This window comes from Lolium rigidum, chromosome 4, assembly GCF_022539505.1.
Source record: "Lolium rigidum isolate FL_2022 chromosome 4, APGP_CSIRO_Lrig_0.1, whole genome shotgun sequence".
Lineage (NCBI taxonomy): Eukaryota > Viridiplantae > Streptophyta > Magnoliopsida > Poales > Poaceae > Lolium > Lolium rigidum.
Genome location: NC_061511.1, coordinates 168,221,267 through 168,292,262, shown reverse-complemented (window position 1 = coordinate 168,292,262; position 70,996 = coordinate 168,221,267). Strand labels below are relative to the sequence as shown.

The 70,996-nt window shown below is 44.5% G+C and overlaps 4 protein-coding genes and 1 long non-coding RNA gene across 8 annotated transcripts; 2 read left to right on the top strand and 3 right to left on the bottom strand.

The window, feature by feature from the left end:
* Positions 1-34,570: 34,570 nt before the first annotated feature.
* Positions 34,571-39,479, top strand: LOC124706271 (WD repeat-containing protein WRAP73). Its single transcript, XM_047237925.1, has 6 exons — positions 34,571-34,796; positions 36,033-36,521; positions 37,350-37,571; positions 37,701-37,785; positions 38,474-38,584; positions 38,845-39,479. Exons 1-6 carry the CDS (start codon positions 34,680-34,682, stop codon positions 39,231-39,233), a joined length of 1,413 nt encoding a protein of 470 aa, XP_047093881.1. The 5' UTR covers positions 34,571-34,679; the 3' UTR covers positions 39,234-39,479.
* Positions 37,737-39,372, bottom strand: LOC124706272. Its single transcript, XR_007004372.1, has 2 exons — positions 38,829-39,372; positions 37,737-37,925 (listed from the first exon to the last, which is right to left on the bottom strand). It is a non-coding gene; the product is annotated as an uncharacterized LOC124706272 (long non-coding RNA).
* A 2,017-nt stretch (positions 39,480-41,496) lies between the features above and the next one.
* On the top strand, positions 41,497-52,309 carry LOC124706270 (protein ARABIDILLO 1-like). 2 transcript variants are annotated; one of them, XM_047237924.1, is made up of 13 exons: positions 41,497-42,930; positions 43,029-43,187; positions 43,285-43,365; positions 43,475-43,606; positions 44,280-44,407; positions 44,520-44,607; positions 44,805-44,899; positions 47,426-47,489; positions 47,800-47,975; positions 50,742-50,963; positions 51,126-51,210; positions 51,670-51,865; positions 51,969-52,309. In XM_047237924.1, the coding sequence occupies exons 1-12, from the start codon at positions 41,512-41,514 to the stop codon at positions 51,844-51,846; spliced, it is 2,826 nt and encodes a 941-aa protein (XP_047093880.1). In that variant the 5' UTR covers positions 41,497-41,511; the 3' UTR covers positions 51,847-51,865; positions 51,969-52,309. The 2 variants fall into 2 exon arrangements, with proteins under 2 accessions (XP_047093880.1, XP_047093879.1); XM_047237923.1 differs by having other exon boundaries at positions 51,670-52,309.
* Positions 52,310-52,598: 289 nt separating this feature from the next.
* Positions 52,599-58,349, bottom strand: LOC124706268 (palmitoyl-protein thioesterase 1-like). 3 transcript variants are annotated; one of them, XM_047237921.1, is made up of 12 exons: positions 58,244-58,349; positions 58,060-58,144; positions 57,349-57,400; positions 57,247-57,267; positions 57,108-57,161; positions 56,816-56,866; positions 56,154-56,216; positions 54,794-54,859; positions 54,659-54,697; positions 53,773-53,895; positions 53,200-53,292; positions 52,599-52,986 (listed from the first exon to the last, which is right to left on the bottom strand). In XM_047237921.1, the coding sequence occupies exons 1-12, from the start codon at positions 58,347-58,349 to the stop codon at positions 52,801-52,803; spliced, it is 939 nt and encodes a 312-aa protein (XP_047093877.1). In that variant the 3' UTR covers positions 52,599-52,800. The 3 variants fall into 3 exon arrangements, with proteins under 3 accessions (XP_047093877.1, XP_047093876.1, XP_047093878.1); XM_047237920.1 differs by having other exon boundaries at positions 54,659-54,859; XM_047237922.1 differs by lacking the exons at positions 58,060-58,144; positions 58,244-58,349 and having other exon boundaries at positions 57,349-57,417.
* A 9,053-nt stretch (positions 58,350-67,402) lies between these two features.
* On the bottom strand, positions 67,403-68,455 carry LOC124708891 (ethylene-responsive transcription factor 5-like). The gene has a single exon (XM_047240529.1). It carries the CDS (start codon positions 68,361-68,363, stop codon positions 67,629-67,631), a length of 735 nt encoding a protein of 244 aa, XP_047096485.1. The 5' UTR covers positions 68,364-68,455; the 3' UTR covers positions 67,403-67,628.
* Positions 68,456-70,996: the final 2,541 nt, after the last annotated feature.

Below are 70,996 nucleotides of genomic sequence, written 5' to 3'. Positions count from 1 at the left end.
GTGACAAGCATTAAGCATAACAAGTTGCAACAATATCATAAAAGTAACATCTACGGATACTAGGCACTATGCCCTAACAATCTTATGACTATTACATGACCAATCTCATCCAATCCCTACCATCCCCTTCGGCCTACAGCGGGGGAATTACTCACACATGGATGGGGGAAGCATGGCTGGTTGATGGAGAGGCGTTGGCGGTGATGATGGCGATGATCTCCTCCAATTCCCCGTCCGGCGGAGTGCCAGAACGGAGACTTCTGGCTCCCGAGACGGAGTTTCGCGATGTGGCGGCGTTCTGGAGGGTTTCTGGCGACTTCGACTTCTCCCCGTGCGTTTTTAGGTCGAGGCCAATAAGTAGTCCGAAGGAGAGCGTCGGAGGCCGGCTGAGGGGGCCACACCATAGGGCCGCGCGGGCCCCCCTAGGCCGCGCCGCCTTATGGTGTGGGGCCCTCGGGCCTCCACTTGATTTGTCCTTCTGGCTCCGTCAGTATTCTGGGAAAATAGGGCCTTCTGTCAAAATCCCGAGGTTTTTCCTGAAAGTTGGATTTCTGCACAAAAACGAGACACCAAAACAGTTCTGCTGAAAACAGCGTTAGTCCGTGTTAGTTGCATCCAAAATACACAAATTAGAGGCAAAACAATAGCAAAAGTGTTCGGGAAAGTAGATACGTTTTGGACGTATCAACTCCCCCAAGCTTAGCTTATTGCTTGTCCTCAAGCAATTCAGTTAACAACTGAGCGATAAAAGAACTTTCACGAACACATTTGCTCATATGATGTATATATTCTCATGATATGGCTAATACTTAAGCAGTTCATAATAAGATACATGCAAATAAGATCATCTAACAACTATGTCAATCATGAAGAGGTACCAACAATTAATAATAAGCATCATGAATCATGTATATAAGCAGGATTGCAATGTTCATAAATGAGTATGATAAAGTGGTATCTCGCTTGCCTGTATTTGATCGGCAAAACATAAATGCCCGGGCACCTCTGGAGTTCATAGAAAGACTAGAAGTAGTGATTGTCAAAGATAAAAGCATCAAAGTTATACCACAATCAATCATATTTTGAGACAAGCATATTATACTAAGAATGACGGTTGTGCTCTCAAGAAAGTGCTCAAAGAAAGGATGGAGACACAACATAAAAGTAAAAGATTGACCCTTCGAAGAGGGAAGCAGGGATTAACATGCGCTAGAGCTTTTCATTTGTAAAGCAGGAGTAAAATTATTTTGAGAGGTTTTTGTTGTTGTCAACGAATGGTAATGGGTACACCAACTACCTCGCCAACCGGACTTTCAAGAGCGGCTCCCATGAATTATTTGCATTTTTATGTGGCACTCCTTCCAACCTTTCTTACACAAACCATGGCTAACCGAATCCTCGGGTGCCTGCCAACAATCACATACCATGAAAGAGCGCCTTTTTGGTTTAGTTTTATTATGATGATGACACTCCCCCCAACCTTTGCTTACACAAGCCATGGCTAACCGAATCCTTCGGGTGCCGTCCAACAATCACAAACCATGGAGGAGTGTCTATTTAAGTTAATTAATTCGGGACTGGGGAATCCCATTGCCGGCTCTTTTTGCAAAATTATTGGATAAGCGGATGTGCCACTAGTCCATATGAGAGTCCGTCAAAAGTAAATGACAAGGTTGAAAGCTAAACACCACATACTTCCTCATGAGCTATGAAACATTAACACAAATTGAGAAGCATTTTGAAGGTTTTAAAGGTAGCGCATGAGAATTTACTTGGAATGGTTTGAAATGCCATGCATAGGTATTTATGGTGGACACTTTGGAATAACTTGGTTTTCATGTGTTTGGAAGCACGAGCAGCATTCCCGCTCAGTACAAGTGAAGGCTAGCAAAAGACTAGGGAGCGACAAATGAAGAGAGCAATAACTGTCATAATCATGCTTGCGGCAAAATAAATTAACTGAGGCATAAAAGTGATACAAGAAGTCTGAAGCAATGTAAATCATTGAGGCTTAATTGACTTTTGTTCAGTCATATGCATGCGTGAGCATGTGCCAAATCTATATAAGTGAATTATTCAGAGGAGGACACCACAATATCATACCTATCTATGAATAAAACAATGCAAGCAAACATCCATGACATGCTACTCATATTAATAAATTGGAGCTAAACATGAGAGATCATGAACTACTAGACTTTCTTAAATGACATATACCTCACATGAACCAACTAAGCATGCTCACATGGATGAGTATGTATACAAAAATGAAAACAAATAGAGTTCATACCAGCCTCTCACCACAATCAGATTGTCGTAGATCGTCATTATTGCCTTTTCACTTGTGTAGCTTGGATAATATGAAATGAAAACCACGCTCCAGCCACCGAAGACCATTGAACTCATAATGAGCTTCACAAACCAAAGAAGAACAGCAAATATTTTTGGTGTTTTCGAATTTGAGAACAAGAACAAAAGGAAACAAGCAAACAAAGCAAAAAAAAATTGCGTTTTCTTATAGCAAACTAGCAATAGCAAATAAAGCGAAACAAATGCAAGAAACCAAGATAAACAAATGGTGAAGAGAAACAACAGAAATATTTTTGGTCTTTTTGTGTTTTAGGAGAGGAACAAAGCAAGAACAAGAAAATGAAAACTAAAAGAAACACAGAAAAACAAAATGACAGAAATCTGCCAAAACCTGACAGCAGTACAGAAATCGATTTTTACAAAAATCTTACGTTGCTCAGCTCGAAAAGTGTTCAACTAATTAAAGTTAGATAACAACCTGGGGAACCTGCACAAAAATTGGCAGCTAAAAATAACATTCTGGATGTGCGCACGAATTTTTCTAGTAACAGTCCAGAATCTGTTTTCAGGCAGCACTTCCCCAAATATCATCTCCCTCTCATTAGAAAACCACTCAAAGAGACTAAACAAGTATGTACAAGTATCCAGCAACCATAATATGCAAAGAATGAGTGATGCCGGTATACCTCCCCCCAAGCTTAGGCTTTTGACTCTTCTTGATCACATTATATCACCCTTCTCTCTTGACCCTTAAAAAACTTCTACCACACCAAACTTCTCATAAACTTCATTAGAGGGGTTAGTACTTAAAAACTTTAATCCACTTTAGTCCTGTAGTGACACATTGCAAGAACTCAATAAAATATTAGCTACAGCTCTCCACGTCTAGAAAGCCTTGCTTAAAGCCCGCAAGAGACAATGCAAAAAACAGAGACAGAATCTGCCAAAACAGAACAACCAGTAAATACGAATTTTAAAGGGGTACTTCCGTTGCTCAAATCAGAAAACTCAAAACTAATGAAAGTTGCGTACATATCTGAGGATCACTCACGTAAATTGGTAGATTTTTCTGAGTTACCTACAGAGAACCCTACCCAAATTCGTGACAGCAAGAAATCTGTTTCTGTGCAGAAATCCAAATCTAGCATCAACCTTCTATTAGAGACTTTATTTAGCACAATAATGCAATAAAGTAAAGATACAAATGTATTTCTACAGTAAGTAAAACAAGTGGAGGAAGAAAAAAATGTTGTTTACCTCCTCTATGCATATAAAAAGTATTTGTTAACAAGGTTGATCAAGTCTTGCCACCAAATAAATTTTACATAGCATATGAAGAAATAAACCTCAAATCAATCATGTTACCTTGAATTGTATTGATATGGATCCAATCACAAGAGTTTGATATTCTTCTTTAGGCTCATATATAGGACAATCGATAGTTCCAACTTTGATAGTTCTCACATTAGAAATAGTATTAACTCCGCACGCTTTTTCAATCCTCTTGGGGAAATAGACGGTGTGTTCCTTATCATCAACATTGAAAGTAACCTTTCCTTTATTGCAATCAATAACAGCCCCTGCGGTGTTAAGAAAATGTCTCCCAAGAATAATAGACATATTATCATCTTCAGGCATTTCCAACACAACAAAATCAGTTAATATCAAGCAGTTATTAGTAACTTGAACAGGAACATGCTCACATATACCAACAGGAATAGCAGTAGATTTATCAGCCATTTGCAAAGATATATCAGTAGGTATCAACTTATCTAAGTAAAGTCTCTTATAAAGAGAAAAAGGCATAACACTAACACCGGCTCCCAAGTCACATAGAGCAGTTTTAACATAATTATTCTTAATAGAACAAGGAATAGTCGGAATACCTGGGTCGCCAAGCTTCTTTGGAACCTTACCATTAAAAGAGTAATTAGCAAGCATAGTGGAAATCTCCTCATTAGGAATTTTCCTTTTATTAGTAACAATATCTTTCATATACTTTGAATAAGGAGGCAATTTAATAGCATCAGTCAAAGGGATTTGCAAGAATAAAGGTTTCATCCAATCACAAAATTTATTATAGTGTTCTTCTTCCTTTGATTTTAGTTTCTTAGCAGGAAAAGGCATTTGCTTTTGAACCCAAGGTTCTCTTTCATTACCATGTTTCTCAGCAATAAAATCTTCTTTAGTATACTTTTTATTTTTAGCATGCTTTTCGAGTTCTTCTTCAACCTCTTCTTTATCGGGAGTATCATTCTTATCATTATCTTTATCATGTTCATTACCACTTTCAGTTTCAGCATCAGAAATAGAAATACTATTAGGATCATTAATAGGTTCAGAGGATTCTACAACATTTTTATGTTTCTTCTTCTTTTTCTTAGATGGAGCACTAGTTTTAGTTCGTTGAGAATCTTGTTCAACTCTTTTGGGATGCCCCTCAGGATATAGAGGATCCTGAGTAGAAACACCACCTCTAGTTGTTACTTCATAAGCATGTTTTTCTTTAGCATCATTTCCTAACAAGTCATTTTGCACTTTAGTGAGTTGATCAATTTGAGTTTGAACCATATGAAAATGTTTAACGAGCATCTTAACATCATTGGAGGTTCTCTCCACAATATCATGCAATTCACTAATAGCTCGAGAATTTTCCATTAAATGATTCTCTACTCTCATATTAAAATTTTCTTGCTTAACAATATAATTATCAAACTCATCTAAGCATTGCGCGAGAGGTTTTGAATACGGAATATCTTCCCTAGTAAAGCGTTGAAGGGAATTTACCTCAATCATGGATGAAGGGGGAATTATCTCACATATATCTTCTATGGGAGGCAGATTCTTCACATCTTCGGATTTAATACCTTTCTCCTTGAGAGACTTCTTGGCTTCCCTCATATCTTCATCATTCAATTTAATTAAACCCCTCTTCTTCAATATTGGCGTTGGAGTTGGTTCAGGTGTAGTCCAATCATCATGATTCTGGCCTATTTTAGCCAATAATTCTTCAGCGTCGTCTGGAGTTCTTTTCCTGAAAACACAACCAGCACAACTATCCAGGTATGCCTAGACTCAACGGTTAGTCCACTATAAAATATATCAAGTAAATCATGCTTTTCCAAATCATGGTCAGGCCGAGCTCTAATAAGAGAGCAAAATCTCGCCCAAGCCTCAGGCAGTTTCTCTCCATCTTCCTGGTCAAAATTATAAATTCTCTGCAAAGCAATATGTTGAGCACTAGCAGGAAAGTATTTCCGGAAGAAAACATCAAGCAATTCTTTTGGACTTTTAATAGAATTAGGTGGCAAACTATTATACCAAATTTTAGCGTCATTCTTTAATGAGAATGGAAAGATTTTAGCAACAAAATAAGTACGCATCTTAACATCATCAGAAAACAAGCTACTCAGAGTAGATAACTCAATCATGTGTTCAACGACACTTTCTTTTTCAGTACCACAAAAGGGTGTTTTCTCAACAATAGCTATATGAGACAGATCAAGAGAAAAATCATAATCTTTATCCTTAATGTTTATAGGAGATGTGGCAAATTTAGGATCGGGAGACGGTTTATATCTAACGAGCATGTTCTCGCAAGCAACTTTTTAATTTTTCTTGCATCAGTAGTAGCATTGCATTTTTCAATAAAATCATCATTAAGCTCCACATAATCTTCATCAGGATCATCACTAGAATAATCAAGTTCAGGTGAATTAAAAGGTGTAGTAGCATTAGGAGTTTCAGTATTTTCAATTTGTCTAGACCTAGCAATCGTAGCATCTAGAAAGGATCCCAATGAACCACTATTATCAAGCACAGCAGAAACATTATCAATATCATAAGAGTTTTCAGATTCAGCAGAAGTACCAGCATGTGAAGCATGTGGCGGTGAAACAAGTTTATCAATCACAGATGGTGAATCAAGAGCAGCAGAGGTACTCGGAGTTGTACCTTTTCTTGTAGTGGATGGTAATATGGCGACCTTAGTATCGCGAGGTTTACCCATGATGGAGAATTTGCAGCGAACAATATCAATCCAAGTGAACTTCCAAATAAAGCTATGCTCCCCGGCAACGGCGCCGAGAAAATAGTCTTGATGACCCACAAGTATAGGGGATCGCAACGAGTCTCCGAGGGAAGTAAAACCCAATTTATTGATTCGACACAAGGGGAGACAAAGAATACTCGAAAGCCTTAACGAGCGGAGTTGTCAATTCAGCTGCACACTGGAAACAGAACTTGCTCGCAAGAGTTTATCGATAGTAACAGTTTTATAGCGATAGCGGTAGTGAAATAACGAGCAGTAGAGTAACAGAGACAGCAGTAGTGAGTATAGTAAACAGCAGGATTAAAATACTATAGGCACGGGGACGGATTAACGGGCGTTGCATGGATGAGAGAAACTCATGTAACAATCATAGCAGGGCATTTGCAGATAATAATAAAACGGTATCCAAGTACTAATCAATCAATAGGCATGTGTTCCAATTATAGTCGTACGTGCTCGCAATGAGAAACTTGCACAACATCTTTTGTCCTACCAGCCGGTGGCAGCCGGGCCTCAAGGGAAACTACTGGATATTAAGGTACTCCTTTTAATAGAGTACCGGAGCAAAGCATTAACACTCCGTGAACACATGTGATCCTCACATCACTACCATCCCCTCCGGTTGTCCCAATTTCGTCACTTCGGGGCCATTGGTTCCGGACGGCGACATGTGTATACAACTTGCGGGTAAGATCATAAACAACGAATATCTTCATGAATCAATAACATGTTCAGATCTGAGATCATGGCACTCGGGCCCTAGTGACAAGCATTAAGCATAACAAGTTGCAACAATATCATAAAAGTAACATCTACGGATACTAGGCACTATGCCCTAACAATCTTATGACTATTACATGACCAATCTCATCCAATCCCTACCATCCCCTTCGGCCTACAGCGGGGAATTACTCACACATGGATGGGGGAAGCATGGCTGGTTGATGGAGAGGCGTTGGCGGTGATGATGGCGATGATCTCCTCCAATTCCCCGTCCCGGCGGAGTGCCAGAACGGAGACTTCTGGCTCCCGAGACGGAGTTTCGCGATGTGGCGGCGTTCTGGAGGGTTTCGGCGACTTCGACTTCTCCCCGTGCGTTTTTAGGTCGAGGCCAATAAGTAGTCCGAAGGAGAGCGTCGGAGGCCGGCTGAGGGGGCCACACCATAGGGCCGCGCGGGCCCCCTAGGCCGCGCCGCCTTATGGTGTGGGGCCCTCGGGCCTCCACTTGATTTGTTCTTCCGGCTCCGTCGCATGCTCGGGAAAATAGGGCCTTCTGTCAAAATCCCGAGGTTTTTCCTGAAAGTTGGATTTCTGCACAAAAACGAGACACCAGAACAGTTCTGCTGAAAACTGCGTTAGTCCGTGTTAGTTGCATCCAAAATACACAAATTAGAGGCAAAACAATAGCAAAAGTGTTCGGGAAAGTAGATACGTTTTGGACGTATCAAGGACACAAACTTTTTTACCAAGATCATCTAGCGCCCTAGACCACTTTCTAGTTTTTTCATTAGTATGATGGATACAATATTCATCTTCGATTTGATTAATTCCACAAGGTCTATGCATTCCACAAAAATTAACATGCTTATAGGAAATAGCATTCTTAGGAGTTTGAGCATGTTTATTGCAATCATTAACAACAATTTCATCCTTCATACAAGCCTCTTTAAAAGGTTCATGATACTTATCAAAATTCTTCCTAGGCAATTCAAAATGAGAGGCAAAAGCTTTATAAAGATTTGCAGCAACTTGAGAGTCAAGACCATAGGTAGCACTCATATTTCGAAATTTACTAGTATCCATAAAAGTTTCAATGCATTCATAATCATAGTTTATACCTGATTCTTTACCTTTGTCGTTCTCTCAATCTTCAGCGTTCTCCTGAATCCGATTAAGAAGGTCCCATTTAAACTCTTCTTTATTGCGCGTGAATGATCCAGAACAAGCAGTATCCAGCAAGGTTTTATCTTGAAAAGAAAGTCTTGCATAGAAATTATCAATGATGATATTACCAGGAAGCTCATGATTGGGGCATTTGAGCATTAAAGACTTCAATCTCTCCCATGCTTGGGCAATACTCTCTCCATCATGAGGCTAGAAATTATATATTCGGTTTCGGTCTTTGTGAATTTCACTTGGAGGATAGAATTTAGAATAAAATAGAGGCACAATATCCTTCCAATCAAGAGAATGCTCATCCTTCAGCGAGTTTATACCAATGCGCCGCTTTACCAGACAACGACATAGAGAATAATTTCTTCTTCACTTCATCCATAGAGATACCTGCACACTTGAATAACCCGCATAATTCATGCAAAAAGAGTAAATGATCTCCAGGATGGACAATTCCATCCCCTTCATAGTGGTTATCCACAACACGTTCAATAATTTTCATATGGATTTTATATGGAATACTTTCAGTAGGTGCATTTAAAATATCACAAGCATCATTAGAGTTATCGCATATGGGAGATAAAGTATTATCAGAGCAAATTTTCTCCCCTAAAGATGGGAAGCTAAAAATATCACAAAAACTAGCTTCCCCAAGCTTAGACTTCTCCATAGCATTAGCGAGTAATTGCATTCATACTAATAACATCGCTACTAGCATGCAAATAAGGTTCCATAGGTTTTTTAATTTTCGCATCAAACAATTCTAACTCAGGAAAAAGATTAAGAAGCTCATTGTTATTTTCCATTATGCCTTACTAGTGTAAAACAAGAAACAAAAAGATGCAATTGCAGGATCTAAAGGAAATAGCTTCGAGCACTCACACACCGGCAACAATGCTAGGAAATAGCTTAGTAGTCGGAGGATGTGAATACCTTTTACCTTACCTCCCCGGCAACGACGCCAGAAAAGTGCTTGATGTCTACGGGAGCTTCTATTCTTGTAGACAGTGTTGGGCCTCCAAGAGCGAGAGGTTTGTAGAACAGCGAGCAAGTTTCCCTTAAGTGGATCACCCAAGGTTTATCAAACTCGGGGAGGAAGAGGTCAAAGATATCCCTCTCGAGCAACCACCGCAATCACGATACAAGAAGTCTCTTGTGTCCCCAACACACCTAATACACTTTTCGGATGTATAGGTGCACTAGTTCGGCGAAGAGATAGTGAAATACAAGTAATATGGATGTATATGAGTGGTAATAGCAATCTGAATAAAATATGGCAGCGAGTAAACATGCAACGAACGATAAATAAACGGAGATTCGATGTTTGGAAACAAGGCCTAGGGATCATACTTTCACTAGTGGACACTCTCAACATTGATCACATAATAAATAAGTTCTCTTCCTTTGTGCTACATATACTCTTATTTGATAACAAACACCATTCGTTGTGTAGGGCTACAAGAGCACCTCAATGCCGGAGTTAACAAGCGCCACAACATTCGACATTCATATTTAAGTAACCTTAGAGCCTAATAATAGTTAACTTCACAATCTACAAGAGATCACGATCATAACCCACGCCAAGTACTACATGATGCACACACTGTCCACATTACATCATGAAGGAGGAATAGACTTCTTTAATAACATCACTAGAGTAGCACATAGATTAATAGTGATACAAAGCTCATCATATGGATCTCAATCATGCAAAGCAATTCATGAGATCATTGTATTGGGGTACAGAGAGAGAGATTAACCACATAGCTACGGTAGAGCCCTCAGCCTCGGGGGAGAACTACTCCCTCCTCATCATGGGAGACAGCGATGGCGATGGAGATGGCGGTGGTGTCGATGGAGATGACTCCGGGGGCAATTCCCCGTCCCGGCGGCGTGCCGGAACAGAGACTTCTGTCCCCCGAATTGGAGTTTCACGATGTCGGCGGCTCTGGAAGGTTTTCGGGTGTTTCGTCAATCCGTGTCGAGGATTTAGGTCAGGAGGCATCTTATAGGCGAAGAGGCGGAGTCGGAGGGGCCACGGGGCCTCCCCACAATAGGGGGGCGCGCCCCCCCTTTGGCCGCGCCGCCCTGTGGGGTGGGGCCCCCCTGGCTCCCCTCCGGTCCCCCTTTGACTTTCTGGAAGGTCCCGGGAAAAATAAGATGTTGGGCATTGATTTCGTCCGATTCCGAGAATATTTCCTTTGTAGGATTTCTGAAACCAAAAACAGCAGAAAACAGGAACTGGCACTTCGGCATCTCGTTAATAGGTTAGTTCCGGAAAATGCATAAAAACGATATAAAGTGTGAACAAAACATGTAGGTATTGTCATAAAATAAGCATGGAACATAAGAAATTATAGATACGTTTGAGACGTATCAACAAGCCATATATGAGTGAGACAAAGAGTGTCCTCTTAGCCACAAAAAGCGAGTGGAGAGAAGTGCAAGACAACCCATCCACCACCTTGCACTATGTGCTCATTTGCAAGGGGCCATCGTCGGCGACTAACGACTTAACCAACATTCCTTCGTCTTTGTTGTCTCTTTTGAAGGAGTTTCAAGACGTTTTCCCCGACGAGCTACCTCATGGACTCCCACCGCTTCGGGGCATCGAGCACCGCATCGACCTCATACCCGGCGCTCCCCTTCCAAACCGCGCCGCCTACCGCACCAACCCCGAAGATACAAAGGAGATTCAACGCCAAATACAAGATCTCCTCGCTAAAGGGTACGTTCAAGAAAGCCTTAGCCCTTGTGCCGTTCCGGTGATTCTTGTTCCTAAACCGGATGAGACGCAACGAATGTGTATGGATTGTCGCCCCATCAATGCCATTACCGTTCTATACCGTCATCCCATCCCGCGTTTAGACGACATGCTGGATGAATTGAGTGGTGCCACCATTTTCTCTAAGATTGATTTGCGTAGTGGCTATCACCAAATTCGCATGGCAATTGGTGATGAATGGAAGATGGCATTCAAGACCAAACTTGGTCTATATGAATGGCTCGTCATGCCATTTGGTCTTTCAAATGCTCCATCGACTTTTATGCGTCTTATGAACCATATCTTGAGACCGCTCATTGGCAAGAGCGTGGTTGTTTACTTTGATGATATCCTCATTTATAGCAAAAATCTCACGGACCATGTTCAACATGTGAGAGAAGTCTTATGCATCTTGCGCCACGAGAAGCTTTATGCCAATCTTCCCAAATGCACCTTTGCCCAAAACAAATTGGTTTTTCTTGGTTTTGTGGTTTCCGCCAATGGCATTGAAGTGGACTCTTCGAAGGTTGACGCCATACATAATTGGCCCACGCCTACCACAGTTGGGCAAGTTCAAAGTTTCCATGGACTCGCCGGTTTCTACCGCCGCTTTGTGAAAGATTTTAGCACCATTGCTTGTCCTTTGAATGAACTTACCAAAAAGAATGTTCCATTTGTGTGGGGAAAGGCCCAACAAAATGGTTTTGATGAGTTGAAGAAACTCCTTACCGAAGCACCTCTTCTCGTGCTTCCAAACTTTGCAAAAACTTTTGAAATTGAATGTGATGCAAGTGGACTCGGTATTGGTGGAGTTCTTATGCAAGATGGAAAACCCGTGGCATATTATAGTGAGAAGTTGGACGGTGCACGCCTCAACTATCCTATTTATGACAAGGAACTTTATGCTTTGGTTCGTGTTCTTGAAATTTGGCAACATTACCTTTGGCCAAAAGAGTTTGTTATCCATTCGGATCATGAGTCTTTTAAGTACTTGAAAAGTCAAACCAATTTGAACAAGAGACATGCTAAGTGGGTTGATTTCATAGAGTCCTTCCCTTATGTTATCAAGTACAAAAAGGGAAAGGAAAATGTGGTTGCGGATGCTCTTTCCCGCAAGAATAACCTTTTACTCACCCGCTTGGACTTTCACATTTTGGGTCTTGAAGAGATCAAAGAGCTACACACTTCCGACATTTTCTTTGGACCCATTGTTGCAAAGTGTTCCGTTGAAACAGGATTTGATGATTTCTATTTACATGATGGCTACTTGTTTAAAGCTAACAAAATTTGCATACCCGAGTCTTCTCTTCGTAAGTTGCTTTTGCAAGAGTCACATGGAGGTGGTCTCATGGGACACTTTGGACGCGACAAGACACTCTCGGTGCTATCAACCCACTACTATTGGCCGAAGATGAAGCGAGACGTGGAGCGCCTATGCAACCGTTGCACCACATGCTTACAAGCTAAGTCTACAACAAATCCTTACGGTCTTTACATGCCTTTACCCATTCCATATGCTCCTTGGTCGGATATAAGAATGGACTTTGTATTAGGATTACCAAGAACAAAACATGGTCATGACTCAATATTTGTGGTAGTGGATAGGTTCTCTAAAATGGCTCATTTCATACCATGCCATAAGAGCGATGATGCTTCACACATTGATTCATTGTTTTTCATGGAAGTCATTCGCCTACACGGAATACCGGCAAGCATTGTGTCGGACCGAGACGTCAAGTTCATGAGTTATCTATGGAAGTCGCTCATGGCAAAGTTCGGAATCAAGCTCTTATTTTCGCCATCCTCGCATCCGCAAATGGACGGACAAACAGAAGTGGTGAATCGAAGCCTCTCAACACTCCTACACACACTCGTGAAGAAAAATTTGAAGTCATGGGAAGAGTGCCTTCCACACGCGGAGTTCGCCTAAAATAGAGCCAAGCACTCCACAACATCCCGGAGTCCCTTCATGATCGTCTATGGATTCGAACCTCCCACGGCACTCGACATCCTCCCACTACCTCTTCATGAAAGGACGAACATGGACTTCGACAAGCGCACCACCGCCATGAAGAAACTACATGAAGACACAAGAGCAACCATACAAGAGCATGTACTTCGCCAAGCTACCCGCCTCAACGCCAAGAAGAAGGAACGAGTGTTTGAAGAAGGAGACCTCGTTTGGATTCACCTTCGGAAAGAAAGGTTTCCCCATGAACGCAACTCCAAGCTAAAGCCAAGAGGCGATGGGCCTTTCAAGGTCCTCAAGCGCATCAACAACAACGCATACGTCATCGACATACCCACCTCCAAGTACTTGGTGAGCAACACGTTCAACATCTCGGATCTCTCCCCATATCATGGAGATGAGGAGGAACAAGAGTCGAGGACGACTCCCTCCCAAGGGAGGGGGGAGATGATGTAGCCCCGCTCACTGACGACACTACACCAAGACCAACAAGTCCCCCAAGTGGACCAATGACGCGGGCTCGAGCTAAAGCGCTACATGATAAGGTGAACTCGCTCCTCACTACCCTCGATCTCGGTACCCCACTGGATGGAATGCTACCTCATGCCGACACACTTTGTGTTATTAGGTACGTGGTGCATCAAGACCCCGGAGAGGAGGACACACCGTGGTCAAGAGGAGGAGAGGAGCAGCTGGACGTGAAGATGGGCATGGAGCTAGACCCGAAGTCATCAGAAGCGCGCGAAGGGAAGAAGGAAGCCAGCCGGTCCAGGACCCGGTTGACCGGCCCCCAGACCGGACCAGCCGGTCCAAACCGGGTTCCAGACTGGTGCCAACCGGGCGCCATACCGGGGCTCCGGGACCCCTCGTCGGTCGCCATCCGGTCCCAGGCCCGGTCTGGACCGGACGCCCCGGTCCCAGGTCCGGTTGGACCGGCTCCCTGACCGGACCGCCCAACTTGACTCGACCCGACCCACTTAAGTCGACCACTTTTGTACCCTTTCGACCCGTGTCGCCCTGTAGACCTATATAAGTACCTTGGACGCCCCCTTTTACTCTTTAGACATAAACTTGGCTTAAAACTACCTTTGAGCTTTGTCTCCCTAGGTTTAGAACTCCCTTTGTATCAAGGCTACTCTTGTTGAGGATTTGGCTACTTGTGAGAGAGATTCAAGTGTGCTCCACTCTTTCTCCCTCATCGGTCCCCGTCTCCAACACCGATCTCTCAACCCGGAACTCTACCTCGTGTCTCTTCCCGGTTGATTCTATTGGCGTGGTCCATCGAGCCACGAGGGTAAGATTCGATTGTATCGGGTTGGCGTGTGTGGTTTTGTTCTTCGTGTTCTTCGTGTTCCTCGTGTTCTTCATCCCCTCCCTCTTTTCCCCTCTTGATTCGGGTCAATCGCGAGATCGGGCCACAAACTAGGTCTTAGACCTCATCACTGCCGGAGAGGGAGATCATCACGGGAGGCCTCTACATCGCCATGCCCGCCTCCGAAGTGATGCGTGAGTAGTTCATCTCTAGACTACGGGTCCATAGCAGTAGCTAGATGGTTGTCTTCTCCAATTTATGCTTCATGTTTAGATCTTGTGAGCTGCCTATCATGATCAAGAACATCTTTATGTAATGCTACATATTGTGTTTGCTGGGATCCGATGAATATTGAATACTATGGTTGAGATTGATTATATACTTGCCATATGTTATTTGTGATCTTGCACGCTCTCCGTTGCTAGTAGCTAGATGCTCTGGCCACGTATGTGTTTGTGATTCCAAGAGGGAGTATGTATGCTCGATAGTGGGTTCATTCCTCTAGTAATCTGGGACAGTGACTATAACTTCTAAGATTGTAGATGTGATGTTGCTACTAGGGAGAAAACAATAATGCTTTGTTTAAGGATAATTCTATTGTTTACGTACTTTACACACTGATAAATTCATCCACTGCAAACACCTGTTTTGTTACTTACTGCAAGCATTGTTCTCTTTAATTCCACCGCAAAACAAACAAATTTTTCCACACTATACGGTTAATTCTTTATTTTCAGCAAAACCGGTGAGATTGACAACCTTAGTGTAAGTTGGGGCAAAGTATTTTGGTTGTGTTGTGTGCAGATTCCACGTTGTTGCTGACGCCGGTAGTGCGTCCTGCCAAAAGTCAGCTATCAACACCTTCAGAAGTGATTTCTTTGTCCTAATGGTCGATTAAATCTTGGTTTCTTACTGAGGGAAAACTTACTACTGTGCTCATCATACCTTCCTCTTGGAGTTCCCCTACGGTGTGCTTGATACGTCTCAAACGTATCTATAATTTTTGATGCTCCATGCTTGTTTTACACCAACTTATATATGTTTTGATCATGCTTCGTTGCACTTTTATACATTTTCCGCCACTAACCTATTAAAAAACAGTTGCTTTCAATGCACTATTATACATTTTTCGGCACTAACCTATTAACAAACAATTGCTTTCAATGCACTTATAGTAATCATCTTGTCATGTATGGTCGAAATTCTGTCAATTGCCCAGCTGTAATTTGTTCACCAAACATGTTATTTATCTTTATGGAGAGATGCCTCTAGTTAACTGTGGACCCCGGTCCTTTCCTTTACACTGATAAATTCAACCACTGCAATCCTGCTCTGTTACTTACTGCAAAGCTATGTTCTCTTTAATTACTGCAAACATCTCTTTCCACTCGATATGTCTAATCCGTTGTGTTCAGCAAACCGGTGAGATTGACAACCTCACTATAAATTGGGGCAAAGTACTTTGGTTATGTTGTGTGCAGGTTCCACGTTGTTGCTGACGCCGGTAGTGCGTCCTGCCGCTAGTCGGCTAGCAACACCTTCAGAAGTCACGCTTTTCTCCTACTGGTCGATTAACCCTTGGTTTCTTACTGAGGAAAACTTATTGATGTGCTTATGACACCTTTGTCTTGGGGTTTCCCAACCTCTTCCACAACAACCGCCACCAAGATTGTCTGGCGCCATCACCGGAGCACCATCAAGATTTTCTGGCGCCGTTGCCGGGGAGAAAGAGGAATTCTGCATGGGAAGTCTCTCATCTCCAATCTCTTTACTTTGTTATTGTTTTGCTTAGTTTAGTTTATTTTGTTTTCTTAATTATATCAAAAACACAAAAATAGTTTCCTTTATAGTTGTCTTTATATTAAAAACACAGCAACATTAGTTTCTTTTATAGTTGTTATTTTATTTCTAGTTCATTATGTTGTTCTCTAAGTACGATCTGAAGGATCTATCTGTAGGTAGTGGTTCTATAATTGGGAAAAGATAACATTGAAAAATTCTTCAATCATGTTAGTAAGCATAAAGATATTAAGGATAAATTCCTGGTAGAACTTGCTCCTAATTATGAAACTGCTACAGCTTGTTTAGTTCAAATGCTGGAGGCTAGATTTGTTAGCCTTAATCCCATAATGCATCAAATGTTTCTTAAACTCCATGAAGTTGAGGATGATGAAAAGAAAGATTTTATCCTAGAAACTTTGCTTAAGAAATTTAAAGATGTTGTGATAGAAGCTAGGAAAGTCTTCGACCGGTTTGAGATGCTATGGCTCATGTGTAGATATCTTTGCTACACTTGAAAAAATAGACAAAACCACAAATAGGAGAGAAAGTAAAATACCAATACCTTTCAAACTCGTAGCAATGCATGAAGCTTGGGAAAATAATTTTGATTGAATTGTTCCTGAAAATCCATTTGATGAAAGTAGCGAACCTAAAAGTGCTGATAAAGAGTCTTCTAAAACTTATATTGATAAGATACAAATTCTTGTTGAAAAGACTTCTCGCATTGATCTTGATGCTTCTTCACTTGATAATACTTGATGCTAGCTCTTTTTCTTCGCCTAGCTGAAAGGCGTTAAAGAAAAAGCACTCTTGGAAGATAACCCATGTTTATTTACTGTAATTTTTTCTTTTTCTTGAGTCTTGGAAGTTACTACCTCTGTAATAACCTCTCCTTATCATTTTCATTTCGTTTTTGTGCCAAGAATAGCCTCTAATAGGAAGAAACTAAGATTTGGGGAAGTTGCTGTCCTGAAAACAGATTCCGTGCTATCACCATAAAAAATCGTATAAATGTCTAGAGCGAAAATTTGAGCTGCCATTTTTTATGAATATGCCCCAGGTTATTATCAAACTTTCGTTAGTTGACCACTTTTCGAGATGAGCAACAGAGGATTTTCGGAAAAATCGATCTTTACCTGTTGTTCTGTTTTGACAGATTTCTGCATTATTTACATTTGCCTCTTAATCTTTTTATTTTTGAGTTCTTTTGATCAAAGAGCTTTTTGAAGAGTTTCTACAGTATATAATGCTTTAATAATTGTTTGATATATATTAGTACTGAACTCAAGTGGATTTGTTTATTTTGATTGTACTAATACTGCTAATAAAGAATTGTGTGAAGGTTTGTATGAAGAAAGTTTTCAAGTGTAGGGAGAGAACAATGATGCGATGAGATGAAGAATGGACAAAATCTCAACCTTTAGGATTCCCCTGCACCCCAAGAAATATCCAAGAGGTACAAGCGTCAAAGCTTGGGGATGTCCAAGGCATCCCCTCTTTATCAACAAAGTAACATGTCATCTCTCGATGCGCTATATTTTTATTGCTTCATACGCTATGTGTTGTTCTTGAAGCATCTTTATTTTTGTTTTTAGTTTAGTTTAGTTTTGTTTGCTGTATCATATATTGGATCCCGACATATTTGTTTTGGATAAAGACCCGCTCCTTTTTAATTGCATAGAACGCTCTAGTTTTCGCCGTTATTGTTCTGCGAGTGTTCTAGTTTTCTAGTACTACGTTTAGCTCTTGTTGTTTCACTCGAATTGTTTTCAGAGCTCGTTGGTACTCTTTTATTTGTGTATGATTAGCTCACTGGTCCATATTGTATTTCATCTCTGAGAGATATTTCAAATAAGTTGATTGGTGTTGGATACGAGTAAAATATTTCATGACTATAGTGATGCAAAAGGAAGCTTGTCTAGACTGTGGCATAGACTTTGGCATGTCATGTTGATGTTATTCTTGTCATATGCTTAGTATTTATTGTTGTAGCATGACTTGTCTCAAATATCTGACAGTGCATAATGTGTCATCGAAAGAATCATGTGTTGTTCCTATCATAAAAGCATAATATTGTGTTATTCTTCTTTGATGCTTTATTGGGTTGACTTGGCGCATGCTTATACCATGTTATGACTATAACCAGTCAACTAAAGCCTCTATGATCATTTAGTTTTTGACTTGTAATATCACTTTATGCTTTGATTGATAATGTTTTGTCGCTATGCATGATTATGGCCATTATTGCTCTCTTAGTTGGTCGCTCCAGTCTTTTGCTAGCCTCCGCATGTGCTGAGTATGAACTCTACTCGTGCATCCAATCAAGATAAATAAAAGTTTGCCAATTGTGTCCACCATATCTACCTATTAGCATTATTTCTATTCCAAGTTTATTCATCATGTTTTTATTTATCTTTCAAATTAAAATTTGGCATGAGAAAATTAGTCAGTAAAGCTCTCACGAACTTGATGGCACATTGACTTTCTTGCACTTAATAAACTTGATCATTGTGACTATATTATGAAATTTATATGTTTGCAAATTACAAGTTGGAGTTAGTATAACCATGCTTTCATGGGGAACACTTTCGACATTGCACTTATATTTAGTTGATGTCATGTTCTTTTGCTTATGGATGCCTAGCGGTGCGAAATAAAATGGAAACGTGTAAGTCCATGGAGTTTGTATATGAGTTAGAGAAACGCCTGGGCCGCTAATCTAAGCCATGCATCATTCATGGTGGAAATTTACAGCGAACCATAGTGAGCATTCTATGAAGCATTTTCAATAAAAAGCTATACACTTAGTAAATAAAAATTTGTTGAGATGCTCATTGCCTGTTTGTCTTGTTATTTTGACATGGGATTGATCCTACAAGAGTACCTCCATATCATCGGGCAAGAGGTACCACGTTGGAGGTTCTCGATGATACATGTATACTTACAATGACAAAAAATTATTTGGGACCTAAGTTGAGTATCATGAGGTTTAGGTACTCGTATTCAAGGGGCATGAGATTTTCAACTTGTGATTTGCAAGCATATAGCTCATATTTGATTCACATTAACTTTAACCATTCAATGCTTATGATAGGGGCAATGAGAGCTCAAAACTAATAAGTACCATACTTTTTGGAAGGTTTATAAAACTTGTTTATTTTGCTTACTTTGCAAAGAGTCTTTCTTTTACTATTATGTTGAGTCTTCATCTTCTTCTTTATGCACCAATTAAGAGAGCATAGTTGTCATTCTTAGTGCAATATGCATAGTCCCCATATTATTATTGATTGATTCATGATTGTGACTATTGCTTGTTCTTTAATTACTTGTATCTAGTCACCCTTTGAACTTTGAAGGTGTCCTAGCATTTATGTTTTGCTACTTCATAAAGGACATGTTGAGTACCAATTTGTTATGTTTATTCTATGCTCATAAACAAACAATTGCTTTCAATGCACTATTATTCATGATCCTCTGTTTGAGTTAATTCTCATGTTATAACATAGTTGTTAAGTTCTATTGAATTATATCTATCATGCCTATGATTAAATTACTTAGATCCCAGCTCACAATATTTGACAATGCTTGATCAAGATTGTGTTGGCTGCATATCACCTAAAAAATTATTTTGTTATCACTTACCTACTCGAGGACGAGCAGGAGTTAAGCTTGGGGATGCTTGATACGTCTCAAACATATCTATAATTTTTGATGCTCCATGCTTGTTTTACACCAACTTATATATGTTTTGCTCATGCTTCGTTGCACTTTTATACATTTTCGGCACTAACCTATTAACAACATGCCACAGTGTCAGTTCCTGTTTTTTGCTGTTTTTTGTATTTCAGAAAAGTTGTACATGAAATATTCTCGGAATTGGACGAAACAAAAGCCGAAGCCAATATTTTTCCGTAACGAAGACGAAGTACAAAGGGGAGACGAAGAGGAGCCACAGGGGGGCCAAACCACCCCTTGGCGCGGCTAGGCCTGGGCCCGCGCCAAGGCATGGTGTGGCCCACCCAGGTGGCCACCGACATCGCCCCTCCGCCTATTTAATCACGATCTCGGGAAAATCTTGAATAACCGAGCCTCCATCCACGAAAAGTTCCGTCGCGGCCGCCATTGCAGAACCCATCTCGAGAGGGTTCTGAAGCTCTTCCCGGCACACTGCTGGAGGGGGAAATCATCGCCGGAGGCATCTACATCGCCATGCCCACCTCCGTAGTGATGCGTGAGTAGCTCATCCCTGGACTATGGGTCCATAGTAGTAGCTAGATGGTTTTGTTCTCCAATTTGTGCCTCAATCTTGTGAGCTGCCCTACATGATCAAGATCATCCTTATCTAATGCTACATGTTGTGTTTGCTAGGATACGATGAATATTGTATACTATGTTGAGGTTGATTATATATTCATGTCATATGTTATTTGTGATCTTGCATGCTCTCCGTTGCTAGTAGATACTCTGGCCAAGTAGATGCTTGTGACTCCAAGAGGGGGTATTTATGCTCGATAGTAGGCTCATGCCTCTAGTTTACTGGAAGAGTGACAATAACTTCTAAGATTGTAGATGTGTTGTTGCTACTAGGGAGAAAACAACAATGTTTTATCCAAGGGTAATTCTATTATTTACTTTACACACATTGCTTAATGCGATAATATGTTGCTTGCAACTTAATACTAAAAGTGATTCGTACGATAACCGGAAGGTGGATTAATACTCATAGACGCAGTTGGATTATGGTCTATGTATTATGTTGTAATGCCCAAACGAATCTCATAGTAATCATCTTGTCATGTATGGTCGATATTCTGTCAATTCCCTAGCTGTAATTTATTCACCCAACATGTTATTTATCTTTATGGAGAGACGCCTCTAGTGAACTGTGGACCCCGGTCCTTTCCTTTACACTGGTAAATTCAACCACTACAATCCTGCTCTGATACTTACTGCAAAACTCTATTCTCTTTAATTACTGCAAACATCTTTTTCCACTCGATACGTCTAATCATTTGTGTTCAGCAAACCGGTGAGATTGACAACCTCACTGTAAGTTGGGGCAATGTACTTTGGTTGTGTTGTGTGCAGGTTACACGTTGTTGCTGACGCCGGTAGTGCGCCCTGCCACTAGTCAGCTTGCAACACCTTCAGAAGTCACGCCTTTCTCCTACTGGTCGATTAAACCTTGGTTTCTTACTGAGGGAAAACTTGCTGCTGTGCTCATCACACCTTCCTCTTGGGTTTCCCAACCGCTTCCACAACAACCGCCACCAAGATTGTCTGGCGCCATCACCGGAGCACCATCAGTGCTCTGCACTCATCACGAGGCTCGCCCCGTATTAAAACGGGCTGCGGAGGGGATTTCAGTGTCCAAAGCCTACTCCCCTCCGCCGTTTTCCTCCACCTCCTCCGACAAGAAATCGTCACACCGCCAGTGCCGCTTTGCCGCACCTCGACCTCCCATGGCTAGCCGTGGAAGCTCCGCGAGGGGAGGCGGTGGTTTGGGCGGCGGAGATTTGCCGCCGCGGCCCCCCGTATTCCGCACGAAGGCAGAGCGACGCAAATGGAACCGTTCTGAGGGCGCGCACAAGCGCAACGCCCGTCGGTGGACGAACCGCGGGCTCACGCCTCTGGGGAAGCTCGCGCGCTACACGAACGGTGGCGAGGGCTCCTCCTCCGGCGTGTCGTGCCGCCCCCCACGCCCGCCGATGTACGATAACTCGGAGAAGGAGGAGGATGCGGCGCCAGCACGAGCGCCTCTCTTCTCCGCCGGCGACTACGTTTACGACGACCAGGAGGAGGACACCATCATCGCGCAAATGGCGGCTGTGTCCGAGGCGGAGGCGCGAGCACGCTGGCGCCGGGAGGAGGCGGACGCGGTCCGCCAGGCCCGCGAGTACGAGGCGGCACGCCGGGAGGAACGCGTCCGCCGTGTCAAGCTCGAGATCATCGAGCTCGACTCGAAGTAGGAGCTCGATGCATCCGCCGCCTTGCCTTCCTCTGTCACCACCTCCCCCGCCGCGCGTAGAGGCCCCCGGGGCCGAATTTTGGTCAAAATTAGGTCACGCGGTGGTGACTGTTAGTTAATTTAGGTTCATAGTTCAAATTATGTAAAGTTTGGTGCTCAATCGGAGCAACAACTATCGTCTATATGTGTTCATCGATGAATTCTTCCGCGGGAATTTTAATTTCGTTTTTTTCTTTCTATTTTACGGTTTCTGTTCTGCGCGAGTGGCAAAATCAACCGAACAAACGTTTTCGGAGACTGAATTAGAATTTTTCAGTTCCCATTTTTCGGTTACTACTAGAGATGCTCTAAGGTAGGCAAACCACTTAAGCTTTGCCTTGGACTATACAACTATGCATATTTCATAGACTTCTAAAACTATTGATACTGTTGTAGCATTCTCAAATTCTAAAACTCATTTCTTCCTGTTGCAGATACTAGAAAAGTATAAGGAGGATTATTGCACCATCGATGGACGGGGAGAGCTCGGGCCGGGTCGTGTGGCTTGCTGTTTTCTCCGACATGGTTTTACCGACAAAAACATACTTTGTGTCACTTCATTCATGATATGGATTTTTATCTCCCGCTGCAACGCACAAATATATTTTCTAATCTATTTTAAGGGCGCGTTTGGTAGGTTGCATGCCGCTTGGCTCGCATCGGGTCAGCAATTTTCCGCCCATTTGGTTGCCTGGACCGAGCTGCGTTCTTGCATGAACCGGTTTTCAAAGCAGTGTTGGGCTAGGTCCTGGAGGAACGTTCGGTTCGGCAGTTTTCAGCGGTGCATGCAAATCTCCACGCCCGCTGATGCAAAAGGGAATCTTCGACGCACGTGCGGAGACGAGAATGGAGATGGCGGAAGTTGCACCGCGCATTGGCGAAAAGTGAAAATGAGGGCGGGAAGGATTCCGTCACCTCCCGTCGCGCCCCATGGCCTATTTCTACCCCCTCCTCCATTGTCCCCCCAAATTTCCAGCTCCTCCTCCCGTTGGCAAGCATGTAAGAGGCGCACACATCTTCGATCGGCGATGGTTGCAGCGGCGGCGGCGACGAGTACATCTGGGCTGCTTCATCTACTTCCTGGTCCAACACATCTTCACCTCCAACGATGACTGTAAGCCATCCGTTATCCCGGTAGCGTGGTAATGTTTAGATCTAGGTTAATGGTAGTCAGATCTTGTCTAGGGTTTGGTCTTGTAGCAGGGGTTAGTTTGGATTATGGTGAGTTATCATGATCTTGCTAGGGTTCGACATTTCCTATTGCTACTTTGTCCTAAATGTGCTCACCTGCCTTGATCTTCCAAGGTTTTGTGCTATTCACCATTGCAATGAACTGCTTATCTGATATAGGATGATTGTTGGTATGTGATACGTCTCCGACGTATCGATAATTTCTTATGTTCCATGCCACATTTAGTGATGATATCTACATGTTTTATGCACACTTTATGTCATATTCGTGCATTTTCTGGAACTAACCTATTAACAAGATGCCGAAGAGCCGATTCTTTGTTTTCTGCTGTTTTTGGTTTCAGAAATCCTAGTAACGAAATATTCTCGGAATTGGACGAAATCAAGACCCAGGGTCCTATTTTGCCACGAAGCTTACGGAAGACCGAAGAGGAGTCGAAGTGGGGCCACGAGGGGCCGCCACCATAGGGCGGCGCGGCCCAGCCCTTGGCCGCGCCGACCTGTGGTGTGGGGCCCTCGTGTGGCCCCCCGCGTTGCCCTTCCGCCTACAAATAGCCTCCGTCGCGAAACCCCCAGTACCGAGAGCCACGATACGGAAAACCTTGCGAGACGCCGCCGCCGCCAATCCCATCTCGGGGGATTACGGAGATCTCCTCCGGCACCTCGCCGGAGAGGGGATTCATCTCCCGGAGGACTCTACACCGCCATGGTCGCCTCCGGAGTGATGAGTGAGTAGTTCACCCCTGTACTATGGGTCCATAGCGGTAGCTAGATGGTTGTCTTCTCCTCATTGTGCTTCATTGTTGGATCTTGTGAGCTGCCTAACATGATCAAGATCATCTATCTGTAATACTATATGTTGTGTTTGTCGGGATCCGATGGATAGAGAATACCATGTTATGTTAATTATCAAGTTATTACATATATGTTGTTTATGATCTTGCATGCTCTCCGTTATTAGTAGAGGCTCGGCCAAGTTTTTGCTCTTAACTCCAAGAGGGAGTATTTATGCTCGATAGTGGGTTCATGCCTGCATTGACACCAGGACGAGTGACGAAAGTTCTAAGGTTGTGTTGTCTTGTTGCCACTAGGGATAAAACATTGGCGCTATGTCCGAGGATGTAGTTGTTGATTACATTACGCACCATACTTAATGCAATTGTCCGTTGCTTTGCAACTTAATACTGGAAGGGGTTCGGATGATAACCTCGAAGGTGGACTTTTTAGGCATAGATGCAGTTGGATGGCGGTCTATGTACTTTGTCGTAATGCCCAATTAAATCTCACTATACTTATCATATCATGTATGTGCATTGTTATGCCCTCTCTATTTGTCAATTGCCCGACTGTAATTTTTTCACCCAACATGCTTTTATCTTATGGGAGAGACACCTCTAGTGAACTGTGGACCCCGGTCCATTCTTTTATACTTGAAATACAAATCTGCTGCAATACTTGTTCTTTACTTGTTTTCTTGCAAACAATCATCTTCCACACAATACGGTTAATCCTTTGTTACAGCAAGCCGGTGAGATTGACAACCTCATCTGTTTCGTTGGGGAAAAGTACTTTGGTTGTGTTGTGCAGGTTCCACGTTGGCGCCGGAATCTCCGGTGTTGCGCCGCACTACATCCCACCGCCATCAACCTTCAACGTGCTTCTTGGCTCCTCCTGGTTCGATAAACCTTGGTTTCTTTACGAGGGAAAACTTGCTGCTGTGCGCATCATACCTTCCTCTTGGGGTTCCCCAACGAACGTGTGAAATACACGCCATCAAGCATATTTTCACGGCGCCGTTGCCGGGGAGATCAAGACACGCTGCAAGGGAGTCTCCACTTCTCAATCACTTTACTTTGTTTTTGTCTTGCTTTATTTTATTTACTACTTTGTTTGCTGCATTATATCAAAACACAAAAAAAATTAGTTGCTAGCTTTACTTTATTTACTGTCTTGTTTGCTATATCAAAAACACAAAAAAATTTAGTTTACTTGCATTTACTTTACTTGATTCATCATGTTTCCTTTTAATTTTACCACAAAATACATACCGGTAGGACGCGGGTCTATCATTGGGAGAAACAATATAGAAGAATTCTTCAGTCATGTTAGTACCACTGAAGATTTTGAAGATAGACACTTGGTAGAACTTGCTCCTACTTATGAAATTGCTGCTGCTGCTTTAGTTCGCATGTTGGAAACTAAATTTGTTAATCTCAATCCTATAATCCAACACATGTTTCTTACACTTGGTGATTTGGAAGAGGGGAAAAGAAAGATTTTGTTTTAGAAACCCTTCTTAGAGAATTTGGAGGTCTAGCAAGAGAGGCTAGAAAGGTCTTCGCTAAATTTAATATGCTTGGTTCTCATACTAATTTTGTTAGTATCCTTGAAAAAATGGACATGGATAGGATAAGATACACTAATAATGCTAATGATGGTGGGGAGATCAAAGCACCAATACCATGTAAACTCCTAGCTATGAATGATGCACTAGAAAATAACTATGCTTGGCTTGTTCCTAAAAATTTGTTCGATGAGAGTAGCAAGCCCAAGACTAATGAGAAGGGAGACGCTGAAACTTATGTATCCAATATACTATGCATGGTTGAGAAAACTCCAAACCCCGCTGTAGGTGCACCACCCTTCGATAATACTTGATATACACTTTACGCGCCTAGCTGAAAGGCGTTAAAGAAAAGCGCTTACGGGAGACAACCCATGTTTTTACTACAGTATTTTTGTTTTATATTTGAGTCTTGGAAGTTGTTTACTACTGTAGCAACCTCTCCTTATCTTAGTTTAATGTTTTGTTGTGCCAAGTGAAGTCTTTGATAGTAAAGTAAGTACTAGATTTGGATTACTGCACAGTTTCAGATTTCTTTGCTGTCACGAATCTGGGTCTACCTCCCTGTGGGTAGCTCAGAAAATTAAGCCAATTTACGTGCATGATCCTCAGATATGTACGCAACTTTCATTCAATTTGAGCATTTTCATTTGAGCAAGTCTGGTGGCCTAATAAAATCCATCTTTACGGACTGTTCTGTTTTGACAGATTCTGCCTTTTATTTCGCATTGCCTCTTTTGCTATGTTGGATGAATTTCTTTGATCCATTAATGTCCAGTAGCTTTATGCAATGTCCATAAGTGTTAAAAATGATTGTGTCACCTCTGAACATGTTAATTTTTATTGTGCACTAACCCTCTAATGAGTTGTTTCGAGTTTGGTGTGGAGGAAGTTTTCAAGGATCAAGAGAGGAGTATGATACAATATGATCAAGGAGAGTGAAAGCTCTAAGCTTGGGGATGCCCCGGTGGTTCACCCCTGCATATTCTAAGAAGACTCAAGCGTCTAAGCTTGGGGATGCCCAAGGCATCCCCTTCTTCATCGACAACATTATCAGGTTCCTCCCCTGAAACTATATTTTTATTCCGTCACATCTTATGCACTTTGCTTGGAGCGTCGGTTTGTTTTTGTTTTTGTTTTGTTTGAATAAAGTTGGATCCTAGCATTCATTGTATGGGAGAGAGACACGCTCCGCTGTAGCATATGGACAAGTATGTCCTTAGGCTCTACTCATAGTATTCATGGCGAAGTTTCTTCTTCGTTAAATTGTTATATGGTTGGAATTGGAAAATAATACATGTAGTATTTGCTATAATATCTTGGATAATGTGTTACTTGGCAATTGTTGTGCTCATGTTTAAGCTCTTGCATCATATACTTTGCACCCATTAATGAAGAAACACTTAGAGCTTGCTAATTTGGTTTGCATATTTGGTTTCTCTAGAGTCTAGATAATATCTAGTATTGAGTTTTGAACAACAAGAAAGACGGTGTAGAGTCTTATAATGTTTACAATATGTCTTTTATGTGAGTTTTGCTGCACCGTTCATCCTTGTGTTTGTTTCAAATAACCTTGCTAGCCTAAACCTTGTATCGAGAGGGAATACTTCTCATGCATCCAAAATCCTTGAGCCAACCACTATGCCATTTGTGTCCACCATATCTACCTACTACATGGTATTTCTCCGCCATTCCAAAGTAAATTGCTTGAGTGCTACCTTTAAATTTCCATCATTCGCCTTTGCAATATATAGCTCATGGGACAAAAATAGCCTTAAAAACTATTGTGGTATTGAATATGTACTTATGCACTTTATCTATTATTAAGTTGCTTGTTGTGCGATAACCATGTTTCTGGGGACGCCATCAACTATTCGTTGTTGAGTATCATGTGAGTTGCTATGCATGTCCGTCTTGTCTGAAGTAAGAGAGATCTACCACCTTAATGGTTGGAGCATGCATATTGTTAGAGAAGAACATTGGGCCGCCAACTAAAGCCATGAATCATGGTGGAAGTTTCAGTTTTGGACATATATCCTCAATCTCATATGAGAATAATAATTGTTGTCACATGCTTATGCATTAAAGAGGAGTCCATTATCTCGTTGTCCATGTTGTCCCGGTATGGGTGTCTAAGTTGAAGAATGATCAAAAGCGAGAAATCCAATGCGAACTTTCTCCTTAGACCCTTGTACGAGGCGGCATGGAGGTACCCCATTGTGACACTTGGTTAAAACATGTGCATTGCGATGATCCGGTAGTCCAAGCTAATTAGGACAAGGTGCGGGCACTATTAGTATACTATGCATGAGGCTTGCAACTTGTAGGATATAATGTTCATAACTCATATGCTTTATTACTACCGTTGACAAAATTGTTTCATGTTTTCAAAATAAAAGCTCTAGCACAAATATAGCAATCGATGCTTTCCTCTTTGAAGGACCATTCTTTTTTACTTTTATGTTGAGTCAGATCACCTATCTCTCTCCACCTCAAGAAGCAAACACTTGCGTGAACTGTGCATTGATTCCTACATACTTGCATATTGCACTTGTTATATTACTCTATGTTGACAATTATCTATGAGATATACATGTTACAAGTTGAAAGCAACCGCTGAAACTTAAATCTTCCTTTGTGTTGCTTCAATACCTTTACTTTGATTTATTGCTTTATGAGTTAACTCTTATGCAAGACTTATTGATGCTTGTCTTGAAGTACTATTCATGAAAAGTCTTTGCTTTATGATTCACTTGTTTACTCATGTCATTACCATTGTTTTGATCGTTGCATTCATTACATATGTTTACAAATAGTTTGATCAAGGTTATGATGGCATGTCACTTCAGAAATTATCTTTGTTATCATTTTACCTGCTCGGGACGAGCAGAACTAAGCTTGGGGATGCTGATACGTCTCCGACGTATCGATAATTTCTTATGTTCCATGCCACATTATTGATGATATCTACATGTTTTATGCACACTTTATGTCATATTCGTGCATTTTCTGGAACTAACCTATTAACAAGATGCCGAAGAGCCATTTGATGTTTTCTGCTGTTTTTGGTTTCATAAATCCTAGTAACGAAATATTCTCGGAATTGGACGAAATCAAGACCCAGGGTCCTATTTTGCCACGAAGCTTCTGGAAGACCGAAGAGGAGTCGAAGTGGGGCCACGAGGGGCCGCCACCATAGGGCGGCGCGGCCCAGCCCTTGGCCACGCCGACCTGTGGTGTGGGGCCCTCGTGTGGCCCCCCGCGTTGCCCTTCCGCCTACAAATAGCCTCCGTCGCGAAACCCCCAGTACCGAGAGCCACGATACGGAAAACCTTACTGAGACGCCGTCGCCGCCAATCCCATCTCGGGGGATTCTGGAGATCTCCTCCGGCACCCTGCCGGAGAGGGGATTCATCTCCCGGAGGACTCTACACCGCCATGGTCGCCTCCGGAGTGATGAGTGAGTAGTTCACCCCTGGACTATGGGTCCATAGCAGTAGCTAGATGGTTGTCTTCTCCTCATTGTGCTTCATTGTTGGATCTTGTGAGCTGCCTAACATGATCAAGATCATCTATCCGTAATACTATATGTTGTGTTTGTCGGGATCCGATGGATAGAGAATACCATGTTATGTTAATTATCAAGTTATTACATATGTGTTGTTTATGATCTTGCATGCTCTCCGTTATTAGTAGAGGCTCTGGCCAAGTTTTTGCTCTTAACTCCAAGAGGGAGTATTTATGCTCGATAGTGGGTTCATGCACGCATTGACACCGGGACGAGTGACGAAAGTTCTAAGGTTGTGTTGTGCTTGTTGCCACTAGGGATAAAACATTGGCGCTATGTCCGAGGATGTAGTTATTGATTACATTACGCACCATACTTAATGCAATTGTCTGTTGCTTTGCAACTTAATACTTGGAAGGGGTTCGGATGATAACCTAAAGGTGGACTTTTTAGGCATAGATGCGGTTGGATGGCGGTCTATGTACTTTGTCGTAATGCCCAATTAAATCTCACTATACTTATCATATCATGTATGTGCATTGTTATGCCCTCTCTATTTGTCAATTGCCCGACTGTAATTTGTTCACCCAACATGCTTTTATCTTATGGGAGAGACACCTCTAGTGAACTGTGGACCCCGGTCCATTCTTTTATACTTGAAATACAAATCTGTCTGCAATACTTGTTCTTTACTTGTTTTCTTGCAAACAATCATCTTCCACACAATACGGTTAATCCTTTGTTACAGCAAGCCGGTGAGATTGACAACCTCACTCGTTTCGTTGGGGCAAAGTACTTTGGTTGTGTTGTGCGGGTTCCACGTTGGCGCCGGAATCTCCGGTGTTGCGCCGCACTACATCCCGCCGCCATCAACCTTCAACGTGCTTCTTGGCTCCTCCTGGTTCGATAAACCTTGGTTTCTTTCTGAGGGAAAACTTGCTGCTGTGCGCATCATACCTTCCTCTTGGGGTTCCCCAACGAACGTGTGAAATACACGCCATCAGTATGGTTTGTGCTATTCACATGTCTTTGTTTCCAAGTAGGTTCACGTTATATGTACTACGATGTGTGTAGGGCTCCTTCTGTGACGACTTTAGCCAGGCGCTTGTCTGCGTTGGGGACTCTCAGATCCCTTCGCAAGTTCCCGATTCACAGCCCGCCTATGACTCCAAGGTGGCGGTCACCCATCTGCCTGTGTCTGATCTGGTGGCTCAGGTAGCGGCAGAGGCCGCGGCTAGGTTGGCCACCACAAAGAAGAACAAGGACCGCAGGAAAGTGGAGAGGGCTTTGAAGACCGGGTAGGAAAGGAATGCCACCATGAAATGGCTTCCATTCATGTTCAGCTTCGTGTTGGAGAAGATGTGCGGCTTGATCCAGAGCGAAGTGAGAACTGACAAATGATTCAAGGAAGTCCATCTCAATTCCGTGGCGAAGGGCCTTTTTTACCACTGTGGTGTGTCCGTCTGCTCCACTCAGATGTACAACCACCTGAGGAAGTGGAGGCAGAGGTGGCTCACCATTAGCAGGCTCCGCGATCAAAGAGGTGCTCAGTGGTGTGAGGATACCAAATACATCGTCCTTGAGGGTGAGCACTACTGCGGGCACGTCGCGGTGAGCACCTCACTAACTGAGTCCACCTGACTAACTCTTTTGATCAGCCACGAGCAGAACTAACATTATTGTCCCTTCGTATCATAGGATCAAAGGACGCGGAGTTCCTGAATGTGCCCATTGCCAACTATGACGAGATGCATACCATCTTCTCCTTCGGCCTCGCCATCGGCAAGTACGCCATGGGATCCAGTGAGCCCCTAGGCTCGGATGTAGCTAATTCTGCACCTGAGGATGCTGAAACCCAGGAGTCCGACACGGTCAACCTCGATGGGGCACCTGAGAAGGCTGCCAACGTGCCTGAGAAGGTGAGCGCCGGCAAGAGGAAGAGAGGCGCCTTCGCCGACGATGAGCTGGTGGCCTTCACCAACATGACTGTTGTTGTGAAGGACGTCGCACAGGCCATCAGGGACAACAAGCCCACGGACATGCACCCTGAACTGTACAATGCGGTCATGACATGCTTGGCTTCGCCGAGAATGATCTCATGGCCGCCCTCAGCCACCTCGTCGACCACAGGGCTCAGTGTTCCAGCTTCATCGGCATGATCGAGCCACACCGCGTCCTTTGGCTGAGGAACTACCTTGGCAAGTACCACTCAAAGGTGCAGTGGTGCCTTTGAGGGGGTGGTTCAGGGATGCATGCATGGAGCTGGTGATGATGATGATGATGTAAATTCTGGAAGTAGCTAGGATGAAAAACATTTGATGACCCCCTTTTGTATCTATGATGAGGTGTTATATACTAACCCCTCAGGTAATAGTGAACTTGCAGTGTTAGGATGACACCCACTTTTGTTGTGGTGGTAGGATGACACCATGGTAGTGTAGGATGAACCTGTGATCCACTTTTGGAATGATCATGAATGCCCCTGTTAGTTTATCATTTGCTGTCAACTTGTTCTATTGCTCTTTTCTGTGCTTCATGATTGTGATCGATAACTTCTTCTTATGCCATGCTAGTGGTATGTGGTGTTCCGCGAACGGGTTCGATGAATCTACAGCTCATGGAGAGTCTGTCAAGATCAGGTCAATGGCTACTCTAACAACAGCTACCGAGGGTATGGAACATTGGAGGAGGCACACCAAAAGTACCTCACCTTCCTGAAAGAGGAGTTCCTGGAAGATCAGGCCATCGATGAGGCAGTGCCATTAGCACAGCTGCCGCCAGAGAAAGATCATGCTCTACAAGGAGCACCGCCGGAGGTACATCCCATCCGGGTCAAAGATTACATCATCGCCTTCCTTATCGTGAGGATCTTATTCTTCTGAGTGATCTCTGATCGTATGTAAGATGCTATGACATGGTAATCTCACCCTATTTGAATTATGGTAAGGATATATAACTGTGATTTGAGCAATCAAAGAGCAGATTCCTATTTTCCTGCGTGCAAGTTGGGCTGGAAACGTGCAACCAAACAATGGGGCTTGGATTTCTTCTCCGACGCGCAAAAGGCCGCACAGGCTACCAGACGACCCGGCTTTCATGGCTCATGGTCCGTTCGCGACGCGCAGGTATACCTATCTCGCTGGCACAGTGACCCACCATTTCGGTGCAGGCAACCAAACGCGCCCTAAAATCTATACCTAATAATAAAGGAGCTAAGGTTTCTGCCAAATTTTTCGTCCAACTTTTTTAGGACGGTTTTGCCCTCCCACCAAATCACTTAATACTGCACCGTGCCATGGTACAGGTTTGATATTTTTTTCGTCTAATCGAACCAGGACTCGCCTCATGGCTTCCTCCTTCGTCCCGCAGTCGTCGAACCAGGACGCCTGATCCCAGTTAATTTCGGTTTAATTTCTTGCCTCCTCTCCACGAAGATCCCCCCATATATAGCCTCTCTACTCTGCCGTGAATCCAACAGAAACCCTAGAAAAAATCCGATTGATTCGCTTGGATGAATCCGCCGCGGAAGGCTGGAGGCTGCGCCGAGGTGCTCGATGCGGCGATCTAGAGAGCACGAGAGACATCGGGGAGTGGGGAAAAAGAACTAGCGTCTCACGAGGATGAATATGGCAAGTTCGGTTGACCGGAGGAGCCGCGTGGGCGAAGCCATGGTCAACGGCGGCATGGCCAAAGCACACAGACGGGGGGAGGAAACTCGGGTGTGCGCGCAGGTGCTCTGTGAGAACTTCTCAAGTTTCGGGAGTACCGGTTCGCTTCTTCCTTCTCTTCCCACCCGACCGAACTTCTCCCGGACGTGAAATTCGAATCGTTCTTCCCCCAACCGGCTGCCAGCCCTCGATCTCCGGCGAGCGGCGCAACCGGCCTCCTCCTGCGGAAGGAATGGAACAACCCATCTCCGATCTACCTTCTCCAAGTGGTGGTCGAGAGCCTTGTCTCCTCGTGTCTCTCAATTTGGTCGCCGCCTCCCGTGGATTTGCCGCCGTCGTCGGCTCGTCACCGCGTCGAGCTGCTCTACTCCATGGGGAGGCGGGCGGCGGGCGGGAGGCCATGGCGGCACAGCGCGAAGCTCGGCCGTCGCAGCGGCCCGAGTTCCCGGCTAGCGCAGCCGATGGGATGCGAAAGTAGGGGAATCGGAAGAGCTTGCCTTCGGACTCAATCGCGGAATCGAATAAGTCGATGGCACCGGAGAGGAACTTGTGGCTCGGCGGTGGGCGGTGACGACTGAAAGTACTGGCGTTGGTTGGTTCCCTCGTTTTGTTGTTGCTGGTTTAGATCACGGGGCTTACTGAGTCAATTCCATAAAAGAAACCGTTTGTTTGTGCAGCTGCCCATGGAGCTTCGCCAGCTTCATGAGAAGCACTCGCGAGCCCGCTGGTGCTAGGCTTCTATTCTCGCCGAGGTTGATGGATCTACATGCGTAAGCATTCAAAGAAACAGAGAACCGACAGATAAGAATAGCACTAAAGAATGATGGGTTCGTATTTTCCAGGCCCGGGCGGTCGTGATCCCCTGGTACGTGATCAAGCAATTCCCCATTTCCTTGCCTGCTAGCTAGCACCGCTGGGAGTAGATGCTCTCTGAACTCTAGATTGCATTCACATTGTTTGTGTTCTAGAATCATCTTGGTTTCCCTATTCCTAGCAATTACACTGAAATTTTGATACTAATTCAGGTACAGTGAGAAGAACTGCTGGTTTGATGAAGTTAAACTCAACTACAAATCATCTATATTGTGGTAGAATTCAGATGACGAGTTTCATCGGTTATGCCATTTAATTTTTAGATTGTGAGCATTAGTTTCTTCTCAAGAAATATTCGTTGTGAGTAGTTTCAGAGTAGCTGATGCATTTGAGCTATTTTAGATGACCACACTTATTTGGTGCACAAGAGTAAAATGTTGTAATTTGTTTTTTCATGTTTATGACAACATTGATTTAAAGAACATGCAGATCGGTCGGGCTGGAATAGGGCTAAGGAGTTCATCCACATGTTTTATTCGGCGACAATGGCAATAGAGTCCCGGGCAAGATATGATTTTCACCATTACTCGTTTAAAATTCATTTTATGTGATTTTCACTATTGCGATGTACAAAAAGACATGTCGATCAAGAAATATGCATTCGATTGACGTAAGGATTTGAAAATACTGAAATGTTAGTTCATTTAATTTTGGGTTGCGCCGTAGCAACGCACGGGTTTTTTGCTAGTATATATACAAAGAGAGAAAGGAGTGGGTTTTGCCGCTTCGGTTTTAGCTAGCGGAAAAAATTCTATCGCGTGCGTCTGCGTTCCGTACTCCGTAGTCGGTTCTACACGCACTTCAGACTTTACGTCTCCACCCTCCAAACGAATTCAAATCCCAGACACGAACCCCTCCAAAGTCTATAGGAAAAAAGAGACATTCCAAAACCGGGCAGCCCATCCACCTCGCCTGAGCAGTACGCCGGCGAGCGAGAGGTTCCCAGCTCGGCCCCTTCCCGCGACGACCCGAGGGGAGGCGCCGGGCGAGTAGGGGAAAGAGAGGGCATGGAGTTCACGGAGGCGTACAAGCAGACGGGCCCGTGCTGCTTCTCCCCCGACGCCCGCTTCCTCGCCGTCGCCGTCGACTACCGCCTCGTGGTCCGCGACGTCGTCTCCCTCAAGGTATAAACACCTCCATTTCCCCCACATGTTTTTTTCCCCATAGATTTGGAGGCTTTAGGGCTCATGCTTTTGAGTAGTTCCTGGCGAATCTGGGATTTGGGTTGGTGCGATCTGGCCCGCTTCAGATTTGAGCGCCCTGACGCGTGGAATGCTCGTAATTTTGACTGAACTTAGCTTCCGAGATATCTATCCTTACTTATTTTGCTCAATTTTGGTGTATGTTGGTTTAGCATTTCGAATCTATTGGAGTAACCAAGGCCATTTGCTTCATCCCAAAAATCAAAATCAAGGCCATTGCTTGTGTTCACTCTGGACATACCGTGAGTTTATAACCTTGTAAAAATACTTGACGATGTTCAATTATTAGCTTGTCATAAACAGCAACATCATCACTAATACGGCCGCAATCAGGCCAGGCCTCCCCTAAATATCAGACCAACCTGCCATAGCATATGAATCGAACATAAAATTTGCGCTCGTGTCTAAACCTTTGCTTTAACAATCAATTATGGAAGCCATGTTGTCCCAACAAACAGTTTTGTCTGTGCTCACTATAATCAAGCAATGTGATTCTACCTTATTGCTGCTAAGTAGCTACTTGTCTTGCTTGTGATGGCGGATGATTCAACATTGACTTGTCCTACAACATGTGTAAGTACGATACTTCACATTATTTAAGGGCCATTTCAAGTTGTGCTTAGAGCCGTTCATGGTACTGGTTGGATCTGAGAATCATGGACCAAGTGATGTGGGAGTGGATAGTACACGGTTTTGTTTTTCATGTGGAGGTTTAGATGGGTGGATCTGGTTTGCACATATGAAATCTAGCTTCTGTATTAGCTTAGCTTTTTTTATTTTTTTTATTTCTGTTGTTATTGCTATTGGTCTAATGAACTGTGTAGCCTCTGGACTACTTTTGGCTATCTCTTGGTTTCATGGAATTTCCGTGAGGAACTTCATGTTTGATAACTGTTTATGCTAATGCAGTATCTTGCATAATTGTGTCATCTTTTCAACTTTGAAAAATCGATAGTAATGCGCATGTTGCATTCATTGCCCAAGAAAAAGTATAGTTCCTTGCAATGTTCATAAGAGACTAAGATTGCATTCCCTAAAAAGAGACTAACAGTTACATGAATTCAAAATTTTACATGATCCCTTGCCATTGTAAAAATATTAGTCACATCTAGACACTAAAATTTTGAAACATATGCTTTAATTAACTTGTTTATGCAGGTGGTACAGTTGTTTTCATGTGTGGACAAGATAAACTTTCTGGAGTGGGCACCCGATTCAGAATACATTCTATGTGGACTTTACAAGCGGCCAATGGTACAGGCTTGGTCACTGAGCCAGCCTGACTGGACTTGCAAGATTGATGAAGGGTCTGCTGGGATTGCTTATGCTCGTTGGAGCCCTGACAGTCGTCATATACTCACTACGTCAGAGTTCCAACTTCGTTTGACTGTGTGGTCTCTTGTAAATACCGCCTGTGTTCATGTGCAGTGGCCAAAGCATGCAGCCAGAGGAGTTTCTTTTACTAAGGATGGGAAGTTTGCTGCGATCTGCACCAGGCGGGATTGCAAAGATTACATCAATTTGCTCTCATGTCATTCCTGGGAGATAATGGGTGTATTTGCTGTTGACACGCTAGACTTAGCAGGTGTGGAGTGGTCGCCGGATGACAGTGCTATTGTGGCCTGGGATTCACTTCTTGAATACAAGGTGCATGTGCTATCTCTGCAGAAATTTCTCGGTAGCTCTTGTATGTTCTGGCTTGTGACTGTACTAGTCAATTCTTATGCATATCTCAATGCAGCAGCTTTTTTGTTAGCCCCTTGATATATGCTGATGTTGTTAATCATCTTCACTCATGCCATGTTCTCATATCAGAACTTTCTAGCTTGCTATTATTCTTTCTGCCTAGGTCTCTTGGCAACTTCAAATTGAGATGATGTTGCTGCTGAGTTGCTTGACATGCATATCTGTAACTCCATACAGCAAGTTTTAGTTAGTATTTTTGATATATGCTACTCTTTCATACTTATCTTTATTTAAAGTATCTCATGATCTCAGATTCTTAGGTCATACATTTTGTAAGGTAGATTATTTTTTGAAACTGAGATGGTGCTGCTCGAGTTACCCTGTTTGCTGTATGGTTGACATGCCACACCTTGCTACTTTTTCTGAAAGGCAGCACATCTTGTACCTTCATTTTAGTTACTCTTGTGCCTACTATGGTAATTGATGACACCACTGCATTTGGTACATGTCATGTACCAATATGTTTAATTTTGATTTTGATGATTGATATATTGGAACATTGGATTATGTTTTTTACCGGACCATTGGATTATGGCTTAGAAAAGTTTCTTGCTCAAGTCTTTGAAAAGCTCACCCTCCGTCTTTTGTGGTTAACCAATCTCTAATTCAACTCTTAAAGATATTTTTTTTTCTTTCCTAGGCGAAAATGAGATGAGATGGTTCATTGTGGAGGTACCAGTTTTGAGATAGTTAAATGCCAATTGATCATTCAAAGAATGTCTTGTGCAGGTTCTAATATATTCACCGGATGGGAGATGCCTGTTCAAGTACTCAGCATATGAAAGTGGGCTAGGTGTCAAATCTGTTGGTTGGTCACCATGTGGACAGTTTTTAGCAGTGGGAAGCTATGATCAAGCAGTGCGAACATTGAACCATTTGACATGGAGAACTTTTGCTGAGTTCACTCATGCAGCCTCGATTCGAAGTCCCTGTAATGCTGCTATATTTAAGGTAAATCTGTCTATTTCTATAATTAATCGCCATTCTAGCAGATTTACTGTTGTTTTTGGCTGTTGTACTTGGCATATCTACACTCTTACTGTCCATGCCATTTGATGATAACAACAACACATGCCACAGGAAGTGGACGCCCCATGGGAGCTCGATATGTCAGAGTTATGTCTAAGTGAAGGCTTCTCTCGTAACATGCGAGACAATGGCACTGGTAAGATTTTGAGCGATAGCTTTATACTGCTTCTTGCTCATTTTCCTATGTTACAGTTCCACCCACCACCCATTCACCACTAGACCTTTTTCTTAACATTTCTTGCTAGTTGCTTGGCAGCTCCCTCGTCATTGAATAGTCTGTGCACGGTAGAAAATTGTCAAGATGTTATCATATATCTAACAAAATTAAATAACAGTACGTCCTAGAATATTCAGAGTGTTTTTCCATTTAGATGTCTTATCAGGCGTGTAAGCTTAACATTTTCTGATTTTTGCAATGTGATTCTTCTGAATAGATAAGTACGTTACCTTAGGTATGTCTTGACATTGGTACCACGTGGGATTACCACTGGTATGTTTCTTTGCATTGTTATAGCATCAAAGTAAGTGTGCAATTCTATTTATATTGACTTGATATAGAGAATACATTTCTTTTGCAGTACCACACATAAGCAGAAATCATTGCTTCCTTGTAGCTTAAGGCCATCTTGGTGTTAATATCCGCCATCTCTTCCAGTATTTACTTTATGACATGTGATGCATGATTTGTACAGATGACGCACACAGTAGCTCAAGAAAATACATAACCAAATTGACATGTTATATGCTGCCTCTTGTGCACTTCCATCAATTATCTCCTTGTATTATTTAATCCTGTAATGACATTTTTTTTGTTCTGTTATCAGAAAATGGCACAGAAGGAGGTTCTAGAGTAAAATACGCCGTGATGGATGTTCCAATCACCTTACCATCACAGAAACCAACTAGTGACAAGCCCAACCCCAAACAAGGGATCGGTTAGTCCCTTTTACTTGTCTTTTCCTACCCCAGTTCATGCTCCTTGCAAGGTCAGTTTAAGTAATATCGCACATATACCAATAACCCCGTTCGCCCTTGGGTGATTTGTCTGCCAGATTCTCAAATTTGTTAGCAGAAAATTGTCAAAGAATCAGTGTGTTGTTACGTAGAAACCCATGTTGCTACGATTGTGATTTTATTTGGAGTTTTCTTTCGATGCAGAAATCTGGAAACACCTCTCACCTTACAGCATGTGCAGGTATGCTCTCCTGGAGCAGCGACAGCCACTATTTCTTCACTCGGAATGACAACATGCCGACTGCTCTTTGGATATGGGACATCTGTCGCCTCGAGCTTGCAGCTGTTCTTGTGCAGAAAGATCCGATCCGTGCTGCTGCCTGGGACCCTACATGTCCACGCCTCGTCTTGTGCACGGAGAGCTCACACCTGTACATGTGGACGCCGTCCGGTGCTTGCTGTGTCAACATCCCCTTGCCGAATTTCCGGATAGTCGACTTGAAATGGAACTCAGCTGGAAGCTGCCTTCTCCTGAAGGACCGCGATTCTTTCTGCTGTGCTGCAATTGTATCTTCTCTGCCAGAGGGAGAACCTGATGATCAATCCGACGATACTTCTGAAGACGAATGATCTTGCTTGCCATTGGTGAAACGACGTTGTAAAATAGCATTAGATCAATTTGAGGGCAGCAATTGTTCTTATCTGGTAGTAGGAGGGAAATGGATGAGAATCTTTTGTTGTATTACCATTCTAGGCTCTGTATCAAACAATTGCTATTAGATACGTCGAAAATGGCAAGGTACTGTAGAAAGCACAAACCAAATGGAGAATTCTGATGTGTGTGTGTGTGTGTCCATATGCAATTCCTTTTCTTCTTGTGCTGAAATGGCAAGTAGTTTGTGCACGGGATCAGCTGTATCCTGCAAGTAAACAGCAAAAAATCCAGTTGTTTTCAAGCTGGCTTGCTCTCATCGCCGTGGCAACTGATCTAGCAGGTACCTAATTTCGTCCAGCTGTAACAAAAATGACAAAATCATCTGCCTCATGTAATCTAGCGGTGTGACGTGCACTCTTGCAGACCAGGAGCGTGTGTCAGATCCCGGGAGGATTCTGGACGAGAACTACTCCCTAGATTGGAGACCCTCGCTATGAACAGGGGATTTGCTAGCTAAGATACATCTAAGACAAGTAAATAGAGACAGGAAAACTAGGGTTTAGTTCAGATATATTTTGATAGCCCTGTCTTTCCCCAGCTGGGAGGCTATAAAGCCAGTCACGAGTTATTACAGACGAGGTGCAATGTCAGATGATAAACTGGACAAGGTAATGTTGTCTTCATCTCGGCTGTACCCTTCTCCGTTTCGATCTGGACCGTTGAATCAACATAACCAGCGAAACAGTAACTCGTTCTTCAGATGGAACCCATCACCAGGTGGTGTATCTGACAGCGTGCCAATGCGTTGCTGCTAAGTACAAAAAATGACGTGTAGAAGCATCTACTTAAGGGTTCTTCCATGCGGTGAATATGGATGCCAAACTGTGTGCAGTCCTATGTGGAAGCGGCGTTACTATTTGGCGGCTATCCACACGCTAACTCTTGCACCCCCACTTTCAAGCCGTCAAATTAGAGACGATGCGAAACCCTAACCCCTTCTTTCATGCCTCTGACCACACTCCTCTGCTCCGCCTCCACCGCCATTGCTGACTGAACCTCGCTCCCGCACCTCTTTTGCCCTCCTCAAATCACCTCTTCCGCTAGTCCACCGCCATCTAGCCTCCCTCTAAGTCCACCCATATCTAGGATCTTCTCCAGCGCTACCGATCCCCCTACACCCCTAAATTCATTTCTCGACACCGGCCCCACTCTAGGCTCACTGTTGCCTTCTTCGAGCTCGACTCCCTCGTGCTCGTCGCACAACATTGTTGGCTAAGGCGAGCGATGTGGTGGGGTGCGATGGAGAGATGGGGGGAGGGAGGGAGAGTAGAAGGGAGGCACATTGGGGAGAAATGAGTGAAGGGGAGAAGGTGGTTAGGTAGGGCCTGCCCGCCGATCAAGCGCTTGCACGTCGCACGTGTTGCGGGTGGACCTTCTATCTATGTCATAAATACGGACCCCGACCGTTACATGTTAAAGATAACTTATTTGAGAAATGTGCTCGCGCCAAAATACTTTATAAGCTTGCGGTGTTTTTTCTTAGTGAATATGCAGCGTTCCCGCCGGTATTTTCTCCGAAAAATAAGTATAATCAGTAGTTTTGAAATAAAATAAAATCTTGTTCTATGATTATATAATACTCCTAACTATATTATTTCTTGCATAGTAGGTGACTAGGTGCGTGGTTCTATCGCCGTGCCGTTGCTTTCTACTCCAACACGGCATGGCGCGGCCGTCCCTCGTCTTGTGCGACTGCGAGGTGGTGCGTGTCCGGAGCTCAAGAATACGCCTACGCAGCTACGCTTGCGCGTATCTTTTTTTTTGCCCGGCATACGCTATATATATATATATACCCCGGCATCCTCCTCCACTCCGCTTTTTTTTTTCTTCCTTCTCCCCGTCACCGCAACGAAGGAGACAGACATAGGCGGGGGAAGGAGGAAAGGGGAGGGAAGAAGCACTCGGAGCCGACTCGGATCCACCCACCTCCGGCGACGATCCGGTCGCGATTCCGAGCCGCCGCCAGCTCCACCCCGCGCCCCACTCGCCGGACGGACCTCTTACTCCCTGCCAGATCCTCCAGCTGGCCCGATTGGGCTTGGTACGCGCGCGGGAGCTCGATCTCGCGGCGGCAGGTTGAACAATTGCTGATTCGGGGCCCGGATTTAGTGCTGCACGTGTTTGTTGTGTGGTGTGGCGTGTGGTGGGTGGGTGGTAGCTAGGGTTCCGGCGCGCGGGCCGGTCGGCGGCGAGATGACGACACGGCGGGTGAGGCGCCGCACGTGCAGGGAGAAGGGGAAGGGGAAGGAGGTCGTGGAGGAGGGGCGGTTGGCGGAGGCGAGCTCATCGCCGCCGCTGGGCTGGGTGGCGGCGGAGGAGGATGGGGATGGCGATGCGGGCCGGGCGGCGGTGTGCGGCGAGGACGTGGACTGGACGCTGCTCCCGGACGACACGGTGCTGCAGCTGTTCGGGCGGCTCAGCTACCGCGACCGCGGGAGCCTGGGGTCCACGTGCCGGACGTGGAGGGCGCTCGGGTCGTCGCCGTGCCTGTGGAGCGCGCTCGACCTCCGGGCGCACCGCTGCGACACCGAGGTCGCGGCCTCGCTCGCCTCGCGCTGCGCGGGGCTGCGGCGGCTGCGGCTCCGGGGCCACGAGGCCGCCATGGCGGTGGCCTCCAGCCTCCGCGCCAGCGGCCTCCGGGAGGTGGTCGCCGACGGCTGCCGCGGGCTCACGGACGCCACGCTCGCCGTCCTCGCCGCGCGGCACGAGGCACTGGAGAGTCTCCAGATCGGGCCGGAGCCGCTGGAACGTGTCTCCAGCGACGCCCTCCGCCACGTCGCGCTCTGCTGCTCGAGCCTCCGCCGCCTCCGCCTCTCGGGTCTCCGTGAAGCTGACGCCGACGCCATTGGGGCCCTGGCGCGCTACTGCCCCCTCCTTGAGGACGTTGCCTTCCTTGACTGCGGCACCGTGGACGAGGCCGCCATCGGCGACATCCGCTCCCTCCGGTTCCTCTCTGTAGCCGGATGCTACAACCTGAAATGGGCGACCGCGTCCGCCTCATGGGAGCAGCTTCCCTCGCTAGTCGCCGTTGACGTCTCACGCACTGATATCTCTCCGAGCGCCGTGTCTCGCCTAATCTCCCACTCCAAAACCCTCGAGCTTATATGCGCGCTGAACTGCAAATTCGTCGAAGAGGAACAAGCACACAGTCCCACCACATTTAGCAACTCCAAGGGCAAGCTTGTGCTCACCATTACGAGCGACATTTTCGAATCGGTCGCCGAGCTGTTTCCTGGCAAGGTTGTGAAGGAGCAAGGGGTGTTCAATGAGTGCAATTGGAGGGGCAAAAGCAAGGTACTTGGCGAAATGATGATCTGGCTTGAGTGGATCCTGTCGCAGTCGCTTCTGCGGATTGCGGAGTCCAACCCATATGGTATGGATGATTTCTGGCTGCAGCAGGGCACATCAATGCTGCTGAGCCTGGTGAAGAGCTCGCAGGAGGATGTGCAGGAGCGTGCAGCTACCACGCTTGCTACGTTTGTGGTTATTGATGATGAAACTGCGAATGTGGATGCTGCAAGGTCGGAGGCCGTGATGAGGGATGGGGGCATCCCGCTGCTGCTGGACCTTGCAAGGTCCTCAAGGGTAAGCGCACAGTCTGAAGCAGCAAAGGTAATGCATTCTTTGGCTGGACTCCTGGGTTCTTAGGAGTATTTGTTTTCTACTATTCTGGTATGTCATTAGCTCACATTAATTATGTCCATGTGCAGGCTATTGCAAACTTATCGGTGAATGCCAAGGTGGCAAAGGTGGTTGCAGATGAGGGAGGTATCACCATATTCACCAATTTGGCTAAGTCGATGAATCGTTCTGTTGCTGAAGAAGCTGCTGGCGGCCTTTGGAATCTCTCTGTCGGAGAGGAACACAAGGTTGTTATTGTTTGAATGCCGATTCTTATTTCGTCCTTTGATGTCTCCAGTGTGCCACTGTGCTGTACTAATGAATGATTGATTTTTTACTCTTCAGACGGCTATTGCGGGAGCTGGTGGTATAAAGGCTTTGGTTGATCTTATATTTCGTTGGCCTGCTGGGACTGATGGAGTTCTTGTATGGAACTTTCAAACTTCACATTTTCAACAATTCCCACCACCTTTACTTGCTGATTTCTGGCAAACAATCTCTTGTGACTTTTGCTCTCTCCCTTTTTTTTCATTAGGAACGTGCTGCTGGTGCACTTGCAAACCTAGCTGCTGATGACAAGTGCAGCTTGGAAGTTGCAAAGGCTGGTGGTGTCCATGCTTTGGTTACACTTGCTCGGTCATGTAAACTCGAGGGCGTCCTAGAACAGGTAAGCAGCATAATGCTTGTCCAATTTTGTTTTATATAAACTAGTAGAATTTTATGCTAGCTCACAAGTCGTTAGCCAGTAAGTACTACACATTCCGCAAAAACCAGACACATCACTATGAACGCAAAATACATGTAAAGAAACTTGCAACTTTTATCTTTAATACTCCATAGTCCTACAGATGGATATGTGCCGTCTGCAGCTTATTTCTTGCCTATTAAACTTCTGCCCTACCATATATGAATTATTTCGATCATTCATACTGCATTTTCCAGGTATCGTATGCAACATTTCTCATGGATAGCTGTGAACTTATCTTGCTTGTCCAAGAGCACTCTTATCACTATGTAAATTTTACAACCTGTGGTACTGAAACAATGTCTGACATGCTGACTGGATTCATATCATTTAGGTGTAAGTTGAAAACAGTCCAATTGAAGTATTGAACATTTAAATCTTTTATACTTGCTTGAAAGTTGAAGCCATTTAAATTTGCTGAAGAGGCGCACAAAATATCTATTTATGAAACAGTAGCAGTTCTCTGCTTCATCTTAAGCGCTAAAAATAAACATTTTATATACAGTAGTGGCCTAGTTCTTTGTCTTCCTTATGTTCACCATCTTTATATTTCTGATGTGTTGTTATTTGCTAATGCTGTTGTTGTTATACATAGGCGGCAAGAGCTCTAGCTAACTTAGCTGCACATGGAGATAACAACACCAATAATGCCGCTGTAGGTCAGGAAGCAGGGGCTCTTGAGGCACTAGTGCAATTAACGTGTTCTCAAAATGAGGGTGTAAGGTATAGTTCTAGTTGACATGCTTTCACCTATGTGGCTTTGAATTCGTCATATTGGCTTCCCTCAACATATATCAGATTGACCTGAGATCATACTGCACATATTTTAATTCAGACAAGAGGTTGCTGGTGCTTTGTGGAACCTATCGTTCGATGATAAAAACCGTGAAGCTATTGCTGCCGCGGGTGGCGTTGAAGCATTGGTAATATCTTTTATCTGTTCTCCGAAACTGCTATTTAACTAGCAACCTATCAAGCTTGTACCTTTCCGAGAAATCATTTACGATGCTGCTAGCTAGGACACCAATTTTTTTGTTTGGGAATCACTGTGCCATCATTCTTTCTTAAGTGTAATCAAATAGAAGTTCTCTTTCTCATGTATATGACATCTGTATTTTAGGTTTCACTTGCACAACAATGTCTGAATGCTTCAGACGGTCTTCAGGAGAGAGCTGCTGGTGCATTGTGGGGATTATCTGTTTCAGAGGCTAACAGGTAACATACTAATACTTATCCAGTTGATACAATACTCTTTCTGGTGAGCTGTGTAAGTTGCCCCGATCGTGCTAGGTTATCCACCTTTGTGCTAATTTTTTTCAATATGTTCAGCAACTTTTAGAAGTTAACTAAAGGTCTAGTTAATTACCATCAGTTATACCCTAGTGACCTAGTCTCTGCTATGCAAGACATAATGAATCTTGCAGATATCTTATTTAATATCTAGGAGTCTGGCTAGCTGATTCACTAAACTTGCACCACATGAATGTGATATGTGCTCATGAGGTGGACATTACAACAGCAACAACAACAACAAAGCCTTTATTCCCAAACAAGTTGGGGTAGGCTAGAGGTGAAACCCATAAGATCTCGTAACCAACTCATGGTTCTGGCACATGGATAGGAAGCTTCCACGCGGCTCTTTCCATAGCTAGTTCTTTGGTGATACTCCAGATCTCTCTTTACGGACTCCTCCCATGTCAAGTGTGGTCTACCCCGTCCTCTCTTGACATTATCAGCACGCTTTAGCCGTCCACTATGCAGTGGAGCTTCTCTGCAATCGGTGCTACCCCAACTCTATCTCGTAAATCATCATTCCGGACTCGGTCCTTCCTCGAGTGGCCACACATCCATCTCAACATGCGCATCTCCGCCACACCTAACTGTTGAACATGCCGCCTTTTAGTCGGCCAGCACTCAGCGCCATACAACATTGCGGGTCGAACCGCCGTCCTATAGAACTTGCCTTTTAGCTTTTGTGGCACTCTCTTATCACAAAGAATGCCAGAAGCTTGGTGCCACTTCATCCATCCGGCTTTGATCTGGTGGTTCACATCTTCATCAATATCCATGAGGTGGACATTATTGGAGATAAATATTCATGTAAATTCTAAGTTTTGTGCTGATAGAAGTGGTAAAAGGTTGCATAGTGTCAATTAAGAAAAGGAAATTTAGTCCGAACTTCAAAGAATACTAGAGAAATGTTAATTGTCGAAAGGTTAATTATGGTCTGCCATCTTCCTCTTCCTGTATGTTTCCGTCCCTATGGCGGCGATCCTTCCTGTACCTATGGCGGACATCTTCCCCTCTTACCTCCATGGCTTGGTCTGCTCCTGAGCTTTAAGCCTTTAATCACCCAGGCTGCCTGCAACCTTGCCAGCGTCCTCCATGGCTGCCATATAATCCAGCAGCAAGCTTCATTTCGATGGCTGCCTCGACCTCCTGTGCCGAATTCAAAGGAGATGGGGGCCATGGCTCTCTAGAATCCAGCAGCAGGTTCCATCTTGTGAGCCGCCTCAACCTCCTGCTGCGGGATTTGAAGGAGATGATAGTCATGATGGAGAGAGATGGAGCTGCTGGTTCTGAAGGAGATTGGGCCTGGGGAGGAACCGTATGAGGAGCCCATGCTTGTCTGGCATGGAGCTCAAATCCGTGGGGTCCTCGACAGGACGGTAGCAAAGAGAGGCAGGGAAATAGAGTTGGGAGGATTGCCCCATGGTTGAGGAAATAGGAGTTCATTGGAAGGGGGAAGGAGAAGGGCAAAGAAGAAGTTAGGTATTTTGGTCTTGGCATATGGATGAGTATTGCAGAGTTTCAGTGGCATTTTTCTTAAGAGAAAAGAATGGGCCAATCTCATATCCAATCAACAAAGAATTGCCCCAAATCAACAAAGTCGCAGTGCTATCCAATTAACCAAAATAAATGTCCAGAGCTGGTATGTTTTAGATTAGGCCTGAAGTTTCCATGCCCCCTAACATTTGTGTAGATGGTGAGCTACATGAAATCTGTATCCTTACCAAACTAGGGGCCAATCTTACTTTTAGCAAGTGCAGAGTAGCTGGTTGCACTTGAACATGTCAATCCCATCCTCCTTTAGAAGCTCTTGATGCAGATAGTTCATAGGTTTGTCTGATGGCTTGTACTGCACACCTTTTACTGAATTGTTTCATCTTAGGCTCTTGGAAATTACCTTACCACTCACGTTATTAGACTGTTTCCTCTTTCCAGAGGAACTTAACCAATCCAACAAGAATACCCTCTGGCTTACCTTATTTGAGTAGCAAGGTGGTTGTCTTTCTTGTGTTCAGATTACTGGATATGAGAGTTGCAGTGGCAACTTACTGCTATTGAATTTCAGACGTGCACAAGTGTTTTGGAAGAAACTTTATCAGTAGTTATTATGTGACGACGTGGAGGTGTATTACAGTAAATGGGGTTTTGTGCAGCCTTTTTAAGAGGTTGTATCTTGTAATGACTGTCTTGTTTCTTCGTATTTGCTCCAATTTTACAGCCTTATTGCAGTAAGAAGAAAAATAAAGAAGTATTTTATAGAATTTGCATAAGTAAAACAAAAATGTTGTATTCAGGAATCTTTCTCTCGCGTTTCTGTCAATTTTGATATTTGTGTGCCATAACGTAGTGTTTTGACTGCTTAACTTTCTAAAACTTTTTGCCCCATCACTCTGCTAGTCACTTGTTCATGATTCAGCATAGTTGGTGATAACTTTACATTACTATTGTCAGCATCGCAATTGGACAGGAGGGTGGTGTTACACCATTGCTCACAATGGCATGCTCAGAGGTTGAAGTAAGTTCCCTTACACTTAAGATACCCATTATATTTGACTTGTCATGTTCATGTTTGGATATGTATTGTTACTAAAGAACTTCACATTTTTTTCATCATCAAGGTCCTTCTGTTCGGCACTAGGCAACGCATGCTAACTTATTTGTTCATTAACTCTTTGGTCTCAAGTATTGGATGTTTTATTTTGTTAGGGCATTTTATTTCCTGTTAAATTTTGTCCCTGCTCTGTTGTTCCAAGTGATGTCATGGTTCATATGATCCTATGTATAGTTGCTACATTGTTATTTACTCCGAATCACTGTTTCTGCAGGATGTTCATGAGACAGCTGCAGGGGCATTGTGGAATCTTGCTTTTTATTCCAGCAATGCTCTCCGTATAGTTGAAGAAGGTGGGGTGCCTATCCTTGTGCACCTTTGCTCATCATCGGGGTCAAAAATGGCTCGGTTCATGTCTGCTCTAGCCCTTGCTTATATGTTTGATGGAAGGTACACCTTTTATGAAACTTACCATGCTTGTTTGCTTTTCAATATTAACATCTAGCTTATGAAACAAATACTACTAGCCGGTTATCAGTATGCAAATCATTCTATAGTGTTAGTTTTATCCTGTAGTGTTAGCTTGAAAATGCAAGCCATCTAGTTGATGCATAATGTACTTCTGCTGGTAGAGTGAACTCAAGACTAGGCTTCTAGGTTTTGATGAAAATCAGTTATTCTGAGAACTTTGATAGCACCTTTCTGGGAGTTCCTTATGTATTATGGTTAGCATGAGTATCGGTTAGTTTCCAGGGCCACACTACCTACATAGGCTTACTACATTGTTTGTTGTCAAGGTAGTCTTATGTGCATCCTTATTTGACAGTGCAAGTGACATAAAAGCTGTATCTTCATATTCCATGATGTGTAGAAGGAAGTTCTGAGAAATTAAATACAATTGCTGCTCTGTTTTATCAGTTTACTGTAGATCAGCCTATTGTTGGCATAAAGCATTGTTGCCTTGATCTGTACAAGCTAAATATTCTTTTGGCCCGTAAGAATTTGTGCAACAGTATTTATATACGGGTCTGAAGATATTTCATATTTACTTGAAGGTCAGCTAGCTCTATAGATGCTAATACACTGTTTGGCATGGTTTGCTACTTAACCCTGTTCCAAATTAATTTAAGTTCTAGGTTTGTCCTAAGTCAAACTATTTTTAAGTTAGACTATGTTTGTAGAAAAATATATCAACATCTACAGCACCAATTTAAGTTCACTAGATTCATCTAATATATATGTTTGTACCATACAGATTTGACACTGTAGATATAAGCAGATTTTTCTATGAACTGGGTCAAATTTAGAGAAGTTTGACTTGGTAGTTGGTACAAACTTAGAGCTTCAATTAATTTGAAACGGAGGGAGTTCTTTAGGATGGGCAATAGAGTGCGGGTATACCCTAGGGCATCTCCAGCGGCGCGGCGCATTTTATTGTCCGCATTTTATTGTCCGCGCGCGTCCGTTTACGTCGCGCCGTGGACGCTAAAATGACCGTTTTTGTCCGTGCGTCCGTTTGCGTCTGGGGGTGGCTCCAGCGGGGCGACGCATTTTTTTTACTTGTTTTTTTTTTCCTCTTCTCCATTTAAACATAGTTCCAAATATTACATATTGGAACATTATTTTACACAAACTAATACATAGTTTGGAACATGGTTTACACAAACTACTACCTCCGTTTCAAGAAATAAGGCGCACGCGCATCCCAAGACGAACTTTGACCATAAAAATTGAGCAACAAAATCTTGATTATAATATATGTAATTAGTATCGTTGGATTCGTATTGAAAAGCACTTTTTAATGATATTAATTTCATACAAACAATCTTTATCTAATTGAAGTAATTCTTGGTCAAACAAAAAGCTCGTAAAACGAGGGCGCCTTATTCCTTGAAACGGAGGTAGTAATACATAGTTTGAACCATGGTTGACACAAATAAAAACATTTTAAAAAAAGAAACCAGTTGTGTTGATTTCCTGCCAAGAAAGAACATTCGAGGGCACACCCAGTCACCCAAGCTGGAAAATCCAGCTGGTGACGAAACCTTCACTACTAGCTTCAACTGGCCCATAGCCATATTCGTTGCAAAGAAATAACACTCTAAGTTCTAACTATCGGTGTCCGAGCCGGATTCGCCGGTGTGGTAGTGCCTGCGGCAGACTGTGTCGTCGAACACCTTGACGATCATCTCGCCGTCACCCTCGTAGAGGAAGGTGAGCTAGCAACCGGGCTTGAGCGCGAGGTCACGGGCGAACTTGTCCCACCCCGTGTTCAGGTACATCTTGCCCTGCCCGTCGAACAAGACCTCAACAATCCACCGACAGAAGTTGCAGCTGGCCTCCTGTAGCTGCAAGTGCGCCAGCTCGACGCCATCGACGAACTCGGCGAACTTGTTTGGGAGCCGCTTGATGCCGAGTGGGTCGTTGTCGATGCGGAGGAGGAACTCGAAGCAGCGGTCGTCCTGCGAAGACGAGGAGGGCGCAGGCGACGACGAGCGTGGAGCCGTAGCTGCTCCACCACGGTGGCCCCTGCCTCGGCCCACGGCCTCGACCGCCTCGCCGGCCACAAGGACCCGCCATGGACTTCCTCGCGGGCCTGGCTGCGTCGTAGGAAGAGCTAGGCGGCGCTACGGTGGAGCTTGTGGCGGCTAGGGTTTGTCTGGAGGAGTGGATGAGGAAGAAGAACACGCGCCCTCTTTATATAGGCCGGAGGCAGGAGATGGCCGCGGGACGCGTGGCATCACCATTAACGTGTTGGCGGAGGTAGGCGGCGGCCGCTCGGCAGCCGAGGCATCGCCATTAACGTGGCGCAGGCTGCCGAAGCGATGCAGCGGCGCTAGTTGAGAAGACGCATCAATGCAGGGTCACTACCAGGCGGGCCCGACGAAACGCCCGCCAGACGCGAGCGGACACTTTGCGCGTCCGTGCAGCGTCCGCAGAGACGCATCCGAGACGCATATTTGGGCCAGGTTTGCGTCGCCGTGGACGGCCCGGTCACTTTGCGTCGCCCCGCTGGAGGTGGTACCAAGAAGCATTTTTCGGCCCGGCGGATGCAAATGGTCGCTCAGCGTCCGTTTGCGTCACGCCGCTGGAGATGCCCTTATGTACTTGTATTGTAAGACGGCTGATAGAAATTGGGTACTTATTTGCTGATGCGCAATATTATATTTTAACAAGGAAATTTCAGGCCTAAATCTGAAATTTGTGATCTGACAGAATGAATGAGGCCGCCATTCTTGGGACATCGTCAGAGGGCAGTTTCAAGGGTGTTAATGTCGAGGGAGCTAGAAGAATGGCTTTGAAGCATATAGAGATCTTTGTGTTGACGTTTTCAGATCCGCAGGTGTTCTCAATGGCTGCAGCTTCCTCAGCACCAGCAGCACTATCTCAGGTTGCTGAAGCAGTGTTTATACAAGAAGCTGGACACCTGAGATGCAGGTTTGGCTTTACATTTCATGAGGCTTAACTATTCTGTATACAGTTCAGGAAACAAATTTAAAGACGGTTCATGTTTATTTCATGCATCTTATTTGAATATTTTGTCATTATATTATTGTATTTAGAGAACATGGTTCTAATACATTCATTTACTTCCTCCAGTGGTGCTGAGGTTGGTAGATTTATTGCCATGCTTCGGAACCCTACGCCAGTTCTTCGTGCTTGTGCTGCATTTGCCCTTCTCCAGGTTTGTTTTTCTAACGCTATTTGTCTCGGCTTATTTATTTTACTGGAGTTACCATTTTTGTTTACCTTTGGACATCATGGAGCTACATGATCGTGATTCCTGTAAAGATAGAAAAACCTTGTTCTTTTCGACACCTTTAACAGTTTCTACATCCAACCTTCTAAATATGTAATTACAAGAATTAGCTTTCATTTTGGTCATGCTTTAAATCGGTTGCCTTGTCTATATTCTTGACCAATTGCTTCTCTCCTATATTATTAAATTGTTAATTTGAACTTGAATTCCTTCATAGCATAGGTCTGATCTGTACAAATCAATATCTCTATTTTTTTAGCTGAACAAAAGATATCTGCAATTATCTCAGACTGCCTTTTTGTTTTGTCGGATGCAAAACAGTTTCAACGTCTGGTAACACTGTTTCTATTAAGATCTGATGGGCAATGTTTTTCGAATGTGTAGTTTACAATCCCAGGAGGTCGACATGCGGTCCACCATGCGGGCCTTCTGCAGAAAGCAGGGGCAGCTCGGGTCTTGCGTGCAGCGGCGGCAGCGACATCAGCTTCGATTGAAGCCAAAGTGTTCGCCAGAATTGTCCTTAGGAATCTGGAACACAATCAAGCAGGGACATCAACCTGAAAGCACAATGGTGAGCAGTGTAAGTGCGGCTAATCCTCCAACAAGGTATCGCTTCTAACGCCATGCCCTGGCCTCAGAGAATGGATGGAAACTGACAGATCTGGTATCGCGGTGGTTTGAAGTTGCAGTGCAATCGATGACCTTGGAACTCCATCCAAGGAGAACCGTGAGAGACATGAATGAACCCTCAGGCAGTGGCTGGCAGTTTTTGAGTGTGCATTGAGTGTGCAATTTTTCTGTAGTTTATCATGTGTGTTGTGTGTAAAAGAAATTTTAAAACTCTAGCATCGATAGGGCTTGCAACTTTTATGGTATATACAAAGTTATGAGTATTTATTATGTGTTGATTTAATTTAGGGAGGTGCGTGGCAGCGTGGGACGGATTGTTCGGTTGCTCCACCTGTTGCATACATGTAAACTTTGTAGACTTACTGAATTGGTATATGAATAATCCCCATTGGCATGTGCTCTTGTATTTTGTACAAATTACGCGTTTTACATCTCTGGAAAAATTCTTCACATACAGACTGATCTTAGTTATTTTTGGGGGACTCGTTTCTCTTAAAGGAATAAAAGTTTTCATTTTTATTCTTGTAAAGAAGGAGCATCCCGCATGGATTTATCATTTGTCCGTGCAGAAAAATATTGTTACAATAGTGCAATCTTCGGTTTCCACGGTAGTACGACCCCACTAGGGTCTAGGATCAGACTAACGATAACAACATTTGCACAATCCACGAATGAGCGGAAGGTGAGTTTTCAGTGTCTTGTTTTCCCCTTATTTTCTCTGATTCCAATTCTTTCAGCCTTTTCCACCAATATATATTATAAGGCAATGCAGGGAGACGTGGCAGGGCATACAAACACTCAGAACTAGTTCGATTATAACTGCATGCGTGGTTTTTGTGTCCTCAATTTCATAAGATCCGACAATCACCTGAGGTTTTTGGATCCTTAAATTGACAAGATCCGGCGAACACTCTGTTTGGATGATCCACACGATGTCAAGTATGGTACTATGTACTTCTTCATGTCGCTCCTGGAGATGCGTAGGTGACCTCCTGGCACTGAAACAAACTTAACACGCCCAGCCTCATCCAAAGTCTTCAAGCCGATCCAGTCCTCGGTATATAGCTTCGTCTGCAGCACAAGGCTTAGCAATCAGACAGAAATGACAATAACCATATGGGATTGCCAGAAACGTCTTATGGTGCTTATGCACTACAAGTCTGATGTTGCTTTTCAAAGAGTTGATGTGTGCGAATGAACGGATTCATCAGGAGAAAACAGGTCTTGGCACATCACTATCTCTTTTATTGGACAGAACCATGCAATTCAGAAGATTTACATTACCTCTTGAGGAGGCAGCACTGGACTGAAGGCGCCATCAGGATAATAACCAAACCATGCTGTTTCCCGAGGTATTAAGACTGCATCATCCTCAAACTGTATAGCAGTTTACAAAGGCAGCATGTTAACTTCTCAGCAGAGTATCTCACACTGTGGAATACAGAACACTAAGGCCTTGTTCGGTTAATCCACTTCTCAAGTAGACTGGAGTGGGTTAGAGGGGATTTTGACTTAGATGGGATTCAATTCCCCTCAATCCACGTCCATCCTGGTCAATCCATAGGAAACCGAACAAGGCCTAAGAGTATAAAGGATTTATCCACTGCAATTTTGTTATATCATGTACCATGCTGATTGTTGAGTATGATTCTATGTTTACTCTAACCCTTGTTTTGCAACTTCAAATCACTAAGAGCAGTTTTTTACTGATTATGCAAACTGTAAAATTAGCTATAGACTTCAAAGAGTGGGGTAAACACATCAAATAACAAAATGTAAGATGACTTAGAAGAGATCCCTACCGTGTACCTTGAGTGTAAGTGCGTAAAACAAGAACAGTATGTGTGCTCAACATACCATGATTAATACCAAGTTCTCCAAGCTGCTAAATCTTTCTTTATATGTAGTATTTCTTTCACTTGGTATCTCGTTATTAAGCTTTGGAAGAAATTTGCAGCCCTCCAAATAATCTGCCATATCCTGTAAAAGAAAGGGAGACTGGTTCAACTAATTATACTCCCTCCTCGCCATAATATAATGCGCATTGGTTTCTATTAAAGTCAAACTTAACTTTGACTAAATTTATTGAGAAAATTATCTATATCTACTCCCTCCGATAGGTTTTAGTCGACGCGGATATGCAAAGATTGCGACACATATCCGCGTCGATACGGATCAAAGGTAGTACAATACCTAATGTATACCATATTAAAAATATACTTTATGATGAATTTGATGGTATTTATTTGGAATTCTACATGTTGCTATTTTTTGGTATAAACTTGGTCAAAGTTTACACGGTTTGACTTTGAAAAATTCTTATAGGCACTATATTTTGGCATAGAGGGAGTAGTTAATCATACATGTAAACCAGACTAGCTCCAGTTTCACTTTAGCGGATCACAGATGTATTCATGGAAGGTTTCATTTTGGATCACAGAGCACAACCGTAAAAGTAAATAGGTATAATTCAACCGTTAGCACATTGCAACCTTATAGACCTGCAACAGCTACGAGCTACAATACAAAGACTAAAAGATGGTCGACTGAAAGAATAGAACCTCCATAGCACATTCCGGCCTTATAGACCAGCAAGAGTTATGATCTACAAGACTACAATACTATAAGACAAAACTAGAAGATGATTGACTGAGAAAATAATAGATAAACAGAAGTGGAAAAGGAAGAACAGGTATCATGGTTGCCAGGATATGCAAGCGGCAATATAACATAAAGAACTTACGGTGGGAATCTTTAGGTAACCACTAGGGGCAAGGTGTGCCTGCAATTTCACCAATTTTGAGTTATTTGTGTACAAACATTTACGGCACATGTAATAACGATAACTGTGACCAAATAACATACAACATATACAAACCTGCACAAAGTTTGAATATATCTCCAACTGAATCAGAGCATCAACTAGAATGCAAAAAATACCAGACTGCAAAGAGAAAACATTTAGAAGCACAGTAACAATAGGTAGACAGTGTAAATCAATGACTAGCCTGAGTATTGAAGTCCCTGTACAACTACATATAATACAAAAGATGAGTTTACCAGAAACTACTCCCTCTGTCCATGAAAGGATGTCTGAGATTTGTCTAAATTTAGATGTATCTGGGTAATGTGCTTTCATTAATGTACTCCCTCCGTCCATAAAAGGATGTCTGAGATTTGTCTAAATTAATTTGGATGTATCTAGACACTAAATATCTAGACACTATGTGTATAGATACATGAATACATCCAAATTCATATGCACTCATAAAAAAAGGAGACACTGTGAAAGCAATCAAAGACATTATTTTCTCCATTGCCAACCTGGTCACCTATACCACCAATTAACTGTAGGACGATATGCAGTGCTGTTTGCTCTAGTGACTCATGCAAAACTAGTTTAACCTATGATGGTTCGCTTGCTTCTACAACATTGAAATATTTTGTTTTTGCTGCAGGTCAACACTGCCTCAAGCGGACCAATAGGACAGACAATACTAAACATCTAGTGTAGATAGTCATGCATTACATATCATTTATTGCACCGAAAGAGGAAGTGTTTGCATGTAATAACCTACATAAAGTAGCTGCATTGAGATCTATATTAACGGATTGACAATGTAGACAACAGTAGTGAAATGTTAAGACTTGATAGTCATGGAGAAGGTAAACAAAATCATAAAGTCTTAATGCGCACGTGATTAAGAAAAGAATTGGTAAGTAGCCCACAAAACTTCATATTATATGACAGAGTTGCTCCACAAAATTTCATGTTATATGACATACTTTCTTCAGTCAAATTTCATGCCATTCTAACAACATGGTTTTGGTCTGCAAATACTTCCCAGTCTGTTTTTTTGAAACAACTTCTCCCATGAATACACTTACTAAATGGAGATTTCTTCCATGTTCTATGTGGAGCATCAGGGGGTAACTATGCGAAGAACTTGGCATTAAGGTTCATCGTATTATATGTACATGGAGCTAAAGATGAGAGAGAATAATGGCTCTTAAAAGTAGTGAGATAGTGAGGTGTCTACCAGTAGCTATCTAGAAAGTCGTCTGTGCCTGCTTATTATTGGTCTTAATCCCTAAGTTAATATACTAAAGACATTGTATCATCACATTGTACACGTAAAGAAACCTAGCATATTTATATCCGATGATATTGCAACATGTAGCCTACTTTTGAAATATGAATGATAAAAAACCACTAGGAAAGGACAGAGTGAGCTTACACCACAAAGTGGCACTGAAGCAGTTCCAGCGTGAGGACCCCCAATTGAGATGAAATTCTTTACCTGTTGCAATCACCAAAACTATTTAGTTCCCTCAGAAGAAGGGAAGACAACATAATATCTAAATACACATGAAGTGAAGGACCTTGTCATAACATTCATCATCATTGTTTGCTATACATTAGGTATAGTTATTATAGTGTTACAATTTTTTGTTGATTCCTATCACCGTGATCTTCTATGCCCATCATAGCATTTGTGGGTATGGGCTAAAATGTTAGTCGCTTATCTAGCGTCAAAACTGTCAGAGCCTTGCAGATGATATTCTGCTTGAGGCTGAAAGGTGGAAATTGGCTGGCCATAAGGCTTTAAGGAAACTTCCTCAGCACACCAGACCCTCCTGACAGTGCACCTTAGTTCCTTAGCTTAGGGCCTCATTCTTTGTTTTGCTTGGTTTTGTAGGTTGGTTCGGTTTGCTTTCTTTGCTAGGCTAGTTTTGCAGTTTTGTTTTGTTCGCTTTCCTTTTGTATGTTTTCTTAGTGCCCTGTTAGTGATTTTCTTGTAATATAAATGGCATGCATTTTGATGCATGTTCAAAGAAAAAAACCAGACCAAACTAGGCCGTTCATTATTGCATAAAAGCAATCACATAATTCACTCACCGGTGGTCCGCCATCGCAATACTCAATTACTGCCCGTCCAATTACGTTCCCCTGAAAGGTAAGAGATGGTTTAGTACAGGAGGGTAACAGACTCTGCAGTTATACTAAGTGATCTTGTGAAAAAGCAAGTAGTCACCATAGGTAAAAAATCCCCTTAAATCAACAACCAGTAAGAGTTTATCACAGCACAATCCAAATTTATGCACTTAATTAGCAGTAATTCACGGACAAATCAGACTTCAGAATATTATTTCTCGCCATGAACACCATCAATAGAATATGATGAACACACCTGAGAAAGGCCAACTATGCTGTAACCTTCACGGAGTTCTGTCATTTCCTTTACCTGGAAAACCAATTCCAGCAATGATACAGTACCATGACAGCTCGGCATACTATTCAGAAAAGCAGTACCGAAGATTCTGCATCACCTTCTTGCAAACTACATCTGCCTGCAGAGGAGTGTGTGATCTTAGAAAATTCTGCAAGGAACAGTTTATTCAGTTAAAGAACATTAAGAGTAAGAAACAAACCTGGTCCTGAAGTGGCATTAACCAAGAGTCCCGTGCTCCTCTCCCAATTTCCCTGTAGATGAAGGACATGTTTGAATGCCATTAATAAACTCGAGAATAGCTGCTCCATGAGCTAAATTCTTTGTATCCAAACAAGAGGAGCCTATCTAATTCTACCAGGATGTGCAGTACTTGTACTGAAAGCTAGGAGCAATATCTCGTGCCCAAAACTGGATATATAGATAGCTCAAGCTCTTAATTTAGCTAAAACTGTACTCAGACTGTCAGACATTTAAACAAGAGGAACCTAATTAATTTTCCATCACTCATTTGGGATCCAATATTTATTGGAATTCACATCAAATAGAAACCAAATCCTATGTTTTATATACTACTTAATATCAAATCAGAGCATCAAACTCGTGCCAATTTTACAGCAAGTATTATCAGGGGGAAAGAGGGACATAAAACAGTCCTAATTCGTTGCTTAACAAGCAAGCAACATACCAATTACCAACCAAAACAAGTTCTCAAAGAACAAAGAACAAAACCCAAGTCAAAGGTTCTTACACATACCGATATTGCTTAACTCTAATTAGTACAAGCACACAAACGCCAGGCAAATCAACAACCCCCCCCCCCCCCCACATACTTCTCCGCGATGTAATTAACATAACTGCATAAGCATACGAACAACATAAACACATGCGAGAAAGGCGAGGCGGCCATTACATGCAGTAGCCCTGGGACCCCGACCACTCCCCAAGCTCATCGGTGAAGGAGGCGATCCCGTCGTTCCCGCACTGGTCCCCGATCCCTGCGCCACCGAGAACAGCCAACCCAGCAAAAAAAAAAACATCAACACGAAATCCTATCGCCAAACCGAACCCGAATCGATACGAGGAGAAACCCTAACCGTGCAGGACGATGAAGGGCACCGCGGAGACCACCGGCGCGAGCGCCGAGGCGGCGGCGAGGGCGAGGAGGACGAGGACGGAGGCGGCAGGGGGCAGCGCGGCCATCGGCCCGGATCGACGGCTAGGTCTCCGCGTCCCTGGCTCTCCGCTCTCGCCGTCGGCCTCGCGGCTCCTCTTCGCGCAGCGGCGCAGAAATGGTGAACTGGGCGGAGGAAGAAGGGGGGGAAGGAGAGGCAGTTGGTCGCGTGGGTCCCACCTGTCAGAGGCGGCCGGGTGGGACCGTTGAGGGCTCGTGACAGAGCAGACAGGTGGGCCCATAATTAATGAACGAGCCGGCATTCTTTTTTTTTTTTGCGAAGGGTTCGCTGGTTGGTGTGCTCGACTGCTCGTCGCACCGACGCTAACATACCGGGCCCGCATACCAGCGACGTTGCTTGTAAGCAGCCGGGCCGTAGTCCCATCCGAAGCTATTGCTTGCAAGAAAGAAATGGATGCTCTTGCTTTATCTTGAACCAATTTGAGCAGTGGCGGAGCCAGAACTTGAAGTCTGTGTTGTCATTTGTAATCTGTGATGTCAAATACATGTATTTTTATTCATTTTAATATATTTTATCATGATTTTATACTAGCATACAAAGAATTTGCTAAAAACCTGTGTGGTCAATTGACCACACAGGTCTCAATGTGGCTACGCCACTGAATTTGAGTATTCCATTTCTTTTCCTTTCTTTGCAAGTGAATATCTGTGGAATTATTTTTGCTGCTCGGGTTGATCTTTCTCTTTACAACACTAAATAGAACATAGATGACACAGTGACACATCACCTGCTAAGTTTTAAGACTGATGGAATCACTACGGACGCCTCGTTATTGAAGGGCATGTGGGTTGCCAACACAAAATTAATTGTATTATTAAAATACACCGATTTTGCTCCTTGGTGAATTGGCAAACTATCACCACACTTGTTGTGCTTAATTTGATCCACGGTACTTTGGCACACTACCACCACTACTAGTCATCTAACATGCTCAGATGCTTCCTCCGTTCGAAAACATAAATCTTTAGGACCTGGCGCAATCTTGAAGGTAGTATTTCAACCATTGGTTTATGCGCAAATATGCTATTCACGTTTTCTGAAAAAAATATTTTAAGGTAATTATGGTGATATGAATTTGGTTGTACATGGCCAATCTTAAAAATCTCGGTAACGCTCTATTTTCTAGAAACGAGAAAATATGTCTTTGGTTCTCTGTTTTACATAACTTTTGTACGACGGGCTGCGTGAGCATCATTGCCTCAACTACTTCAGTTTTAGACAATGCATTGTATTGGTCAACTTATGACCAAGTCATGGCTGTTAAGCAATCAATATATCGTAACAACATGTATACGTTAGAGTTGTAATGTGTGCGTGTGTTCTAGAAGGGGTAGAGATAGAATTAGAATTGGTTAATATCTTTTGTATTGATCTGATCGCATGTGATCAGATTGTTTCCTCTATCTCTATCCCGACGTGTTGGTTGTAACCTCCCTTGTAATCTGCTGCCGATGGTTATGCCTCGGACTATATAACACGTACCCTGGTGCCGAGACAAAGGCAACCAGTTAACCCCAAATTATCACATGGTATCAGAGCCAATCTTCCCAAAAACAAAACACATCTAGCTATGAACGGATCATCCTCTTCCTCCGGACCCATGGCGTCCAATCTCCCAAGCCAGGGTACCGCTGAAAAACTCACCAGGGAGAATTACCTGCTGTGGGAGACGCAGGTTCTCCCGGCTGTCCGTGGCGCTCGTGTGATGGGGTTCCTTGATGGATCCTCCAAGGCGCCGCCCAAGAAGCTCACCATCGACAAGGATGGCAAGGAAGAGGAGGTGGACAACCCGGCGTACGACGTCTGGGTCCAGAACGACCAGCTGGTACTCACTTACCTGCTGGCGTCCTTGTCCAGGGAGATCATGGTCTCCTGCATCGGGATGAAGACGGCGTCGCAAGTCTGGGCGATGATCACGTCCATGTTCGCCGCACAGTCCCGCACCCGCACCGCCAATCTGCGAGTAAAACTCGCCAACACCAAGAAGGAGGGCAAGACCACATCGCAGTACTTTGCTGCGGTGAAGGCGGTAGCGGACGAGCTCGCAGCAGCGGGCCGCAAGATCGAGGAGGACGAACTTGTGGAGTACCTCCTCGCAGGTCTGGATGATATTTATAACCCTCTTTTTGCAGCGATCGGCGCCCAAGCCGACAAAAACCTCACCGTCGCCGAGCTGTACGCCCAGATGGCGGCGTACGACAATCACATGGAGATGCTCGGTGTAAGCGTGGACGGAGGAAACTCCTCTGCCAACGCTGCTGCACGCGGACGCGGCGGACGCAGGGGTGGCCGAGGTGCACCTCGCGGCCGCGGTCGCGGTGGAGGAGGCCGCGGCTACGGTCGTGGCCAAGGACGTCATCAGCAAGGAAGTGGTGGCAATGGCCGCCGTGGTGGCGGCAGCAACGGCAAGGGCAAGGGCAAGGATGACCGCATCATCTGTCAGATCTGCGGCAAGCCAGGCCACCCGGCCTGGAAGTGTTGGCACCGCTACTCCGACGACGAAGAAGAAGAAGAGGAGATGGGTGCCAATGCGGCGTACGGCGTCGACACCAACTGGAACTGCGACACTGGCGCCACCGACCACATCACCAGCGAGCTTGACAAGCTTGCTATGAAGGAGAGGTACAATGGCCGTGAGAAGATTCACACGGCAAACGGAACAGGTATGGACATTAGTCATGTTGGTCATGCATTTGTTGAATCCCCATCAAAATCTCTCCATCTTCGTAATGTTCTTCATGTTCCTAGTGCTACAAAAAATCTAATCTCTATTCATCGTCTCACCAAAGACAACAATGTTTTTGTTGAATTTCATCCATGGTATTTTTTTGTGAAGGACCTGGAAACAAAGAAAATTCTTCTTAAAGGTAGATGTGTCCGTGGCCTCTACCCTTTGGTGTCATCATCGTCGTCAAGCCAAAATAAAGTCGTCCTTAGCACCACCAAGCCTTCAGCATCAAGGTGGCATGATAGATTGGGTCATCCCTCTTTTCAAGTTGTTCAACGTCTCCTTAGGAAATTTGAGCTCCCTTGTTCCAATGAGTCTAGGGTTGAGTCTGTGTGTGATTCATGTCAACAAGCAAAAAGTCATCAACTCCCTTATATTAGATCCACTAGTATCTCTACAGCTCCACTAGAACTAGTCTTCTCCGATGTATGGGGAAAGGCACCCACCTCTGTTGGTCGATTTGAGTACTATGTAAGCTTCATTGATGACTATAGCAAATTTTCATGGATCTATCTTCTTAAGAGAAAATCTGAAGTATTTCAAGTATTCCAAAATTTCCAAAATCTCGTTGAACGACAATTCAATAGAAAAATTATTGCAATGCAAACAGATTGGGGAGGTGAGTATGAGAAACTCAACCCCTTCTTCCAAAAGGTGGGCATTGCTCACCATGTATCATGTCCTCACGCCCATCAACAAAATGGCTCAGCTGAACGAAAGCATCGCCACATCGTTGAAGTTGGGCTAGCCCTTCTTGCAAATGCATCAATGCCACTAAAATTTTGGGATGAAGCCTTCTTGACCGCCACATATCTCATAAACTTGCTCCCTTCCAAAGTGATCAACAATGAAACACCTATGGAACGACTTCTCAAAGAGACACCCGATTATTCATCTTTGCGTGTCTTTGGCTGTGCCTGTTGGCCAAACCTTCGTCCATATAACACAAGAAAATTAGCCTTTCGGTCTAAACAATGTGTTTTCATTGGTTATAGTAATATGCATAAAGGGGTCAAGTGTCTCGAGCCCTCTAGTGGACGAGTCTATATATCTCGTGACGTTGTCTTTGACGAGTCCGTTTTCCCTTTCTCAACACTTCGTCCCAATGCCGGCGCCCTACTCCGGAAAGAGATTCTCCTCTTACCTGAGCTTTGCCAAAATCAATCGGTTTTTGATCACGGGGGGCAACAATGTATTGATCTAACACCTAATGATCCTACTGTTCTTATTCCTGCCCAAGTTACACAGGAGCAGCAGCCAGCAGGTGGAGAAAATTCTGCGTCTATTGGCGTTGAAACAGAGTCAAATGGTGGAGAAGATCTTTCAGAAAATGACACCGGCACGCAACACGGAGCAGATTCTCCTGCAGGATCCGCCTCGGGATCAGCAACGCCAGGGGCGTCAGGTGCGGCAGGCGCGCACACGCGCAGCACCACGTCGCGTGCTTCCCACCCCGACCAACAAGCAGGCGCCACGTCGTCCGCCTCCTCGTCCACCGAAGGGGCAAGCTCGTCCGAGGAGACTGTGTCGCGCCACGACGAACCAATGGGAGCGTCTCCCGCTCGTTGGCGCGGGGCCACGCGCACTGACGCGACGGGAGATCCGCCTCGGGATCGCCAACGTCAGGGCAGAACAGAAGCTCCTGGTCGGCCTGCTTCACGCCAAGAGGCAGGATCTTCTGCGGCGCAAAATCTTCACCGCACCCGTGCAAGAACGGGGAACAGTAAGCCTAAAATTTATAATGATGGAACAGTCCGTTATGGTTTATCTGCAATATCTGATGAACCTAGAAATCTACAAGAAGCATCGTCTAGTAAAAACTGGAAGCATGCTATGGATGATGAATATGATGCATTAATGTCAAACAAAACTTGGCATTTAGTTCCATATAGAAAAGGCATAAATCTTATAGATTGCAAATGGGTTTATAGGATTAAAAGAAAAAGTGATGGAACCATTGATAGATACAAGGCTAGACTAGTAGCAAAGGGCTTCAAACAAAGATATGGCATAGATTATGAGGACACTTTTAGTCCTGTTGTTAAAGTTGCAACTATCAGACTTGTTTTGGCTGTTTCTGTGTCCAGAGGATGGAGCCTAAGACAGCTAGATGTGAAGAACGCGTTTCTTCATGGTGTTCTGGAAGAAGAAGTTTACATGAAGCAACCACCTGGGTATGAGAGTCTCAACAAACCGCATCATGTGTGCAAGTTGGATAAATCTCTTTATGGTCTCAAGCAAGCACCAAGAGCATGGTTTGCCAGATTGAGTACAAAACTCCAAGGTTTTGGTTTCATGCCATCTAAAGCTGACACCTCTTTGTTCATTTATAACAAGTCAGGTATCACCATTTTTGTGTTGGTATATGTTGATGATATTATAGTCACTAGTTCCTCCAATGAAGCAATTAGTGCACTTCTCAAAGATTTGGGAGCAGCATTTGCATTAAAGGATTTAGGTGACTTGTATTATTTTCTGGGAATAGAAGTTAGAAAATGCAATGATGGTATTACACTAACCCAAGAAAAGTATGCATTGGACTTATTAACCAGAGTTGGCATGAAAGATTCCAAGTCGGCACCAACTCCATTATCAGCTTCAGAAAAATTGTCGGCCACGCAAGGAGATGTACTTGGGCCAGAAGATGGAACAAAGTACAGAAGCATTGTAGGTGCACTTCAGTACCTGACATTGACAAGACCAGACATTGCCTTCTCAGTCAACAAGGTTTGTCAGTACCTCCATACACCAACTACTGTTCATTGGACAGCAGTCAAAAGAATACTAAGGTACATAAAAGGAACTGTTGGTCTAGGACTAACATTCAGAAAATCATCCTCTACCTTAGTAAGTGCCTTCTCAGATGCTGATTGGGCAGGATGTGTAGATGATAGAAGATCTACTGGAGGTTTTGCAGTTTATTTTGGTCCTAATCTAATTTCTTGGAGTGCTAGAAAACAGGCAACAGTTTCTAGATCAAGTACAGAAGCTGAATACAAGTCATTAGCTAATGCTACAGCTGAAGTAATTTGGATTGAGTCTTTATTAAAAGAACTTGGAATCAAAAGGAGACGAATCTCATGCCTTTGGTGTGACAATATGGGAGCTACTTATCTTTCAGCTAATCCTGTGTTTCATGCAAGAACAAAGCATATTGAGATAGACTTTCACTTTGTGAGAGAAAGAGTTGCAAACAAATTGCTTGAGATCAGATTCATTCCATCACAAGACCAGGTGGCAGATGGCTTCACAAAAGCTTTACCAGTTCGGCAGCTTGAAGAATTTAAACACAATCTTAACCTCAGGTCGGCTAAGATTGAGGAGGGGTGTTAAGCAATCAATATATCGTAACAACATGTATACGTTAGAGTTGTAATGTGTGCGTGTGTTCTAGAAGGGGTAGAGATAGAATTAGAATTGGTTAATATCTTTTGTATTGATCTGATCGCATGTGATCAGATTGTTTCCTCTATCTCTATCCCGACGTGTTGGTTGTAACCTCCCTTGTAATCTGCTGCCGATGGTTATGCCTCGGACTATATAACACGTACCCTGGTGCCGAGACAAAGGCAACCAGTTAACCCCAAATTATCACAATGGCAATAAAGATGAATCTTTGTCTTTACTTGAATCTCATCAAATACATTCGATGATGGTGTACTACTGGACAAGTCTACAATTTGCATCATTTGTTTGGACAAGCAAAGCAACATGGAAGCACACTCCTACCTCTTGCATCCATCAGTTGGATGAGCAAAGCGATGGAAGCAAAGAGAGAATAAGTGGACGTAAGAAATAGAAACACATCCAAGAAGGTAGCATTGAGGTGAAAGAAAATTAAACTCCTTCACTCTAATCGAGAAGTATGAAAATAGAGGAAGAATATTTTCCCTCCTTTAGTCGAACGTTTTCGAGCAGTGCCAGACGGAATTACCTAGCAAAGCTAACACGCAACCTACCTACATCAACCGAGAGGCCTTTAAGCTCCAAGCTCTGAAACTTCCAACTGGTACTTCTGACGAACTCGCCTCGGAATCTCAAGGCCTAACAAGAAAAAAGACCTTGCCCCCCAAGCCCTCTCTTGAACTATTAGCTGCGCACCCAAAACCATCAAACTCAAATAGAGCTACCCCTAATGTGCAAGCTTCATTAGAAGCTATTGTGCAACGTCCCTGGAACCGTCAAGACGCACCCGGACGATTCTCCGCATCGGAAACCACCGGACAACATCGTCAGAACTTCTAGGTGCATCTTCAAGTTGGCGACGGGTTTCTAAGTGGTTTTTGGCACACCAATACCCTGGGGCAAGGACTAGGAGATTATATACCACTTCATTTCCTCTCCGTGTGGCATGGAATAGATGTTGACTTAGTTGAGCTTGACTTGTCCTAACTTCATGGAGATGACCCACATGGAGGGAGTTTCCTCAAGCACTAAATGTTGGAATTGACGTTTCCAGTGGCACACACCATTTTGACCATTGACCTGAACCCTTGTAACTCAGGACTGCAGACCTGGCGACCTCTAACGAGCATGATCAGAACTAATTAGTGATAAATCCGATGGTGGTTTCCTGACCCGAGTTCGGCTAGCACGTGCTAAATAATTGCAAAAGAGGAGCATCATTCACTGTAAAGTTTATGTTCATTGACCTACCGTTAACTTCGCAACGTCTCAACTCTCAAGTGGCAAAGTATACGAATCCCTTTCTCTCTATGGTCAAAAGGTGGAGACTTCCTGATGAAGATATCGTGAAGGCTCACGTTCTCCGCATATATACATGATCCGTTTATATATGCTGCTGCTTTCTCCAGATTATTTACAAGCTGTCAACTTTTTTTTTCCAAATGCGGAAGTATTCTGCCGTTGAATGCTGATGCATAAGTGTCAACGGTCACACTCACTGACATAGTGACGTACAGTATCTCTCACGTGCCCGTATTTTATTCATTTATTTTGTCCAAGTGGACAGTGTGGAAGCAGGAGTGCAGTGTGTGTAACGCACGCATGGACAGGCGCAGGTCCGACCACCCTTTGATTTGCTTGCGACCGGGCAAGCTTTTTCTTTAATTTCTTGTTAGCATGCATGCGACCGGGTCACCGAGAAAGTATCTAGAATTATACAACGACCACTGCATGCATGAACGTTTGATACTCCACTGCCAACACGTGGACCGAATTGTCGCACGAGGCCTATATTATTACTGTCTCATTGAGCACGAGAGTAGTATGAACGATACTTCATAGTACACGAAATCATTTAAATCATCACGTTTTCCTTGAGACTAGACACCTGTAGCGTGACGGCCAGCCCAAGGCAACCCGGACCAACATATTCTCCATCCCTAATAAGATTAGAGGAGTCGACGAAAAGAAGGCATGAACCTTCGGACTTAGGGAAAATTCTAGCCAAATAACATTCACCGTGTTGTATATTGCATCCCAAAAGCCCATGCACCGGACATCAACTAACACTGGCAGCGCATTACACTGCCTCTAGCCTCTAATCGCACATCCGCCTATCCCCAAATAGCCTAGCCGGCGTCTTCACGAAGAGAACGCCGCCGCCTTGTCCATACCTGGGGTTTCCCCTGGCACTGGAGGACCGGACGTTTCCCTCAACACCAGATGAGACTAATGCACGGGTGGGACCAAGACCACACCTCCAGGAAGGAAATGGCTCCTGCAGGCGTCGCCGTGGTCCACCTCAGATGATGTCAAGCAAGGCTTTCACCTAGGTCCTTCCTAGTGACCATGATGCCGCCAAAGCCGGTTGACAGGACATGGGGGAGGGATGCAACCACACAGCCTCCCCATCGAAGAAGAGGGACACCGACCACCACCACCATTGTTGCCAGCAAGCATGGACTTGGTGGAGGAGGCCCTCATGTCGTCCGACCACCATGGGCGCTGCACCAGGCACAAAAATATCAGCTTTTCACGAAAGTTCACATGCCCCCGTAGTGTGTGGATACATATGCGCCAAATATTTTTTCCTGTATTTTTAACATTTTTCTTGTATTCTTAACATTTTGAAACGTTTTTCTGGCACGTGAGATCAAATGTGAATTTCTGTTTGACATGGCGTTTGAAGCACAAGTGCGTGGCTTGAATCATATTAGCTCTTGAATTTTGCAAGAACATACAGAACGTGGGTAAACTGGTCGGGTGATGTTAAGTCGAACATGAACTTGTACCTTTTTTTTTTGCGGGGCAAACATGAACTTGTACCTGGTGTTTCAAAAGAAAACAGCAATGTAAGTGGTGCACTGAAGCAAAGCGCTGCATGAACGTTTTTTTTTTCATGGGAAATAAACACATTTGCACTTGTATTTCCAAATTTCACCTGATTATAAGAAATCGCAGCTCGATGGAGCGCGTGTACACAGTATAACCTCGAGAGCTAGCTCCATGGTTGGACGAGAGGTACTATATCAAAGAACGAATGAATTTACTACCAGTAACAAATCAAAGAACGCCCTGTAATCTAATCAAATTCATGCGATGCGATGCGACACAGCAGGCCACAGCAACACAATGCGCCCCCGCCGGCTCAGGTCAGTTGACGGCCGAGAGCTGCGCGAAGGCGAAGAGCGGGTACGGCGACAGCGGGGAGAGGGGCGGCAGGCTGTAGATCCCCTTGAGCTCCTCCCAGAAGTCGGCCTCTCTAGCTGCCGCAGCGGTGTAGTTCGCGGCAGTGGCATCGGCGTTCTCCTCGTACTCCTCCAGCTGCAGCCTCTCCTTCTTCACCTCCCTGATCAGGCACTCCTCCTGTTCCGGCCTCGCCCTCTTGCCGCTGGTGGAGGTGAACATGGAGGCGGTGGCGTCGGCGAGGGGCGCCCACTGGACTGACTGGGTGCCGACCTCGTTGGGGAAGTTGAGGATGGCCTTGGACCCGCGGAGGCGGAAGGCAGCGCGGTCGTAGGCGCGCGCGGCCTCGAGGGCGCCGTCGTAGGTGCCGAGCCACACGCGCGCGCCCTTCCGCGCCGGGTCCCGGATCTCCGCCGCGAACTTGCCCCACGGCCGCTGCCGCACGCCCCGGTACCGCCGGAAGTCGTCTTCGTCGTTCTCCACGTGGCCGCCGCAGCTCTCCTCCTGCTGCGGGTGCTCCATGTCCAGAGTTTTCGTCGACGGCTTCGGCGGCAGCGAGACGGAGAGCCCTGTCGGTAGCATCCGTCGCGCCGGCGGGGACGAGGCGGTCGAGTCGGAGTCGCCGCTGCTTGTGGTGGCGCCGTGGAGGTCGTCGAGGAGGTGCGCGCGGATGAGGTCGAGGTGCTGGTGCATGAAGGCCATGGAGCTGGATTGACGGGGGAAGACGGACTCGGGTGGACAAGGAGAGAGACGATGTGGCTGGAGGTCGACGATCGAGGGGAGTGTGTGTTGCGAGGTGGTGTGCTCGTGCTGGCTGGAGGGCTATTAAAAGGGAAGAGCAGGATAAGACTGGTGGGCCAGGGCTGGCTGGGGTCGGTTCGGGGAGGCTTCCAGGATCGAGGGTGGAAGCAGGAAGCAGGAACCACAGTAGTGCTGCAGCTGCAGCCCTCGTGCTGGACAGCTTCCTCGCGTGTTCGGTTTCTGTGGCAAAGTTGTCCATACGTATCGGCTACTGTTACCACGCGCGCGAGGGCGAGGCTCTTTACTCTGCCTTGTGCCGTCGCTCTTGCTCTCGACTCTCGGTCTTTGCATGCAATCCCATTCTCTGACTTTGGTGCTCAAGGTGAAAGCTGCTGCTAGCGATTTTTTAAACATAAGGCATTACGCCCAGCTTTAAATTAATAAAGCCACACACGGCTAGAATTACATGGTGTTGAGGAGAACAACAACAAAAAAACCAGAACCATTACAGGGCACCATAAAAAGAAACAAGAAACACAGCCTGCAAACGCCTAGCTCTTCAGATGTCGAAACAAACGCTGATCAAGGTAGAGGAAGCGAAGCGGAGGAGGACGCCACACCAACGGAAGAGAATGCCTTCATCTGCTCCAAACACGGACACATTGCATCACGGGAAAACCCGTCCATCGCCGAAGAGGGCCCCTGCCCCCTCACCCAGGTTCGAGGGCGCCGTACCGTCAGATGATGGAACGCTCACCCTAGAGCTCGAGTTGTAGCCGATAGCTAGGCAGCCGAGAAAGAAGAGATTCCGAGCCTTCTCTCCATGGGGGAGACCGCCATTCCGAAAGCCACTCAGTCGAATCCAAAGAACCACACCACAACCACCAGTTGGCATGGACCAATGGCTCCAAAGGAAGTGCCTTCAAGAAGGAAGCGGCGCTAAGGCGTCGTCGCTGCCCCGTCCGGCGAACCGGATCGAGGATTTTCACCCGGAGCCAATGGTGGAGGAGCACCATCCTCAATGACGCCTCCAAGGAGGGCCTCGGCGCTCAAGAGCGTCGACGTCACTGGCACCGACATCGTCGGGCAGGGCTTTCGCCCGAATAGCGACCACCGTCCCACGGAATACGCCAAGATCTGGGAAGGAGCAAGAGAAGCTCCTGCACCACGAAAGCCTCCCACGCGAACCATCTCGCTGCCCACACAGCCGAGACTGCCGACCAACACCCGCACAAAGGCACCCGCCGCCAGGCGCCGCCGTGCCCACCATAAGGAGCCGCCGCTCGGAATTCCAAAGAGCCAACCTAGCCCGTCTCCCTCTCGGAGAACGAACCGCACGAGCGCGAGTCGGCCGACCCCACTCGCCGCACGAACGCACCACCGGCACCTGCCGCCCCCAACACCACCCTCCAAACTTTAGCGAGTCGAGCTCCGCACGGATCCGCATGAACAAGAGAGTCCACGCCCAACAAACTAGCTCGGAGGTCAAGAATCATGGCGGCGGATCGACCCCCTGGTCGGATCTGGCCGCGGATCGACCCGGAGTCGAGCCGGTGGCTTGCCGCCTACCAGGCCCAAGCCAACGAGAGGAAGGCCCAACTCGCGGGCTCCGGCGTCGGAGATGGCACCACCAGGACGAATCCCGACCTCCAGCACCACCATGGAGCACAGATTGAAGGTCGATTCGCTGTAGTTGGGAGGAGAGGTGAGGAGAGGGGAAGCAGGCTGGAGGCTGAAGGAGGCGAAGGAGGCCCGCCGCCACCGCAGGCCGGCCGGCGGCCGCCGGCGGCGGCGGCGAGGAAGGGGCGCAGGGAGGAGGCGGCGCTGGTGAGGGAACCCTAATCGCCTCCCGTGTCGCCCGAGCGAGGACGACGCGGGGGCGTGCGAAGCGTTTTTTTCCGTCTAATCGTTTATCCTGCTAGCGATAGAAATACAATAGGCTCCGCTGCAGGAACAGCTGATGTAAAATACGTGGCGTGTAATTTTTCTTCCGTATCTTTTCTTCACTAGTAAGTAGCACGTGTTTTTGCACGTTGGAGCATATAAGTAGAAGAGATACAACTTCTAAAACGAAAAGTAATAAGCTTTTGGGAGCTTATTAGAGCTGATTTCATGGCTATGGTTAAGTATTGGAATGAGGGGAAACTTGACCTTTTTAGGTTAAATTTCTCTCTTTTGACTTTGATTTCAAAGGAAACTGATGTTGTAACTATACAGAAATTCAGACCTATTGCCACCAACTGCAGTTTTAAGATTTTTTCTAAATGTGCCACTAACAGGTTGGGTGTGGTTAGTGAGAAACTTATTTCTCCTAATCAAACTGCCTTTATTAAAGGGAGGTATATTCTTGAGAGTGTAGTATCTGCTCATGAAGTAATTCATGATGCTGTTCATAAAGGATACAATGGTTTTATTTTTAAGCTTGACTATGAAAAAGCCTATGATAGAGTGGATAGGGATTTCCTCTTAAGAGTGATGAAATTGAGGGGTTTTAGCCCCAAGTGGATGTCTATTATTGAGGGGCTCTTACACAATGGCTCTGTTGGTGTTATGATCAATGATTGTAATAGTCATTTTTTCTTCACCGGTAGAGG

Coding starts and splice junctions, on each gene's coding strand:
- LOC124706271 (XM_047237925.1), top strand. CDS start 34,680: ATGGAGTTCACGGAGGCGTACAAGCAGACGGGCCCGTGCTGCTTCTCC. Junction 34,797..36,032: donor GCGACGTCGTCTCCCTCAAG/GTATAAACACCT, acceptor TTGTTTATGCAG/GTGGTACAGTTGTTTTCATG. Junction 36,522..37,349: donor ATTCACTTCTTGAATACAAG/GTGCATGTGCTA, acceptor TGTCTTGTGCAG/GTTCTAATATATTCACCGGA.
- LOC124706270 (XM_047237924.1), top strand. CDS start 41,512: ATGACGACACGGCGGGTGAGGCGCCGCACGTGCAGGGAGAAGGGGAAG. Junction 43,188..43,284: donor CTGTCGGAGAGGAACACAAG/GTTGTTATTGTT, acceptor TTTACTCTTCAG/ACGGCTATTGCGGGAGCTGG. Junction 47,976..50,741: donor GCTTATATGTTTGATGGAAG/GTACACCTTTTA, acceptor GTGATCTGACAG/AATGAATGAGGCCGCCATTC.
- LOC124706268 (XM_047237920.1), bottom strand. CDS start 58,349: ATGGCCGCGCTGCCCCCTGCCGCCTCCGTCCTCGTCCTCCTCGCCCTC. Junction 56,867..57,107: donor GCATAGTTGGCCTTTCTCAG/GTGTGTTCATCA, acceptor CTTACCTTTCAG/GGGAACGTAATTGGACGGGC. Junction 53,896..54,658: donor GTTACCTAAAGATTCCCACC/GTAAGTTCTTTA, acceptor TTTCTTTTACAG/GATATGGCAGATTATTTGGA.
- LOC124708891 (XM_047240529.1), bottom strand. CDS start 68,363: ATGGCCTTCATGCACCAGCACCTCGACCTCATCCGCGCGCACCTCCTC.